Genomic DNA, 71,776 nt, shown 5'->3' with positions numbered 1-71,776 from the left:
TAGCCCCAACCACGATTGTCGGCGGGATACTTCGAGAAGGAAGCGGGGTAGGAGAGGAGGAGTAAGGCAGAGGCTGAAACGACTCACCGGCACATCGAAATGCCCACCGCTCCCCTCCATTGTACTTGCCAATGTTCGCTCATTACGGAATAAGTTGGATGAACTGCATGCGAACATAGCTTGCCAATGGGCGTACAGTCAGGCGAACCTGATCTGTCTCACCGAGACCTGGTTGGTATAATAACATCGCGACTCAGAGCTCTCTATTGACGGATTCGGAACTCCGCTCAGACTGGACCGGGACGCTGTGAGTAGCCTGAAAGGCACGGGAGCGGGCTGTGTGTCTACGTAAATCGGGATGGAGCAGAACTGCTGTTGTGAAGGACTCTTGCTGCACACCTGACTTAGAGCTGCTTGCCGTGTCATTAGACCCAAATATTTACCTTGTGATTTAGTCAATTGTCCCTATTGCTTGTTTACATTCCTCCGTCAGGCAACGTCACACCGCATCTGAGGCCATAGCTGCATGTGTCCACAAAATTGAATGCGCATCCCCTGACTCACCTGTTCTCATCCTCGGGGATTTTAATGCCTGTAGACTAAATAAAATACTTCCTACTTACCAACATATGTTACATGCCACTACCAGAGGCGATAAAACAATTGACCTCTGTTATGGTAATGTAAAGAACGCATACAAGGCATTTAGAAAACTTCCTCTTAGTCCTGCGGACCATAACGTTGTCCATCTTATCCCCGCTTATCGCACAAAGCTTCAAGGGAGGGTGTTATAAAGAAGCAGGTGAAAAAGTGGGATTCTGCTGCAATTGACACTCTTCAGGCCTGCTTCGAGTGCACTGAGTGGGAGGTGCTAACGCAGGGTAACAGCCTAGAGGAGGCTACTGATGTGGTAACTGACTACATAACTTTCTGTGAGGCAATGGTTGTCCCTACTAAGACTGTTAAGGTTTTTTCTAACAACAAGCCTTGGATTACAAAAGCCCTGAAATCAACACTGAATGAAAAGAAAATTGCATTCTTCTCTGGAAATAAAATTGAGTCTAAACTCATTAAAAAACTGAATAAACAATTAAAAGCAGCAAAGATGGAATACAGGAAGAGAGTTGAGAAACTCTTTCTGGAGGGTAATCCAAGAGATGCATGGCAAGGTGTCAAAACCCTAGCTGGCCTCCCCATTAACAACTCAGCTCTTCCCACCACCGGGGCAATAGACTGCATTGACATGGCAGAGAACCTTAACCAGTTGTATTGCAGGTTTGAGAAATTGGACCAAACACAGGAGAGGGAGAAGCTAATGGAGGAGCTCACTGCTAGGATACCGGGCTATGTAAATCGGGAGCTGCAGCAGGCGGAGGTTGAGCTGGTGTTGAGAAGGATGAAGCCAAATAAAGCACCAGGGCCAGACCAGATCTGTGGCCGCTTGCTGAAGGCTGCAGCAACCAGCTTGCTGGTGTCTACTGCCAACCTTTTGACCGCTCACTGGCGGAACGCTCTATCCCCTCAGTCTGGAAGACTTCCATCATATGCCCTGTGCCCAAAAGAGTAAACCAACCTGTGATAATGACTATCGACCTGTGGCCTTACCATCCCTGGTCATGAAAGGCTTTGAGAGGCTAATTCTCACACAATTACAGGCAGAGGTCAGTAAGTATGCTGACCCGCTTCAGTTTGCGTACAAACGTCACAGAGGGGTAGACGACGCCACACTAACGCTGCTGCGCAGAGCTTACACCCACCTTGAGAAGCCCAAGTCATTTCTGCGGCTGGTGTTCAGACTTCTCAAGTGCCTTTAACACTGTGCAACCCCATCTAATGGGACAAAAACTAAGCCAGATGGATGTCAATCCCCACCTCATACTCTGGGTCCTCTCATTCCTGACAGACAGACACCAGAGAGTGAGAGTTAACGGCCACCTTAGCTCATCCAGAAGGATCTCTACAGGTGCTCCACAGGGCTCTGTCATCTCACCAGTTCTTTAAAAACTCTACACCAGGGGTGCCCAACCTTTTTTGACCCAAGATCTACTTTTCAAGTAGCCAACCTCCCGAGAAAAGGAGTTTAGCAACCTCCCGAGAAAAGGGTTGTATCGTGAACCTACGTACTTCAGTGGGGGTTTCATTCCGTCTGCGCACGGCACCTTCTCAACAATATTCAATAATCTTCCTCCCACTCAGGGTGAAAATGGTAGGTCTTAGCTCGTTTCCCCTCAGCCATGCCAACGTTTAGGAGTGCGTAACTACTGTTGACGGCTTTCAAATGCTGTTGACAGCGCATGCGCTACCGCGCGTATATGTCCCGCACAAATTATTATTAATTTTATCTTATTTTATTAAAAAATATATATATATATATTTTACAAATACTGATATCATCCACTCCAAGTGCCAGCAACGTCTCTTTTTCCTTCGTAAACTCCGCAAACTCCAGGTCCACAAATCCGTTCTGACAGCATTCTACAGATATTTCATTGAATCCATAATCACCTTTAACATCACCTCCTGGTTCGGAGCACTGTCCAACATCCATAGGAACCCACTAAACAGAATCATCAAACTGAGCAGCAAAATAATTGGACAACAGCAGGAATCCTCATCAATATATACAACAAAAGGACTAAGCAGAAATCAACACAAATCACCCTTGACATCCCACACACTCTACACAGCCAGTATTCCCTCTTACCCTCAGGCCGCAGATACAGAGCCCCTACAGTAAGGACAAAGAGAGCCCTGTCAAGTTTTGTCCAGGCATCCATAAGACTCTTGAATGGTTTAACCCCTCCTTGAACTGTATCCTCTTGTTTTAATACCTGGAATCTTTTTAAATGATATATTTATTCATCCTCCACTATGGAGGTAATAATACTATTTATTTATTAGGCTTAGGCAAGGATTTTTATTTTTATTTTCTGCAGGGCTGACGGTGTATGTTTGCGAGTGTGTGCGTGTTTTTTTTTATTGTATGTACTGTTGGGTATGGACACACCCTGCTGCTCCTCCACATCTGAAGTTCCTAACGGAAAAATAAAGTAATTTTAATTGAATTGGAACAATTCCTGTTGAAAACGAGAGATTCATAAGCCAGAGGATTGCAGGCCCCACCGTGGGAAGAAGTTCCTTGAGAACCCTGGAAGGGAGAGGATCCAACATACAGGTTGTTGGCTTTGATGCCTTTATCACCCTTTCAAGTTCCACCAAAGGAATTGCCTTGAACTCCAGGAGAGTTGCGTCAGAGTTCCCCATCCTGCCCCACAGAATGTGTAGGACAAGCCGCGCGGCAAGCATCAATTTCCTCTCTAATTGATTGAATCTTACTCTCAAAGAAATCCATGAATTCACCTGCCACGATCGAGGAGCCCACTGTCTGAGTCTGTTTCTGAGTGAGACTCCTCACCGTGTCAAAAAATAAACTTGGGATTGTTTCTATTCAAGTTGATGATACTGGAAAAGTAGGCGTTCCTGGCATTAGTCAGCGCACCCATAACAGTCTGCTCACCCCAGGTGAGCAGACTGTTATGCCATGCAAGATGAAAGACCTCAAGTTTAGTCGAGCGCCATTGGTGTTCAAGGAGTGCGCGTTTCTGCATTAAACCAGGGGGCTGGTTTTTTCAATGTTCGTTTTTTAGTTACGTTCAGAGCAACTGAATCAATGGCAACAGACAAGGCAATGTTGAGGTCATCAGTAAGGCACTCCACAGAACCACTATAGTTACAAAGAGGTGCAAGTGAACCAGATAACTTATCTGCCATAGCTGTAATGGTTGCAGGTGTGATGCGGCGACAGCTGAAAGTAGCTTGCTGATCGTCGCAGGGGCAGGATACCACCACCTGGAAAGTGAGCAAAAAGTGGTCTGATAAAGCTGAGGTGTAGGAAGAGACCACTAGCTGTGAAATGTCTACACCGTGGGTCAGAACGAGATCCAGCGTGTTTCCACCGATGTGGGTTGGGTGCTGGACGAGCTGTTTGAAGCCAAGTGTATCTGTAATGGACAGAAAAGCCCTTGCGAGGGCATCAGATGGGTTATTCACATGAATGTTGAAATCCCCAATAAGCAAAATATTGTCTGAGTATGTAGCCAGATCAGTTGCAAAGTCAGAAAACTCATCAACAAAAACTGAATACGGTCCTGGGGGACGGTATACTACAGCTAAAACGAAAGAGTCTGGAACTCGTTTCGCTTCTCGGGGAGCTGAAGTGCAGAGCGCTAGCACCTCAAAGGATCTGAAAATATATCTATTCTTTGGCTTTAAATTAAGCTTAGAATTAGATATCAGGGCTACTCCACCACCTTTCTAACTTCTCTAGATACTTGGGTGCTAACGTAATGGGGTGGAGTAGCTTCGTTTAGGGCTAGAAACTCATCTGGCTTTAAACCGGTTTCACAAAGGCACAGTATGTCGATCTTTTTATCAATAATTAGATCATGGACCAAGAGCGGTTTAGATGAAAGCGACCTTATGTTCATGAACCCTATTCTGAGTGCTTCCATTTTATTATTTTCAGAGGGAGTCTGGTTAACACTCAGCTCTGAGGCGATCAGTGGGATCGCCAGAGTTCGACATACTGGTCGCGGCCCTCGCCTGCGGGTTTTACACCTTGAGACAGTGTGAGGCCGCCCCACCGTACATATAGGTACAGCGTTAATTTCAGAGGGAGTCTGGTTAACACTCAGCTCTGAAACAATTGGTGCAATAGATACTGGTTCAGCTAACCCATCTGCTGTTCCAGACTCTGCAACGTAAACTATCATGTGGCTAGCAGGTTTGCTAAACTCCTGCAGCCCAGCGTGCTGTGAGGGATGAGTCACGCCTGACTAAGACATCTGTCTATGTTTTTTGACATAATTGAGGAGCCTAACCAGTAGGGTGTAGGCCGTCTCTCATGAGCACACCAGGGCGACCCACAGGGAGGGCCAGTTATCTATGAAACCAAGCCCTGCTCTGAACTATATCGTGACAGCCAGCGATTTAGAGACAATAATCTACTATAACGCTCATCATTACCCTTATCGGGTAGAGGCCAGAGAGAATTAATCGATGCCGACACATCTTTCTGGCGAAGTCACAAAGCCTAGCATTGTTGCTTTTTGTGACCTCAGTTTGTCTTGTCCTAGCATTGTTGGTGCCGACATGAACTACAATGTTGTCGAAACTAGTGTCAGTGTTTGGTGCATCTAATCTAACTCTGTATGTGGTCTGACCGCATGTCAGCACCCTAAGATTAGCTTCAAGCCCCACAGAGAGGTACAGCCACAGGGGGGAGCAGTAAACCAACGAGAGCCCCAGTCTGGAGGGGGCTCAACAGGACCTCTGAGTCCACTTCAACGCTACTGCTGCCACAGCTGCTGCTGCTGTCCTGAGTGCTGTGGACACTCGTCCCAGGACGAGGCGTCCCGGGATGAGGTGTAGAAGGTCTGCCATGAACAGAAAGGATGTTTCCATGTGCTTGTTGTGCTTTACCTAACAGTGCCTTTGTTTGGCTTTCGTTGTATACAGATTGTTGTATTGATGCGTTACATATCTTAAGTATTTATTTAAAGATTGTGTACTAATATAACAGAGACAGTTCATTCAATCTGACTTGTTGATTGATTGTTGTACCTATCACCAAAAGGAAGCGAAGGGTGGTGTTTTAGGGACTTTTTTGATCACATTCATATATTAGTATTAACCTAGTAATGTTCAAAATGTTAATAGTTATTTTACATTCAAATTTTCATTATTATTGTTTGCTTTCACATAAACAAAACATACAACTCCATTTATTTGTTTGTCACAATTCTACTGGACAATCTTGAGTAAAATGGCATGTCATTAAAATATAGTTGTATCAATTGAAAATAATTATGTGCGATTGCTAAATTAAAAAATGTGGTAATATGTCTGTATATATGGTAGTAGCCAAGAGTAAAGAAAGTAAATGCCTACTATTGTTGTAGAGATTCCATTAATGAAAAAAAGAGAAAAAAAAAAATAGATTATAATTTCAATGGAGTTTTTATTTATCTGCTTTTGTGTGCAAATGTAAGCAGTTTACCAAAACTACGCCTCAAAACTAGGAATAAAACCACATGATATTGGGAGCAGCGTTATTTTTTAATTGAAGGTCAGACAGGGAACATCTTTAACATCTTTAACATCTTTAACATCAGGATCCAACTGCCGAAAATCTGTTGTATGTTCACCGGGATGGGACGGAAGTAGTGGACACCTTACAGGACTCGGGACCAAAGCAAAATATGCTTTCATTTGCATATCTCTGAACACGCTTTCAAAATCGTTAAACACATTCATCACAAGACGTGTCCACAGAAACAGTTTTATTGAGGGAAAGACAATCCCCAGCGCCCTTGTCTTGTGGAAACATACGGAGAACTGGGAGAGATAATGTAAACCCAATAAAACTGCAAACGTAGACTATGACCTTAATCCAAAATCAATGTTCTAAAAGCTAATGTCACCTTGTGTTTTACAGACCGTGTGCTTACACAGACGATATTGTACACTTACAGGTATCAAAAAACCCCAAATCCCCTCATGACTTTTCATGATCTTTTGAAGAAACGTAGCGTTGAAAAACCTGGGATGGACAACAGTGGACCGCCGTCATTGCAGCTCTCTGCTGCTCACTGCTAGCAGCGTCACTACACTCTCCACATGTTTCACAAATAGAGTTTGGAGAGACGTTGTCAGTGTCTGTATGTTGCTTAAATTCTCCAAAACATTGGGCGCTAAAGATCAAAGCATGGCAGACCATTGCATGCAATGAGCTCGAGTTGAAAAATAATAATGCTTACAGCACCTGGTATTCCCAGGCGGTCACCCAACCAAGTACTAACCAGGCCCGACCCTGCTTTGCTTCCGAGATCAGACGAGATCGGGCGTACTCAGGATGGTATGGCCGTAAGCAATTATTAGCATACCATATTACCATATTAGCATTTATACAGGAGGAGCACGTAAGGAGTGAGAGCGCTGCCGTGGCCAGAGACGGGACTTGTAGGCTACTGAAAAAATGATTAGATCCATAATGAATGAAAGAAATGAATGAATGAATACGTTATTCCAGACTCAGAGTTACATATTTGAACGCAATGCATTACACTGCTTGGGCGTCATCGTTTGCGTGATCTTTTGAAGAAACGTAGCGTTGCAAAACCTGGGATGGACTGCAGTGGACCGCCGTCATTGCAGCTCTCTGCTGCTCCCTGCTAGTGTGGTAGAAATTAACCTTACATTTTATGTCAAACTATGATTATTATTAGGCCTACATATCATATAGATACTTTAATAGTGGAAAATAGCTGATCATCTCTGCCCTAGATGTTATGTGCCATGTGGCGCCAGTGAGTGGGTCCAGTCCATTCCCACCTGATGTGCCATGTGGCACCAGTGAGTGGGTCAAGTCTATTCCCATCTGATGTACTCTCTGAAGACAATACTTACATTCACACGTGTGCATCATCTCTGTTTGTATAAGGATAATATATGTTCTAAGGTCACATTGGGATCCAGAAGACATGAGAATATGCTGACATCCACACAGTATGACCCAGAAAAACATGCTATCCACATCAATATTTGATGAAAGTCCAACTTTGTATTGTGTAAGGATTGGGGATATAAGGAGCTTCACTACACTGTCCACATGTTTCACAAATAGAGTTTGGAGAGACGTTGTCAGTGTCTGTATGTTGCTTAAATTCTCCAAAACAGTGGGCGCTAAAGATCAACGCACGGCAGGCCATTGCAGCCAATGAGGTTGAATTGAAAAAGAAAAAAAGCTGTTACGTATTTTAAGAATCTAAGCTACCCACACATAGACCCAATGAAGCAGGACCAAACATATAAGCCGTAAATACTATACATAGCCACAAGGGGAGCAAGACCTTATTGAAGGCTGCTCCGCCACAGAAGGCATCACCTTTAGTTAGGCGAAGAAGCTGAAGCCATTACGTCACCCCGGGCCACGCCCACTACATAGGCCACGCCCACTTGACTTAACGTCAACACCCGGAACTCTATTGCAGCCATTGCAGCCAATGAGCTCGAGTTGAAAAAGAATGAATGAATGAATGAATGAATGAATGAATGAATGAATGAATGAATGAATACGTTATTCCAGACTCAGAGTTCCATATTTGAACGCAATGCATTACACTGCTTGGGCGTCATCGTTTGCGTGATCTTTTGAAGAAACGTAGCGTTGCAAAACATGGTATGGACTGCAATAGGCAGCACGATGAAGCCATTCATAGCTATTATTTCTTTAGAACAACATGATCAGGGGAGAGCGCGAACGCAGTCCCCCACTACCAGAAATTATGCAATCGAGATTCCCACATTTGGGGAATTCGCACGGGTCAGCAACAGCCTCAGTGCAATGGCTGAGCCTCGCTATGGGTGAACCACCTTCTTGATCATGGTATCTCCCTAGTCACTTGCCAGGTAAGTATGAGTTGCACACGTTCAGGTGGGCTGAACGATGCCCACGCGTGTTCTGAGGGGAAAAACGGTCTGTCTAGTTACTGGACCAGATGAAATGAGACGGAGAGGTAATAAAGTCTGTCGGCACGAGGACCTTGGATTTATTAAGTAAAGTGGCAACGGTTATACAGAGTCATAAAGCGTGAGAAATCGAATATGTCTAAGTCCCTAATCAGCGCTGATGGTTCGTCCAGAGCTTCGCCTCCGTGGAAGGTCTGCTCCAGAAGAAGGTGCAGAGTCCCTGTGTGATACAGTTTTATGCTGTATCCTCCTCTCGATGAGGTGTGTGCGTTTGAGGTGCGTGTGGTTCTGTGTGTTTTTGCTTGACCTTGGCTCCCAGGCCCTAGTATATGCATGTGTATCTTCTTGTGTTCTTCCTAACGGGGGAGTGCCCCCGAAGTGTCTCCAGTGTGATAAATTAAAACGGGGGAGCGCCCCCCCCGAAGTGTCTCCTGTGTGATAAATTAATGTAGCTCTCCCGTTCTTGAGGATGACTGGTGCATTGTCTGAGTGTCTACCATTTGCCTGGAGGAGAAATGGGGCCTTCGGCTCCGGCCTTGACCTGACTATATTATCATGCTTGTGTTATGTGTTCGTTGGGTTAGAGCAAGAGTTGACTATATTGTAATGTGTCTGCCATGTAGTGATGTTACGTTTTGCGTCGAGGCATCGAGGCGTGTGTCGAGTATCTCGGCTCCTCCCCCAGCGAAGCTCCGCTTCGAGTAGGATTCACGTTGGCGAAATGACGTAGGGTGTGACGTTCGAGGCTTCGCCTCGGGCTACTGCTTCGAAATATGGGTTCAGTATTGGCGGGAGATTTCGACTATAAAGATGTCCCGTATACGATCACAACCTTGTGGTATATTCAATATACCACTAGTCTGTGATCGTAGTAGTTTGAGCATTGCATTTTCTGTAGTATCAATCGAAACATCACGTTCATTATTCATCATGGAGTTTGCCAAAAAGAGAAGGTTTTCCCCTGTTTGGGAGCATTTTCATCTAGTTGCTCCCAATAAGGTTTCAATAACCACTGTCCAGAACACTTTAATGGCTATTAAATTAATCAGTCCTTCTAAGTTATCATGCAGTGTGGGTCGGCTTAGCTTAGGAGGTAGAGCAGTTGATTTGTAACCAGTAGGTTGCTAGTTCAATCCCCAGCTCCTCCTAGCTCAGTGTTTTTGTGACCCTGTCTCTTTGCTCCTGACAGCTGACTGTCGCCTTGCATGGTTGACTGCCGTCGGTGTGTCAATGTGTGTATTTACCGAAGTAAGTCGCTTTGGATAAAAGCGTCTGTTAGGGTTGCCAACCGTCCCGTAAAATACGGAATCGTCCCTTATTTGGCAATTAAATGTTGCGTCCCGTATTGAACCAATACGGGACGCAATTTGTTCCGTATTTCCATAAATGTCCAATACACATGTCTGTCACACACACAAATACTAAATCTAACAATAATGATCAAAACAAAACACAGGGAATACTACGGTCAGCAAAATTGTCGCGGAGGGATCTACGCAAGACCCGCTCCGGTCATCTGTGTGTCTGCGCATGCGTGTGGTGGTCACGGTTGCCTAGCGACAGACACCACACACCGGCGCTGCTCACAAAACCCGCGCCTTTTAAAAATGCCCACTACACCCGGTACTCCACCACGTCCTCAAAAGCGTAAACGCTTGCAGAAGTACGGACGTGAGTGGGAAGACGCACATCCTTGGCTGGACAGCGTCAATGGAGATGTTTACAAGGCAAGTTGTAAAATATGTCGACGAGTGTTTTCAGTGGCGCACGGTGGGCTGTCTGACATCAGACAGCATGCAACAGGAGAGCAACACTGCAGACACGAAAGATCGAGAAGACCCAAGCGTCAGTGTCACAGTTCTTCATACCCCAATCATCTCCTGAGGTTGATACGGTATGGGACATTATGTTGTGATTGATTTCCTATCTGGTTGTGCTTTTGCCAGAACATCGCAGTGCATGGGCAGAGCCTATTTTAGTAAACTGTTGTGGTTTGATTGATTGTTTAGGATGTTGAGTTTTAAAAGTCGAATGAACGACCATTTATTTAATATACAGAAGTATATAAATATTATGTATGGCCATTTAAAGAACAAATCATACTAATGGATTAACAGTTAATAAATAAAAAAAATGCATTTGTTAAAAGAAAACCTTTATTCTTTAATATACATACATTTCCTAGATTAAAAATGTTTGTAGAGCTTTCTGTGTATTCTGTGTCACAATTTTTATATTTTTGAGGAATGCAGTGTTCACTGATCATTACATCAATTATATTATTAGTGTGGTTTAACTGTTTGGATGACCTGACTTCTTTTCGAGTGACAAGACAGGCAGCAGACAAATGTTCAATTTAATCAACAATATGTCATCCCACTCTTCCTCTCTATATTACCGCAGCTGAGGTGACACAGGTGTACCACACAGTCAGACACAACCTCAGCTACAACAGTGTTGACTGTGCACATAAACTGAATCAAAAGATTCTCCTGGATTCAAAAATTGTAAAAAAAAATGTATAGGGAGAACAAAGGCAGAGGCAGTGGTTAAAGATGTCCTTGCTCCAAAGGCAGTGGCTGATGTTCTTAAGGCCCTAACATCAGATAAACCCCTCCCATTTTCCATTCAGACAGATGCATCAAATAAAGGCAACAGGAAGATGTTCCCCCTTGCTGTTCAATACTTCAGTCCAGAATGCGGGGTCACCAACAAAATGCTGGATTTCATTGAAAATGCAGATGAGTCCGCTGCTGGGATTGTAGCTCTCATTGAGCAGTCGCTTGACAAATTTGGCTTATCGTTGGATCATGTGACAGCATTTAGTGCACTGCAGACAACACAAATGTGAATTATGGAATTCAAGACTCTGTCTTCACCAACTGGAAGAAGTAATAAAAAGATCTGCTGCAAGGAAACTGCCATGCCCATATTTTGCACAACTCAGTGAAGCATGCTCTTGACCAGCTCACTGTAGATGTGGAAAATGTTGTGCTGAAGGTCTATGCCTTCTTTTCCACATCTGCCAAACGAAGAGAATCACTCAAAGAGTTTTGTAGGTTTTGTGATGTTGCGTTCCAGGAAATTCTGCGACATGTCACAACCAGGTGGCTCTCCCTTAATCCAGCCATCACCCGGCTAATGCAAACCTGGATTGCACTGAAATCGTACTTCATCAGCCTGGGGGGAGGAGTGTCCCAAACAACTTCGAGCATTGTTAAATTTCAGTGAGGACTCAACTGAGGAAGATGGAGACATTGTGGAGGTTTACCTTCTTTTCTGCAATAATATCCTCTCTCTCTTTGAGGAACTTGTAAAGAAGTAAAGAAGAAACCACCTGTGTTGAGTTATATTCCATCATGGAAAACTTCAAGCAAAAGCTCACACAGAGACGAGATTAACAGTTCTATGGCTACTTAACTAAATTGAAGCTGCAGCGTCTCCGTCCACTTGATGCTGACATGGCAAGGGCAGATTTTACTGTATTCCTCAACACAGCACTCTCATATGTTGAGAAATGGTTCAACTTTTCGGAAGACTACTGGTTGTTCTCACTGCAACCTCTCTCTCTGCACCATGGCACCATGACCTTTACTGACATTGAGAGGGTGACCACCAAGCTCAACGTCATCCATAAAGTCAACATGGATGAACTTTATGATGAATGCTCCACAGCAAAACCCATTCTGAAGAGGCTCAAAGAAGATGCTGAAGATGAATGGAAGTCCAAAGGTGTGGCTGCCAGGTTGGTGGCTCTCTTTCGAGTAGCTGACCTGCCAAACATGCTGTCTATCACCAGACACATCCTGAGCATCCCAGCATCCACTGGATGTGTGGAAAGGATCTTCTCCAGAATGGCCAACAAATGGAGTGACTGCAGGAATAGGTGCTCCACAGAGCTCATGAGAAGTGAGCTGCTGATCACTCTCAACTTTGAGCAGTCCTGTTCAGAGTTTTACAACAGCGCTTTGAAAGACAAAGAGTTACTCATTGCGTTAAGGAGTAACAAGAAGTACACCTGGAAAAATAAGTAACAGTTTTGAGGGGAGGAGTAATGTTGAGGGAAGGAGTAATGTTTTGCACTTTCTTTTTTTACATAAGTTTATAAGTGTTTTTGTTGTTTATTTGTACTGTTTTTTTTTGTAAAAATGTTCAAAGAGAGTCCCTATAGTTATGCACTTAAAAAGTAACATGAAGTTCTCAGTTTATTTAGTTTATATTTTAAAAGTTCATTGCTGCACACGCCACCCAAAGAGATTTCATTCAAGATTTAATTGACTGCACTTTATAAGAGAATTTTATGTGATAATAAAGCATTTCAAGCTTTAAGTATGACTAATTCCTTTCTTGATCAACCCTTTACTAAAAACACCAGCACAAAATAAAACATACCACTTCTGCAGGCGCCCCGCCCCACAGGAGTCGGGCCCGTGGTGAGCGTCCCTTATTTTAATTTCTGAAAGTTGGCAACCCTAGTTAAGACACACTTTTGCCAAATGATTTATTTTCTAGCATGAGCTCTGTGCCATTTTATGAATGTCACACTCACACACATGTATCATTGAAATGACTTCAATTCTCAAATGATTTAATGTATCGGCACACGAGGCAAAAATCACATTTTGGGTTGGGTTGTCATAATTTCATTCACCACTAGATGTCCCTAGCGTACTCATTTGAAGCTTCGAGCACGAACCACTTTGGTGGTTCATCTGGCTTTGAGGCTTTGAGGCTTTGACGTTTCATGAGGCATCATCTCGGCACCACTACTGCCATGTGATGTGCTCATCAGGCTAGGGTAGGAGTTAGCTATATTTGTAATGTACATGTGATGTACTCAGCAGGTTATTTTTCCCAACAGTTCCCGTGGAGAACGGTTGCAAAGCATTCGGAGATGTCTAGACTTTAATAAACACTGTAGACCACCGGTCACACGATGACAGGCGAATCTGAAATCAGCGAGATGGAAGCATAACGAAAGGAAACCTGGAGATCCGAGTTATCGACACGCCACAGAAAGAATCCTTTTTTCTTTCTTAAACAACAGAATATCGTTGGAATAATTGTAAACAGTGCGTTTATGAATTGTAAATGACACTTTATTGTCTACAGGCGGACGGGTGTACTCTCAGGAGGAGTTTAGTTTTGTTTTTCACAGTGAGAGGGGGTGCACCGGTCCTGGAGGTACTGCAATACCAGGTCGATGCGTGGAGTGGACGGGGCAAGCCCCTTTTCCATCTCCCAGTTCCAAAAATCAATTTAATATATGGTGCCCGGGTAGGGGACGTATCAGATATTAAACTGATAAGAACAGATACTACACTTGATCTTAGCCAAAAGGCCGAGAAGCGATGCCTACACACGCTCAGACCAAGAGGCGACGTTCCCAGACACGTCGCTCCACGTGGCGGTTTAACAGACAACGAAAAAAAAACAAAAGAATGACCAAGCACCCTGTGTGCGTGTTTGTGTGTATGTGAAAGCTGAAGAAATAAACCGAGGTCGCTACATCTCTTTGCTGCTGCCTGCTGGCAGTCTCACTAGGCCGTCTGCATGTTTCACAAATAGAGTTTGGAGCAGTGGAGGCTTCTATAAGACTACAGGTGAAGCAGTGCTTCACCAAAAAAATGTTAAAAAATAAATAAACCAACAATACTATCGAATACTGCCAAAATGGTGGTGCCCACGATTTCCCCGCCCCAACAACGTCAACACCCGGAACTCTATTGCAGCCATTGCAGCCAATGAGCTCGAGTTGAAAAAGAAAATAGCTTACAGCACGTGGTTTCACTCAGGTAAATTGTATCCCCTTCACCGTTTGCTAGTTGATAATTAGACCTTTTTTAAGGTTTGTATTAAGCTGTTTCGATTTTGTAGAAAGAGAAAATATTTCGACCGTGTCATAACACGGTCGTTGTGTATAAAGGGAAGACGTAGAGGTTACGTTTTTAGCTGCTGGGTAGACTTCAGTCAACCTATCGCCGTTTTGTCTGCGAGCAACTATATTACTCGTGGGTGGTCTTCTTTTAATCGTGGTAATCTAAGCTTTCCAACGGTGTATGGCATGACTATATGTACCCAGGGGTCGTTGAAATAATAAGCTGATTAATGTGTGTTTTGTAACGATGGCTAGGCGCGGCTAACGACACTGTTTACAATGAGTAAGGGCATACGTCGCATACCTGCAAACTTGTTGCTTTTCGGCGACAATCAACGTTTTCTTGGACAATTTGATGTGGATATGTGTTGATTTGGGTAAATGTGACTGTTTAGACAACAGCTGATGCGAGAGTAAGTGTAACATAAAGCAATTTGGCGACCGTGTTAATCTCTTGTTGCATGGGATGCGCTGCATACCTGGTAAACAGTAGCTGATTTCTAACAACATAGATAACAATCTGGCGAGCGTGTTGTCCTAGGCTAATACACCAACAGCACATTTCTGTATAATAAAGGGCTACATATTGTCACTCTAAATGATCTGCTTGTTGTACTCATTTATTCATGTTTTACTGTACCAGATGGAACATGGAGGAGCCTACACATCAGTGCACCGTGTGCGACAAGACATTCAGTGAAAAGTCCAACCTGGTGAGTCATCTGAAGATCCATGCCATCGCCAGGGAGACCTTTACCTGTGATGTCTGCGGAAAGAGCTTGGCCACTAAACCATCGCTGGTCAGCCATCAACAGCTACACCTGTACCCCAACATCATTTTGTACCGGCAAGGAGAGGCCATGCTGTAATGTACAGAGGCAGCAAGGTCTGTGGCAGAGGCCCGCAGCAGCACTGTTGTTGACCCTAAATGGCTGGATCTCAAGACAGCAGAGGCGGCTGCCAAGAGGTCGGGGGCTGAGCTGTGGAAAGGTCAGCTGGTCATCACGTTCAGGTAGTACGCCGGTCAGACCTTCAGGTGGCTTGTGGAGAATGATGTCGGCTGGCTGGTGTGGCTGCTGAAGTGGCAGAAGGAGCGACTGCTCCTTCGGCCACAAGGTGACTCCTCACCTGAAAGTGCTGTCGGACGCACCGTTCCCGGAGGCTCCTGCGCTGCCAACATCCCTCCCTCCGCCAGACCGGCCTCAGGTCCAGTACCGGCTCATCCATCACGAGGCTGGAAAGAGACGTGGTGAGAAGCGGAGGTAAGTTGTCATAAGCACTTTGTTTCACCTGTTGGCTGTGGAAAGCAAATAGCACACACGTCATATCAATACTGATCACATGTGTATTTTATGTTTCCAGATTATTTGTTGCTGAGCCACAGCCTGTGACTCCCGCGAACCGACCCGTTCAGCCCACTGGGTTGTCGTCCTCCACCCGGCCGAAGCCTGCTGCGCTCACCCCCATTCTGCCGAGGCCTTCTGCGCCCACCCACCTCCAGCCGAGGCCACCCGCTGCGTTGACCTACGGCCCACCCCCTGTGTCGGCAGCACCCATACTGCAGGTCTTCCCCGCACAGCCACAGGCCCCCTCCGTCCTGTTTCGTGGGACATCCTGCAGCCAGTGCTTTGTCCCTCCTGCACCAACAGTGAAGGCATTCATGCCTAACAAGTCCTCAAGGCCATGTGGGGCTTGCCACATGCCAAACTGTGGTGGACAGTGGAAGAGGTACAACCCTTTCAAGGACAAAGTGGCTGGAAGCATGCAGAAAATGTTTTCCTACTGTCCATCCACTAGGAAGTCCACTACCCCTGGCTTCGACAATGTGGTGTATGACAACTTTGAACTCTTTAAGAGTGTCGTGGATGCAGAGTTGGAAAGGAGGACTGTGTGTGTGTGTGTGTGTGTGTGTGTGTGTGTGTGTGTGTGTGTGTGTGTGTGTGTGTGTGTGTGTGTGTGTGTGTGTGTGTGTGTGTGTGTGTGTGTGTGTGTGTGTGTGAGGGCTGGGCGTGTGTGAGGGCTGGGCGATATATCGATATTTAAAATATATCGATATTTTTTCAAACGCGATATGAAACGAGACCATATCGTCAATATCGATATAATTTAATTTGCGTTGAAATTACAGCACATTTGTTCCAAATAACACCAGTTTCGAACCGCGCCTGCCGCCTGCTATTTCGTTACTCTGCTTATGTCTCTCCCGCTCTGCCTCCGGCTCACACACACAGCCTCTGCCTGCCCCCCCCGTCACTTTTTGAAACATGAGCCGTGTTCGAAATCGTTCACTATTTATTGGGTATTTTAAGTGCACTATATTGTGCATGAAATTAACCACTGAGAATTCGAACACCACTACAAAATGGCGAGCACCCTATATAGTGCACTATATCCGTGATAGGGAAAGATTTCGAACACAGCTATGGAGTCCGCCTGCGCATGCAGCTTGCAGCTCCGAGGAGCTTGTTTGCAAGCGAAAGACCAACAGCTCCATAGTATGAAAATGGTTTGGATATAAGTTGTCTGACGAATTACAAAATCACGTAATTTGTGGAGAGTGCTTAAAAACTGTCGCAACCAAAGGGGTGCAATTCTGTCCATTATATTCCGGAGGTGCACACAGCTTTTGGCCGTGATATTATATATTATAATGTTCTCAAATACGAGGTGGAGGCAGTGTCTAGTCCACGGTTTATTCAACCAAGCTCCTCCCCTTACTCTGCCTGGCCCGCCCAGAGACGTTGGCCCGCCAATGAGACACGACCGTGCGAGCGCCACATGTGTGTGTGTGTGTGTGTGTGTGTGTGTGTGTGTGTGTGTGTGTGTGTGTGTGAACACACACACTGTAACGCGAGTGTTTCTTGTCGGTTCTTTGACGTCTCTTGTATTTCCACAACGAGACTGTATTGGGGGTTATCTGAGCCATGGTTGAGAAGGAATTGGGGGAAAGGAACTTTGGCTTTGACTCGCTGAAGTACATGAACTGCGACATGCCTCCCGTGTGTTCTAGAATATTTACAGAACACGGCAAAAGGCTATGCGCCTCGCCATTGCGATACATCCACTGTAAACAGCGCATGGTACCGTGGCTGCACGGCAGAATTTCTGGAACGTCTTTGAATACTGTGTTAGTTGCCCACTAATACCTATATTAAAGAATACATAAAATAGCATGTCATGTCCGCCCCCCCCCACGCAGTCGTTACGGTTCATAATATTTCGGAGGCGCACAAAGCTTTTGGCCGTGATGTTATATATTATAATGTTCTCTAATACGAGGCGGAGGCAGTGTCTAGTCCACGGTTTATTCAACCATCAAACTGTATTCAATTCCGAACGGTAGAAATAGTAATATCAAATCTGCGCACGGAGCGCGCCGCACCCCCCCGCCTTCGACAAATATCGATATATATCTTATATCGATATTCTGCTTGAAGATATCGAGATATGACTTTTGGTCCATATCGCCCAGCCCTAGTGTGTGTGTGTGTGTGTGTGTGTGTGTGAATAACTTACCTCTGTGATGCCACTGTTCCTGTGCCATCTGTAAGAGAGAGAAAGAGGCTTGTTTGTGTGTGTTTGTCTCTGTCTTTGTGTGGGTTATGAAAGTGCTTCAGCAAGCACTATCTATTTATTTATATCGTTAAAAAAAATGCAAAAAAACTTTGTAGTATCCATTCTGGTCTATTTTCAATATCAAGGCCAATCTTTTTAACCTTAATCAGTTCCAATCTAACACAATCAGTTTACATACCCTTTAGTGGTTGTTCATGTTCAGATAATCTGTGTTTTTGTCATGCATGTTGTTTGTCTTTGTCAGCTTCATGTGTTTGTGATGTTTGTATGTATTTGTCTGCTTCAGTTTTAACAAAAGTTTGCTAAAGAAAACACAAAAAAACACAAAAGGGAGGAACAGCTTGAGCCTTTATTTGTTGATTGGTCACCTGAGTCTTTGGATAATCATGTTCATTATTGCACTTTAGCCTGTACAAGCCAATTGTTGAGTTGTATCTTGAATACAAGTGTGTGTTCTTCAATTGTTGAGATTTTTGCATTATTATTAATGTTATTTATATGTGCCTTTCCTTTTGATGTGTGCATGTCTGTCAGCTCCATGTTTAACTAAATGTTTGCAAATGGTAGTACATGTTTGTCTCTCGTCTCATGCTCTCGTGTTCTCGCCTGTAGATCTGTACCTTGTTGTGGTGGGCGAGCTTTTAATTAAACAGATCTTGTTTACTTGTGTTTTATATGCATTGCCTTTTCAATGAAACCCATTCGGGGTGAAAAATAAAAGTTGTAAAAGAATTTGAGTCTCTTTGTGCTTGGCTTTCACAAGGGGTGGGGTAGTGGAAAGAAAAAACACACCAAAGAAATTAGAAGTCCTTGTGTCTTCGCTCCCGCAACCAGAGGTGTGAATACACCCCCACTTTGCTGGCTGCACTCCCTGTGTGGTCAAAATAATGAATTCTGTGAATGGCTCTGTCATCCAGACAAAGTGAGTGCACTGAATACATTCTTATTATTTTTCTTAATTCAGCCCAAAAATGTAACAATTAAACACTTTTCCACTTGATAATATGAATCTCATCAGCTACATCAACTCAAAGTATGAAAATAATAAACAAAACATTCAGCAGACTAGCGGATTTTGATAATCTAGGCCTTGCACATAATATTTCTGGAAATAAGGATCCATAATGAATGAAAGAAATGAATGAATGAATGAATGAATGAATGAATGAATGCGTTATTCCAGACTCAGAGTTCCATATTTGAACGCAATGCATTACACTGCTTGGGCGTCATCGTTTGCGTGATCTTTTGAAGAAACGTAGCGATGCAAAACATGGTATGGACTGCAATATAGCACTATGAAGCCATTCATAGCTATTATTTCTTTAGAACAACATGATCAGGGGAGAGCGCGAACGCAGTCCCCCACTACCAGAAATTATGCAATCGAGATTCCCACATTTGGGGAATTCGCACGGGTCAGTAACAGCCTCAGTGCAATGGCTGAGCCTCGCTATGGGTGAACCACCTTCTTGATCATGGTATCTCCCTTGCCAGGTAAGTATGAGTTGAACACGTTCAGGTGGGCTGAACGATGCCCACGCGTGTTCCCGTGGAGAACGGCTGCAAAGCATTCGGAGATGTCTAGACTTTAATAAACACTGTAGACCACCGGTCACACGATGACAGGAGAATCTGAAATCAGCGAGATGGAAGCATAACGAAAGGAAACCTGGAGATCCGAGTTATCGACACGCCACAGAAAGAATCCTTTTTTCTTTCTTAAACAACAGAATATCGTTGGAATAATTGTAAACAGTGCGTTTATGAATTGTAAATGACACTTTATTGTCTACAGGCGGACGGGTGTACTCTCAGGAGGAGTTTAGTTTTGTTTTTCACAGTGAGAGAGGGGTGCACCCAGGGGCGGCGCCAAACGGTTGCTTGCCGTTGCTATAGCAACTCCAAGCAATTACTCAGAAACCCCAGAGCAACCCCTGATTTTTTGTCAAACTCAAACAACATATTTGAAATAATGCCATTTTCCGTAAAATGGTATTAAATAAGTTCAACTAAACCTATGGCCGAATGCGGTACCCGTCACCATACCGACCATTCCTGTCATATGAATCACCAGATTAAGTGCATAATCAGTGAGTAGCGTCAACATTTCAGGGCCGTGACTGGACTGTCGTTCAAATGAACACGAGTCAGCCTGGGACTCTCCTCTCCTCCCCTCCCCCTCACCGTGCCCAGTTCCCGAGCGTTGGGCATGCGCACACTCTGTAAGTGACATGAACAGATTAAAAAAAAACCACATACACACAATTAACACAAACTATCCCAAGCAATATGTACAATATTAATTAATTATTATTTAATGTACATGAAACAATAATTTCATTAATAGCATAGTCTTACGAAAAATAAATAACATTTCAAATATGCGGACATCTCGCGGCGAGATTATCAGTCAGAGATGTTCGTTGCCGGCTCGTTGGCGCTTAAAAAATATGGACAAGTTTTTACTATTTCGAAAGAAATCAAGTTCAAACACGACTCGCGATGGCGAGGCTGAGGATGGGCTCGTTAATAGCCAGACTTGTGTTGGACTTGGCAGTTGTTCGGAGGGGGGTTATGCTGAGGTCAAGAAACGGAAGAAAATATTGTAGCCTACACAGTTCTGAATTAGCAATACAATGTTATCACATGCTTGCTAGCAATGTTGGTGTGTTAAACCGTATGGATTAAAGTGGAATATTGCAAGAAGTCCTGTGATCAAGACATCGATTTAAGGTATTGTTTTGAAGTAGAACTAGATTATAGGTTTGGCTCATGCCAAAGGATGGGTTTATCGTAGCCTGGTATGATCCGCCCTTAATAGAAGTATTATGAAGTATAATAGTATCAACAATAATAGCAACTATTGTATTAATGTTCCACATAGGCCTACATTTGAGACGTATCGCGCAACTAATGTGAATGCTTTGGAATGTACCGTGGCGACGGTGGGTCTGAGATGTGCAATTCACCACTATTGACAGGACAGGTAACCTTGTAGTTGGGGGACTGCTGACGGGCTGTTGATTGAACTATGTTGTTTGTTATCGTGTGGCCGCAGTGCCACCTGGACTAGCAGTGAATGTGTACATGCCGCTGGGCTATTTTCATGTTGGCCTTCTTAAAGATCTTCCTCTATATTGTTCTATGTCTTTACGTCTTTATGTCTGTGCGTGTGTGAGGGAGAGGGAGAAAGATAGCGCACGTTGAACTGTCAAATGATACGATCACACTCAATCACAGTGGTGCGATTAGTCTGTGTTGTTACTGTACTGTAAACTTGCCTCGTACGGGACCGCAACCACCCCAACCCGTGCCGAAAATGTCTTCCCGGCCGTGTCTCTGCCAAATTCAGGTGTTTTGATCAAGGTTTTTTTTTTTGACCAGCAACCTCTTGAATTCATACAGCAACTGTTAAGTAACTGCAACAAATTATTTCTGGCGCCGCCACTGGGTGCACCGGTCCTGGAGGTACTGCAATACCAGGTCGATGCGTGGAGTGGACGGGGCAAGCCCCTTTTCCATCTCCCAGTTCCAAAAATCAATTTAATATATGGTGCCCGGGTAGGGGACGTATCAGATATGTTACGTATTTTAAGAATCTAAGCTACCCACACATAGACCCAATGAAGACCAAACATATTAGCCGTAAATACCATACATAGCCACAAGGGGAGCCTTACTGAAGGCTGCAATAGATACTTTATCCACAGAGGGCAGCACCACAGACCAAGCGAGGAAAACCGAGGATTACGTCCCACCGGTTTTCTGCAAGTCTTCCGGTCCTCCGAGTCGATAAGAAAGCCTCCCCATCGTGGAGACAGGTAGAACTCTCCGGGCAGCGCTAGGACATCGGTGGGTTAGTGTCTTGGACCAGCTAGGAGAACACTCTCGCACGTGCTAAGGCACATCTTCAATCTCTCTTAACTTCAGAGCATCAGTTTACCATACCGAAAATACTTTATACAAATAAAGTATCTTTAAAGCTATTCCTTTGGATTCGACCCCTCTTTCCTTGAAGAACATAATAATTGGTTGACCCCGACGTTCGTGGAAAGTCCGGACCGAGACTGGCGACCGCGAGGCCGTTCGGAAAGCAGTACAAGCTACTTACAGGCGCCACAACAAAGGTAAACAGAACCTGTTGTCAATGACTAAACTCTGTATAGTTAGATTAGTAACATTAGGTGAATAGCTTGTACTGCATCCGTCAGGCTGCGGGGACGTGTAATCTCGGACTGGTTTAAATTCATACAGCCGGTTACAAACGGCCTAGAATAAACTAACAGATTGAAATTAAATAACGAGCTCACGAAGTATAAGGGCTAGGAGTGTGTTTTATATGGGTTTGTAGATAGCCAAATGCAATCCTGATTAGATCTAAATGTTCGTACCAACGTGGGAGACGTATTACCTGTGGTTAAGTGTTATTTATTTGGTGAAGCGCCGAAGTTAAACCGGGCCACCATAAGGTATATTTATTACCGACCATAAACTTCTGAACTCTTACGGCGGGGTGAGGAAAGGTCAGGTTTTTAACGTTAATCTAGCTTAGTTGCATATTAAACCGGAAGCTTGGCCGTAGTTAGCCAAGGAATTCAAATCGAATTGATTCCTCACAGCCCGGTTCATGTAACATCTCATGTGCAATTTTGGTTAGTATAGAACGCAGCCGTAGAGGTGGACTTACGCAGTAATAACCCATCTGCTATCAAGCGCCTCGCTAACCCGCCGTGGGGACAAACTTGCAGGAATCTCTTACTTCTTATAGAGATCCAATACATGCTTTTGACTAGAGCTACCTGGGTCAAAACTAGTTTGTCTCTACAGCCCTTTGGATGTACCACGTGGTGTACGATTTAAGGGGACCCACGTCTTGGAAAACGTGCGGTTCCTTTGTTCATACCATCAGTCGTTATAGTCGAACTCCTTTTTTGAAATAGACGCCATTTCTCTAAAGCAACGGGGGGCTCAACTTAAGTGTTACATCCTATCCCTCTCTCTCTCTCCCTCCCTCTCCCCCCCCCCCCCCCCTCCCTCTCTCTCTCTCTCTCTCTCTCTCTCTCTCTCTCTCTCTCTCTCTCTCTCTCTCTCTCTCTCTCTCTCTCTCTCTCTCTCTCCTCTCCTCTCTCTCTCTCTCTTGCAAGTCGGTAGGAGATGAATGGTCAGTCTTTTGTTAAGACTGCATAACCTCTGACCTAGGCAAAAGCAGATCTCTATCTCTCGGTGCCGGTGCTATCTTGTGGCCTGGTTGCGCAGTCCGGTAGGACTGGAACAACTCGAATAGTTGTTGTACTTTTTCTCCCATACCCTAGAAAACCCCTTTGATAACCCCAAACCCTTCTGTCCCTGTCTCTAAAGATCCGGTCGTCAGACCACCCTCCCCTCCCCATCCTTTTATCCCAATATCCCATATCCTATTGTAAACTCACCCCCCTCTCCCCATCCCTTTGTCTTAATATCCCATATCCTATCGTAAACTCACCCCCCCCTCCCCACCCTTCTGTCCTTGTCCCCACATCCTATTGTAAACCCCCTTCACACCCCTTTCATCTCTCTCCGCAGGTCCTGGAGTAAAAGCCCCCCACCCCCCTTTATTTTTTCACTTCTCCACCTTATCTCCACCCTCTCCGCAGGTCCTGTTGCAGATCCCTGTCCCCATCCCATTGAATACTGTTTATTGACGGGTACACTCACAGCACGACGTGCGAATAGTGTGTGCTTGGTCATTTAAGTGTTGGATATAGTAATAGGTTATCACAGCCTTTTGTCGTTCAGATAGAAATCAAGAAAAGTTTCTTTATCGATAAATAAGTTGTGAATTCCGAAAAACCCAAACACTCTTAGTACTTCGCAGCCCCTGTGCCGCGACCCCCACCCCCACCTAACCTCCCCCTCTCTCTCTCTCTCACTCACTGTCTCTCTCGCTCTCTCTCCCCCGCTCCCTCTTCCTCTTCCCCTCTCTCTCTCACTCACTCACTCACTCACTCACTTTGATACTCACTCACTCACTCACTCTCTCTCCACTTTGTTTGTACAGACATATTGCTTTTGGGCAACCAGGAAGGTTGTTCCACAGATTCAATACGGAATATTGAAGAGTAATTAACGTTGTACAATCTTGTAACTCCCAATTCCTCGCTCTTTCTCTCTGTCTGCCTGCCTGTCTAAAGGTAGGCCCTCCCTCACCCTTTAAATTCCTTCCCCATCCTTTAGTCCCTATCTCCCACCCCCCCTCATAAAGACCCCCCCCCCCACAGAATAGCTTTGTCTTTAATGCCCCACTGGCGTCGTTTTGAGTACTTGTAGTTAACGATTGTTCATGGTTATGGGTGCGAGGTAAGGTCCTCCACTATCGGTCTCTGTGAAGATCGAGCCACAAAAGAACATTAACGAGAGTTCCAATCTCCTCCTCCACTGTCTTAATGAACCCCATCCCCCACCACCAATCTTCCTCCCTCTAAACCCTCATCATAAAGACCACCCCCCAGCCTCTCCCACGACACATCTCTCTCTGTGTCGCTATTTTTAACAACGATAACTTTTATATATACATGTACACACAGCGCAGAGAAAGTGTACTGAGAGCGCAAAATGCGGTTAAGTGGTAGCCTTATGCCATAAGGTACCACAGTGTTCAGCCGGACAGATAGAACTCAGAAGTTTCTGTAGTCGGCTGATACGTATGTAGTATGCACCGCAGCCATATTTGTAGTTCTTGGTAGTGCCGCCTACTCGTTAACACGAGATTATTCCCAATTACATCTCAACATCTCCAAATGTACCACAAGTATATAACTATTATTAGTCCCAACTAGACGTTCCCCCAACTTTCCAAGTAGCCGATCTCTTGCATTTGTAATAAATTTGTTCTCTTTTCTCGTCAGGCCTTGGCAACCCGAGCAGTAATGGATGCCCGACATTCATCATTTTAATCGTTAACATTACTACAAATATTCTCTTTTCTAATCAGGAAGTGGCAACACAACGATCAGTTGCTCGACCATCATCACTTCCGGTCGAGTGTACGCTGGCATGTTTGTTGCCGCTGTTCGCTGGAAATAGTAAGTTGTAATAGTAGTAACGTAATAGTAGTAACGTTAGTAGCAGTAGTATTAGTAGTAGTAGGACTAGTAGTAGTAGTGTCGCGTGAACATTTTATCTCGCACAGCTAGCTCCGGCACCCCTATCCACCACTACGGGCTAACGCCGGTAGCTAGTTGCTAACCGGCTGTCGCGACACCGGCTTTCTAAGCTTACCTGGTTCCTGCCTCATCATGCGGCCCAACAACTCTCTCACCTGCTTTGGACTGGTCTGGGTATTCCTGTTGTTCTGCCATCATCCTGTGGCAGGACTACTCCACTACTCCATCACAGACCCTCTCGCGACCCGCTTGGATGTATTGGAGCCCCCACCTCCGGAGCTGCACCATCACCCGGACCTCGCTCGCCCCCCTCGTCGGCGCTACATCCACCGCGGGTCCCGCAGACATGTCCAGCCCAGCGACAATTCCAGTACAATCAACTCCACCTGGTCCACTTCTCGTCGCTCTCCCATCAACTCCGGCCGCACCGTCAACCATCATGCATTAGCCAGCCTAGCTAGGTCGGCTAATGCTACCGTCAAACTCGACTCCTCCGCTGTCAACTTCGGTCTCCTCAACATCCGCTCTCTCACCGGCAAAGGTCATCTCATCCAAGACGTCCTCACTGACCGTAAGCTTGACTTTTTCTTTTTAACTGAAACTTGGCAACAGCCCAGTGACTTTTCCACACTCAACGACTCCACTCCTCCCGGTTTTGTTTACATCTGCCGTCCCCGTGGCAACGGCCGTGGGGGAGGTCTCGCGGTAATTCACCGTGAGAAGTGGAAAGTCCTGCCCGTCTCTGTGCCTGCATTCAGCTCTTTTGAATGCCTTGTTTTTAAGCTTCCTGGCCCCTCACCTACCATCATTGCTACATTTTACCGCCCCCCCAAGCCACACAGTGATTTTATCAGTGAATTCTCTACTCTGCTCACTCATATATCCACTCTCTCACCCAACGTAATTCTGCTGGGGGACTTCAATATTCACATGGACAATATCAACCTGCCTCTCACCAGAGACTTTGCATCCTGTCTTGACAGCTTTGGACTACATAATCTGATTGATTTCCCCACCCATATCAAAGGCCACTCTCTTGACCTAGTCTGCTGCTCCGGTCTCACCCCCTCCAAGCCCACTGCTGATGTTTTCCCCGCCACAGATCACTCCCTCCTCACTTTCAAAGCTGTACTCCGCCTCTCCACAATCAAGTTGCCCCGCCTCATTTCATTTCGCGATATCAAGAACATTAACATTGCCACCCTCTGCTCCCTCATTGACAGTTTTCCGACCACCGACTCTACCTCAAACCCTGATGAACTCGTCACTCTTTACAACACCTGCCTCACAAACACTCTCACCTCTATCGCCCCCCTAAAAACCCGGTCTGTTTCCTTTTCCACATCTGCCCCCTGGTTTACCCCCGAGCTCAGGTCCATGAAAGCTAAAAACCGTCAACTTGAGCGACTTTATAAACAAACCGGTCTCACCATCCACAATGACATGTACACCTCCCACATTGCACAATATAAGGACCTCATATCCCTGACCAAATCCACCTACTACTCCGGCCTCATTTTAACCAATGAAGGTAACTCAAAAACCCTCTTCTCGGTTCTCAAAAAAATCCTCCACCCACCCAATTCTCTCCCCCCCCACTTGTACTCCACTGAATCCTGCAATTCCATCTTGGACTATTTCAATCTGAAAATCCACACCATTCATCAGCACCTACATCCCAATTCCCCCCCTCTCTCCCCACCTGCACTTCCCCCTACTTGCCATCTCTTCGCCAGTTTTCTTCTCCCCACTGCCTCCGACCTCTCCGTTCTCATTCTCAAATCTAAGCCCACCACCTGCCAGCTTGATCCCCTCCCCACAACCCTAGTCAAATCCTGCCTCCCCTCCCTCCTCCCTCTCATCACCACCATCATTCACTCCTCACTCTCATCTGGAATAGTCCCCTCACTTTTCAAAACTGCCGCTGTCACCCCCATATTAAAGAAACCCGGTTCAGACCCCAACAACTTCAGTAACCTCCGCCCCATCTCTAACCTACCATTCATTTCCAAAATCCTAGAAAAGATTGTCGCCTCCCAACTTCACTCCCACTTATCCCTTCACTCACTCTACGAGCCTTTCCAGTCCGGTTTTCGCCCCCGTCACAGCACAGAGACCGCCCTCATCAAAATCACTAATGATCTCCTCATTGCAGCTGACTCTGGTTCCTTCTCCATCCTCATCCTCCTCGATCTGAGTGCAGCGTTCGACACCATCTCACACCCCATCCTTCTCAGTAGACTCTCCTCGATTGGCCTCTCCCACACCCCCCTCAGTTGGTTCCACTCCTACCTCACAGGCCGCACCCAGTTCATCCAGCTTAAATCCTTCACCTCCAATCCCTCCCCAGTCACTACTGGTGTGCCCCAGGGATCTGTCCTGGGGCCTCTTCTATTCATCATCTATCTCCTCCCCCTCGGCCACATCCTCCGCAAATACAATATCCAGTTCCACTGCTTCGCTGATGACACCCAGCTCTACCTTTCCTGCAAACCCAATTCCTCACTCCCACCCCCCTCCCTCACCGACTGTCTCTCCGAAATAAAAACCTGGTTCACCTCAAACTTCCTTAAACTAAACTGCAATAAAACTGAAATGCTCCTCCTCGGCACTAAATCCACACTAGCGAAAGTCAATACCTTCTCTCTCACCATCGACAGCTCCTCAGTTTCCCCCTCCCCTCAGGTTAAGAGCTTGGGTGTCATCCTCGATAGCACACTTTCCTTCCATTCTCACATCAACACCATTACCCGCACTGCATATTTCCATCTCCGCAACATCAACAGACTCCGCCCCTCCCTCACCCCCCACACCACCGCCATCCTTGTTCACAGCCTCGTCACCTCCCGTCTGGACTACTGCAATTCTCTCCTCTTCGGCCTCCCCCACAAGTCCCTCCGCAAACTACAACTGGTCCAAAACTCTGCCGCCCGCATCATCACAAAGACCCCCTCATACCATCACATCACCCCTGTCCTCCAGCAGCTCCACTGGCTCCCCGTAACCCACCGCATTAACTACAAACTCCTAGTGTTTACATTCATGGCCATCCATAACCTCGCCCCTCCCTACCTCTCTGATCTCCTGCACATTAACATCCCCACCCGTTCCCTTCGATCCTCCTCCTCCATCCACCTCTCTGTGCCCCCTGCCCGCCTCAGCACTATGGGGGGCAGAGCCTTCAGTCGCTCTGCTCCCCAGCTCTGGAACTCTCTACCACCCGACCTCCGAAACTGTGACTCTCTCCCCATTTTCAAAGCACAACTAAAAACCCACCTGTTTCGGACTGCCTACTCTCTCTAACCTCCATGCTTCCTGCCATTCTGCCCTATGTATTTTAACTTATTATGTTGTCCTTATGTGTCTAATTTATCACGTTTTTTGTATATTTCATTGTGTGTTTTATTGTGTGTGATGTACAGTGTCCTTGAGTGACTTGAAAGGCGCTTTTCTAAATAAAATGCATTATTATTATTATTATTTTACTTCTGTGCATAAAATATTAATTCTCTTTTCTCTTTAGGAGGTGGCAACACAAGCATTATAGTTGCCAAACACTCATCTTTTTACTTCTCTGCATTGATTTTAATTCTTTCTCTCTCCAGGAAATGGCAGTATGAGAACGAATGCCAAACACTGACAGTAATTTTTTTTTTCTTCAGGTTGCTGAGCCCTTCTGTCTATTCAACATGCGTTTTGTGTAGCAAGACAGGTAGAGAACCAGGCTGGTTCAAATAGACACGGGGTTCAACTGCTAGAATAATATGTTGAATTAATAAATGGTGCACATGGTTTTAAACGGTGCCCAAGGAGGGAGTTAGCTCAACTGCGGTAGACACAATTACAATACGTTTTTTGCGAATATTAAATCTACATGGCTTAAATTCTGCTATAATCAGCTACTACATACGAATAAACACTGCGTGAAATGTTCAAAGGTCAACTATTGCCTCCGTTGGAGCGATTGCAATAGATATAATATCGTACCACAATATGAATGCATTATCTTGTATTCGACAATTAGGAAAGCCGGATTCCAGAAACTAGAAGCCTACAAAAGGGCACCAACCCAGAGGTCTTGCATCAACCAGATCCCTGTACGGCAGTTACACAGTGATCTTAAAATAGCTAGACTCCACATCATGAACGGTTAGCCTTTAAAGTTGTCCATAGCGTGCATACCGCTCGTCCACAGAAATCCGGGGTTATCCAGGCCTGGGGATTCTTATTAGAAGAGTTCTGGGATAACCTCCAATAGAGGAGTCCCCCCCAATAGAGGATCCTGAGGACAAGCGGTAGAAATGCATAGTTCAACAGACCTGACGAGGTCCAAAATACCAAAATAAGAAATGGTTAGGATTGGTTAATTTTAATGCGCATGGCTGAAGCAATGCGCAAGGAGGGATGTAGTGTGAATATTAAATCAAGGATTGAAAGTTGTGTAGCAAGACAGATCACAGACCAGAAGCCGTCCGATCCAGAGAATCCTTCACCAACGTCGGTGACACCTGGCGAGTGGATCTGGGTGAAAAAACACCATCGAAAGACCTAGAAGACCGGTGGAAGGGGCCATACAAGGTACTCTTGGCCACACCCTTTTCTGTTTCTGTAGAGGACCGACGCGGAGCCCAGTGGCACCACCTGAGCCAGTGCCGCAAAGCAGATACTCCTGGCAGATCATGGACTGAGACCCTGACCGACCTAGCTGCACTCCAAGCCAAGGACAAACTCTCCTCATCCCAAGACGATGGGCCACAGCGTGCCCTTGGTAAAGTACCTGGTGGGATTCCTTCTGGTAGTCCTGTTCCAAGAAGGAGCGGGAGACAACATCGCCAGGTACCCACCGTCAAAACCAGTAACAACAGGTCAGGTCTGGTTAAGGTACTGTCGAGGGATAGAAAGTATCTTTGAGCTGAATTTTTGTGATATGCTGCCCTGTGGGACCAGGATGGACCGGGTCTACCAGGCAGAAAAGTACATGTGCGTAAGTACCAGACGAGACGGTAGCTACATGAGAGGTTATTCCTGCGAGGAGTGGTCTCAGGCATCGTGGCTTACCCATCCTGGGTACAAGGAGGGCTATTATCCCCTGTGGTCCAACTACAAGGAAATCCAAAAGGGAATCTCCCTTACCAGAAGATTATATGGCTATAAGGAAGTCTGGAGCAATAATGGTCTAGCAGTCAAGGGAGAGTCAATATTCATAAAAGTAAGGGCAGATTTACTCATTCCCGAAAACAGATCTCATAAGACAGACAAAGGCCTGGTTTTTCTAACGTTAAGGGCGGATACTTATGGGGAGGACCTAAAGGTAGTTATCCATCTATCAGGAATTGCATGCGGTCCCAATAAATTTCCATTTAGAAGGGCGTATGATTCCTTAGAAGCGCCACATCTCTCACCACCCCCGGTAGTGCACCCAAATGGAGGGACGCACGAAGAATATTGGGAGGTAAAGACGGGTGAGCTTGATCAGAACAGGTGGTTAAAATGGATGAACTACACGGCCCGAGCCCAGGGCAAGACCAACTGTATTATCTGTGCCGCCGGCCGCCCCTCCTTGACCACAGCCCCCGCTAGAATCACCCCGCATAATTCACCGCAAGGTTTTGTTTGTCTATTGGAATTATTCGTGGACGGCCACATCCCAGGGTGCACAATTGCAATAAAATCCAGACTAAATAACATGTATCCTCAGACCCCGATTAGATCTTTACCCCCAAGATTTGAAGTTAATTTAACTCCGGACTATCATTGTATCACAGGAAGGGGAACAGGGAGAAAGGTGGGATCATTTCCTCTTGACTCTTGTAACACCACTAGAGAGATAAAATTGTTGTCCAATATGACCCGTGCCCGTAGTGATATATGGTGGTTCTGTGGAGGTCTGATCCTCAGGGGAGTTCTCCCCTTTGAATTCTCAGGAACATGCGCAATCATACAGTTAATAATGCCCATCTACATTTTACCCGATAGCAAGACGGTGATGGATCTCACATTATCCAGCAACGGTGGTCTCCCGGACTTGACCCGTCGGAAACGAGAGTATGCACCAGTCCCGGGTAGTTTTGATAAAAACATATACATAGACGCAATAGGAGTACCCCGAGGGGTCCCCAACGAACATAAAGCCCGGAATCAGGTAGCGGCAGGATTTGAATCAGTTCTATTTTGGTGGTCTACTATTAATAAAAATGTTGACTGGATAAATTACATATACTATAATCAACAACGGTTTGTTAATTTTACAGAAGAGGCAGTCAAAGGACTGTCCGAACAATTGGATGCCACCTCCCGGATGACCTATCAGAATAGGCTAGCTTTAGATATGTTATTAGCAGAACGAGGAGGGGTGTGCGGGATGATAGGGACAACATGTTGTACATTTATCCCCAATAACACAGCACCAGATGGGTCCGTGGCCAGGGCATTGGCTGGACTGCAATCCCTCAAGTTGGAGTTGGCCGAGAACTCCGGTATTGGTGACCCAATAGCTGGATGGATGGAGAACCTGTTTGGTAGGTGGAGAGGTATGATCCAGTCAGTACTCATCGCGGGAATAATGGCAGTAGCCGTGTTAATTGTTGTCGGCTGCTGTTGTATTCCCTGCGCACGAGGGCTACTGAATCGGCTGATCACCACAGCATTGGGCGCCACAAAAGTGCCAGGTGACATTCATGCTTACGTAGGAATCAGATATAATCCGTTGAACTTGAATGAGATACCACCTGAGGAACCTGAACCTATCCAATTACAATATATAGAATAAAATGCCACCATTTGTAGCACCTGTGTCTAAGATAATCAATATCCTGGATTTACTTGAATAATTAATTATTGAACCACCAAGACGAGTTGTGCTTGTTATTATATAGTATTGTTTGGTTGTGAGTACAACTCGTTATTTCTGAATCGCTGCATTAATAATGGTACAGTTGATCTTCTTTGAGGCGATTGTTTTACAGGCCACCTGTTACTGACACGACGACGACGGAGAACCTGTTTGAAGGCTCCCATGATGTAGGAGTAACCTCTCTGAGTTGAGCCCTTGACAAGGAGGGACGAGTCTTGGGTTCATGAATTACAGGCCAGACGGCGACAGAAAAAACAATGACTGCAATAATAACAAGCCCAAAACCACCCACATGAACCGGCGCACCAAAACACGAAGATCACCTGAACCCCCCAAATCTATGCCCAAACCACCCACATGAACCGGCGCACCAATACACGAAGATCACCTAAACCCCCCAAATCCATGATAGCTTGTCAATTATTTTGACATTTTAAAATTGTATTATGTCTACCAATTTTTACTTTACTTTTACACATGATGAAAATTGTATGGCCTTGTAGCACATAACCAAAAGTATTAGCTCAGGATTTCTATGAATAGTTTTGTTTGTGTGATATTTGGCCATGTGATTGTATGATAACAAGATTTATGTTCATTGTTGTATTGTTAAATAATGACCTGTATTCCCAATGAGACCCACAAGGTGGATGCCATTTCAGTATTATGAGCCCGTTGTGGTTTTTCCCTCTATTCAAGAGTTTTCCACAACGGTAGATGGTGTTGATCCTAATTTGACTATGTTTTCGGTGTGGTAAATGGTTTTTATGGTTTAAAATATTATTGTATGGTCATCTGAGATGACCAAGGAGGGACTGTTACGTATTTTAAGAATCTAAGCTACCCACACATAGACCCAATGAAGACCAAACATATTAGCCGTAAATACCATACATAGCCACAAGGGGAGCCTTACTGAAGGCTGCAATAGATACTTTATCCACAGAGGGCAGCACCACAGACCAAGCGAGGAAAACCGAGGATTACGTCCCACCGGTTTTCTGCAAGTCTTCCGGTCCTCCGAGTCGATAAGAAAGCCTCCCCATCGTGGAGACAGGTAGAACTCTCCGGGCAGCGCTAGGACATCGGTGGGTTAGTGTCTTGGACCAGCTAGGAGAACACTCTCGCACGTGCTAAGGCACATCTTCAATCTCTCTTAACTTCAGAGCATCAGTTTACCATACCGAAAATACTTTATACAAATAAAGTATCTTTAAAGCTATTCCTTTGGATTCGACCCCTCTTTCCTTGAAGAACATAATAGATATTAAACTGATAAGAACAGATACTACACTTGATCTTAGCCAAAAGGCCGAGAAGCGATGCCTACACACGCTCAGACCAAGAGGCGACGTTCCCAGACACGTCGCTCCACGTGGCGGTTTAACAGACAACGAAAAAAAAACAAAAGAATGACCAAGCACCCTGTGTGCGTGTTTGTGTGTATGTGAAAGCTGAAGAAATAAACCGAGGTCGCTACATCTCTTTGCTGCTGCCTGCTGGCAGTCTCACTAGGCCGTCTGCATGTTTCACAAATAGAGTTTGGAGCAGTGGAGGCTTCTATAAGACTACAGGTGAAGCAGTGCTTCACCAAAAAAATGTTAAAAAATAAATAAACCAACAATACTATCGAATACTGCCAAAATGGTGGTGCCCACGATTTCCCCGCCCCAACAACGTCAACACCCGGAACTCTATTGCAGCCATTGCAGCCAATGAGCTCGAGTTGAAAAAGAAAATAGCTTACAGCACGTGGTTTCACTCAGGTAAATTGTATCCCCTTCACCGTTTGCTAGTTGATAATTAGACCTTTTTTAAGGTTTGTATTAAGCTGTTTCGATTTTGTAGAAAGAGAAAAGATTTCGACCGTGTCATAACACGGTCGTTGTGTATAAAGGGAAGACGTAGAGGTTACGTTTTTAGCTGCTGGGTAGACTTCAGTCAACCTATCGCCGTTTTGTCTGCGAGCAACCATATTACTCGTGGGTGGTCTCCTTTTAATTGTGGTAATCTAAGCTTTCCAACGGTGTATGGCATGACTATATGTACCCAGGGGTCGTTGAAATAATAAGCTGATTAATGTGTGTTTTGTAACGATAGCTAGGCGCGGCTAACGACACTGTTTACAATGAGTAAGGGCATACGTCGCATACCTGCAAACTTGTTGCTTTTCGGCGACAATCAACGTTTTCTTGGACAATTTGATGTGGATATGTGTTGATTTGGGTAAATGTGACTGTTTAGACAACCGCTGATGCGAGAGTAAGTGTAACATAAAGCAATTTGGCGACCGTGTTAATCTCTTGTTGCATGGGATGCGCTGCATACCTGGTAAACAGGTAAAACATACCTGGTAAAACATACCTGGTAAACAGTAGCTCATTTCTAACAACATAGATAACAATCTGGCGAGCGTGTTGTCCTAGACTAATACACCAACAGCACATTTCTGTATAATAAAGGGCTACATATTGTCAATCTAAATGATCTGCTTGTTGTACTCATTTATTCATGTTTTACTGTACCAGATGGAACATGGAGGAGCCTACACATCAGTGCACCGTGTGCGACAAGACATTCAGTGAAAAGTCCAAACTGGCGAGGCATCTGAAGATCCATGCCATCGCCAGGGAGACCTTTACCTGTGATGTCTGCGGGAAGAGCTTGGCCACTAAACCATCGCTGGTCAGCCATCAACAGCTTCACCAGTACCCCAACATCATTTTGTACCGGCAAGGAGAGGCCAGGCTGTACTGTACAGAGGCAGCAAGGTCTGTGGCAGAGGCCCGCAGCAGCACTGTTGTTGACCCTAAATGGCTGGATCTCAAGACAGCAGAAGGCGGCTGCCAAGAGGTCGGGGGCTGAGCTGTGGAAAGGTCAGCTGGTCATCACGTTCGGGTAGTACGCCGGTCAGACCTTCAGGTGGCTTGTGGAGAATGATGTCGGCTGGCTGGTGTGGCTGCTGTTCCAGTACTGCCAGCAGGGAGAGCAGAACGAGCTGCTGAAGTGGCAGAAGGAGCGACTGCTCCTTCGGCCACAAGGTGACTCCTCACCTGAAAGTGCTGTCGGACGCACCGTTCCCGGAGGCTCCTGCGCTGCCAACATCCCTCCCTCCGCCAGACCGGCCTCAGGTCCAGTACCGGCTCATCCATCACGAGGCTGGAAAGAGACGTGGTGAGAAGCGGAGGTAAGTTGTCATAAGCACTTTGTTTCACCTGTTGGCTGTGGAAAGCAAATAGCACACACGTCATATCAATACTGATCACATGTGTATTTTATGTTTCCAGATTATTTGTTGATGAGCCACAGCCTGTGACACAGCCTGTGAACCGACCCGTTCAGCCCACTGGGTTGTCGTCCTCCACCCGGCCGAAGCCTGCTGCGCTCACCCCCATTCTGCCGAGGCCTTCTGCGCCCACCCACCTCCAGCCGAGGCCACCCGCTGCGTTGACCTACGGCCCACCCCCTGTGTCGGCAGCACCCATACTGCAGGTCTTCCCCGCACAGCCACAGGCCCCCTCCGTCCTGTTTCGTGGGACATCCTGCAGCCAGAGCTTTGTCCCTCCTGCACCAACAGTGAAGGCATTCATGCCTAACAAGTCCTCAAGGCCATGTGGGGCTTGCCACATGCCAAACTGTGGTGGACAGTGGAAGAGGTACAACCCTTTCAAGGACAAAGTGGCTGGAAGCATGCAGAAAATGTTTTCCTACTGTCCATCCACTAGGAAGTCCACTACCCCTGGCTTCGACAATGTGGTGTATGACAACTTTGAACTCTTTAAGAGTGTCGTGGATGCAGAGTTGGAAAGGAGGACTGTGTGTGTGTGTGTGTGTGTGTGTGTGTGTGTGTGTGTGTGTGTGTGTGTGTGTGTGTGTGTGTGTGTGTGTGTGTGTGTGTGTGTGTGTGTGTGTGTGTGTGTGTGTGTTGGGCGATATATCGATATTTAAAATATATCGATATTTTTTCAAACGCGATATGAAACGAGACCATATCGTCAATATCGATATAATTTAATTTGCGTTGAAATTACAATACATTTGTTCCAAATAACACCAGTTTCGAACCGCGCCTGCCGCCTGCTATTTCGTTACTCTGCTTATGTCTCTCCCGCTCTGCCTCCGGCTCACACACACAGCCTCTGCCTGCCCCCCCCGTCACTTTTTGAAACATGAGCCGTGTTCGAAATCGTTCACTATTTATTGGGTATTTTAAGTGCACTATATTGTGCATGAAATTAACCACTGAGAATTCGAACACCACTACAAAATGGCGAGCACCCTATATAGTGCACTATATCCGTGATAGGGAAAGATTTCGAACACAGCTATGGAGTCCGCCTGCGCATGCAGCTTGCAGCTCCGAGGAGCTTGTTTGCAAGCGAAAGACCAACAGCTCCATAGTATGAAAATGGTTTGGATATAAGTTGTCTGACGAATTACAAAATCACGTAATTTGTGGAGAGTGCTTAAAAACTGTCGCAACCAAAGGGGTGCAATTCTGTCCATTATATTCCGGAGGTGCACACAGCTTTTGGCCGTGATATTATATATTATAATGTTCTCAAATACGAGGTGGAGGCAGTGTCTAGTCCACGGTTTATTCAACCAAGCTCCTCCCCTTACTCTGCCTGGCCCGCCCAGAGACGTTGGCCCGCCAATGAGACACGACCGTGCGAGCGCCACATGTGTGTGTGTGTGTGTGTGTGTGTGTGTGTGAACACACACACTGTAACGCGAGTGTTTCTTGTCGGTTCTTTGACGTCTCTTGTATTTCCACAACGAGACTGTATTGGGGGTTATCTGAGCCATGGTTGAGAAGGAATTGGGGGAAAGGAACTTTGGCTTTGACTCGCTGAAGTACATGAACTGCGACATGCCTCCCGTGTGTTCTAGAATATTTGTAGAACACGGCTAAAGGCTATGCGCCTCGCCATTGCGATACATCCACTGTAAACAGCGCATGGTACCGTGGCTGCACGGCAGAATTTCTGGAACGTCTTTGAATACTGTGTTAGTTGCCCACTAATACCTATATTAAAGAATACATAAAATACAATTCAAGTCGTTCCGGTAAACTTCAGGATTCCTTGGATGTGCTTCCTGGAAAAATCAAGCCGGGACATCTGAATTAAAATTCCATTGATTGACTTAAATTTAAAACGTACACTGTGGTGCCTCCTCATGCCGAGGGGTTAACCGACATGATGGAGACACCACACTCTTAAAAATTCAAGATGTTAAAAGCATAAAACAGTGAGTAAACAAGGTAATACAGGCAACAATAAATGCACTTTACCGTTTAAACAACTGGACAATGGTCCTTCTTGGTAAAGGGTATCAGCAACTGGTATTTGACCCCAACTTACCAAAAGATGGTGCAATATCCTCCTAACCTGCTATATAATTGCCACTAAATAGCAATGTATAGACAGACAACGAGGGGATCACTGTCTTAAGCCCAAAAGGCCGAGAAGCGGGTCAATCTTTTTAACCTTAATCAGTTCCAATCTAACACAATCAGTTTACATACCCTTTAGTGGTTGTTCATGTTCAGATAATCTGTGTTTTTGTCATGCATGTTGTTTGTCTTTGTCAGCTTCATGTGTTTGTGATGTTTGTATGTATTTGTCTGCTTCAGTTTTAACAAAAGTTTGCTAAAGAAAACAAAAAAACACAAAAGGGAGGAACAGCTTGAGCCTTTATTTGTTGATTGGTCACCTGAGTCTTTGGATAATCATGTTCATTATTGCACTTTAGCCTGTACAAGCCAATTGTTGAGTTGTATCTTAAGTACAAGTGTGTGTTCTTCAATTGTTGAGATTTTTGCATTATTATTAATGTTATTTATATGTGCCTTTCCTTTTGATGTGTGCATGTCTGTCAGCTCCATGTTTAATGAAAATGTTTGCAAATGGTAGTACATGTTTGTCTCTCGTCTCATGCTCTCGTGTTCTCGCCTGTAGATCTGTACCTTGTTGTGGTGGGCGAGCTTTTAATTAAACAGATCTTGTTTACTTGTGTTTTATATGCATTGCCTTTTCAATGAAACCCATTCGGGGTGAAAAATAAAAGTTTTAAAAGAATTTGAGTCTCTGTGTGCTTGGCTTTCACAAGGGGTGGGGTAGTGGAAAGAAAAAACACACCAAAGAAATTAGAAGTCCTTGTGTCTTCTCTCCCGCAACCAGAGGTTTGAATACACCCCCACTTTGCTGGCTGCACTCCCTGTGTGGTCAAAATAATGAGTTCTGTGAATGGCTCTGTCATCCAGACAAAGTGAGTGCACTGAATACATTCTTATTATTTTTCTTAATTCAGCCCAAAAATGTAACAATTAAACACTTTTCCACTTGATAATATGAATCTCATCAGCTACATCAACTCAAAGTATGAAAATAATAAACAAAACATTCAGCAGACTAGCGGATTTTGATAATCTAGGCCTTGCACATAATATTTCTGGAAATAAGGATCCATAATGAATGAAAGGAATGAATGAATGAATGAATGAATGAATGAATGAATGAATGAAATGAATGAATGAATGAATGAATGAATGCGTTATTCCAGACTCAGAGTTCCATATTTGAACGCAATGCATTACACTGCTTGGGCGTCATCGTTTGCGTGATCTTTTGAAGAAACGTAGTTATGCAAAACATGGTATGGACTGCAATATAGCACGATGAAGCTTTATTGTCTACAGGCGGACGGGTGTACTCTCAGGAGGAGTTTAGTTTTGTTTTTCACAGTGAGAGAGGGGTGCACCGGTCCTGGAGTTACTGCAATACCAGGTCGATGCGTGGAGTGGACGGAGCAAGCCCCTTTTCCATCTCCCAGTTCGAAAAATCAATTTAATATATGGTCCCCGGGTAGGGGACGTATCAGATATTAAACTGATAAGAACAGATACTACACTTGATCTTAGCCAAAAGCCCGAGAAGCGATGCACACACATGCTCAGACCAAGAGGCTAGCTTCCCAGACACGTCGCTCCACTTGGCGGTTTAACAGACAACGACGAAACAAAAAAAAGACCAAGCAATCTGTGTGCGTGTTTGTGTGTCTGTGAAAGCTGGAGAAATAAACCGAGGTCGCTACATCTCTTTGCTGCTGCCTGCTGGCAGTCTCACTATTCCGTCTGCATGTTTCACAAATAGAGTTTGGAGCAGTGGAGGCTTATATGAGACTACAGGTGAAGCAGTGAGTGAACGAAATGTTGAATGTATTTTCTTTCTTTATTTATTATTTATTATGTTACCTTTTTAAATTAGACCAGTACGTGAGTGCACTGAATTTCGTTGTACTTCTGTCCAATGACAAATAAATATATATCTATAACACCCGGAACTCTATTGCAGCCAATGAGCTCGAGTTGAAAAAGAAAATAGCTTACAGCACGTGGTATTCCCCGGTGAAGCAGTCAACGGAGGATTCACTCAGGTAAATTTTAGCCCCTGCATCGTTTGCTAGTTAATAATTAGACATTTTTTTTTACGGTTTGTATTAAGCTGTTTCGATTTTGTAGAAAGAGAAAAGATTTCGACCGTGTCATAACGTGGTCGTTGTGTATAAAGGGAAGACGTAGAGGTTACGTTTTTAGCTGCTGGGTAGACTTTAGTCAACCTATCGCCGTTTTGTCGGTGAGCAACCATATTACCCGTGGGAAGTCTCGTTTTAATCGTGGCAATCTAAGCTTTCCAACGGTGTATGGCATTACTATATTCACCCAAGGGTTGTTGAAATAATAAGCTGATTAATGTGTGTTTTGTGACGATAGCTAGGCGCGGCTAACGACACTGTTTACAATAGTAAGGGCTACGTCGCATACCTGCAAACTTGTTGCTTTTCGGCGACAATCAACGTTTTCTTGGTCAATTTGATGTGGATATGTGTTAATATGGGTAAATGTGACTGTTGAGACAACAGCTGATGCGAGAGTAATTGTAACATGAAGCAATTTGGCGACCGTGTTAATCTCTTGACAATCTGGCGAGCTTGTTGTCCTAGGCTAATACACCAACAGCAGATTTCTGTATAATAAAGGGCTACATATTGTCAATCTAAATGATCTGCTTTTAGTTTTACTCATTTATTCATGTTTTACAGTACCAGATGGAACATGCCTACACATCAGTGCACCGTGTGCGACAAGACATTCGGTGAAAAGTCCAACCTGGCGAGTCATCTGAAGATCCATGCAGACGCCAGGGAGACCTTTACCTGTGATGTCTGCGGGAAGAGCTTGGCCACTAAACCATCGCTGGTCAGCCATCAACAGCTACACCAGTACCCCAACATCATTTTGTACCGGCTAGGAGAGGCCAGGCTGTACTGTACAGAGGCAGCAAGGTCTGTGGCAGAGGCCCGCAGCAGCACTGTTGTTGACCCTAAATGGCTGGATCTCAAGACAGCAGAGACCTTTGGAAAGGTCAGCTGGTCATCACGTTCGGGAAGCACGCCGGTCAGACCTTCAGGTGGCTTGTGGAGAATGATGTCGGCTGGCTGGTGTGGCTGCTGTTCCAGTACTGCCAGCAGGGAGAGCAGAACGAGCTGCTGAAGTGGCAGAAGGAGCGACTGCTCCGCCAGACCGGCCTCAGGTCCAGTACCGGCACATCCATCACCAGGCTGGAAAGAGACGTGGTGAGAAGCGGAGCTAAGTTGTCATAAGCACTTTGTTTCACCTGTTGGCTGTGGAAAGCAAATAGCACACACGTCATATCAATACTGATCACATGTGTATTTTATATCTCCAGATTATTTGTTGATGAGCCTGTGACTCCAGCGAACCGGCCCGTTCAGCCCACTGGGTTTGTCGTCCTCCACCCGGCTGAAGCCTGCTGCGCTCACCCCCATTCTGCCGAGGCCTCCTGCGCCCACCCACCTCCAGCCGAGGCCACCTGCTGCGTTGACCTACGGCCCACCCCCTGTGTCGGCAGCACCCATACTGCTGGTCCTCCCCGCACAGCCACAGGCCCCCTCCGTCCTGTTTCGTGGGCCATCCTGCAGCCAGAGCCTTGTCCCTCCTGCACCAACAGTGAAGACATTCATGCCTAACAAGTCCTCAAGGCCATGTGGGGCTTGCCACATGCCAAACTGTGGTGGACAGTGGAAGAGGTACAACCCTTTCAAGGACAAAGTGGCTGGAAGCATGCAGAAAATGTTTTCCTACTGTCCATCCACTAGGAAGTCCACTACCCCTGGCTTTTACAATGTGGTGTATGACAACTTTGAACACTTTAAGAGTGTCGTGGATGCAGAGTTGGACAGGAGGACTGTGTAAATACCTGGAAATGCGTGTGTGTATGTGTGTGTGTGTGTGTGTGTGTGTGTGTGTGTGTGTGTGTGTGTGTGTGTGTGTGAATAACTTACCTCTGTGATGCCACTGTTCCTGTGCCATCTGTAAGAGAGAGAAAGAGGCTTGTTTGTGTGTGTTTGTCTTTGTCTTTGTGTGTGTTTTTTAAAGTGCTTCATTAAGCACTATCTATTTATTTATATCGTTAAAAAAAAAGGCACTTTGCAGATTTACTTGAAGTTCTTTTGTTCGCTTTTTATTTATTATTATTTATATTGCTGTTAAAATTAACTTTGTAGTATCCATTCTGCTCTATGTTCAATATCGAGGCCAATCTTTTAAACCATAATCAGTTCCAATCTAACACAATCAGTTTACATACCCTTTAGTGGTTGTTCATGTTCAGATAATCTGTGTTTTTGTCATGCATGTTGTTTGTCTTTGTCAGCTTCATGTCTTTGTGATGTTTGTATGTATTTGTCTGCTTCAGTTTTAACAAAAGTTTGCTCAAGAAAACACAAAAGGGAGGAACGGCTTGAGCCATTATTTGTTGATTGGTCACCCGAGTCTATGGATAATCATGTTCATTATTGCACTTTAGCCTGTACAAGCCAATTGTTGATTTGTATCTTAAGTACAAGTGTGTGTGTGTGTGTGTGTGTGTGTGTGTGTGTGTGTGTGTGTGTGTGTGTGTGTGTGTGTGTGTGTGTGTGTGTGTGTGTGTGTGTGTGTGTGTGTGTGTTCTTTAATTGTTGAGTGTTTTTTATTATTATTAATGTTATTTATATGTGCCTGTCCTTGTGATGTGTGTATGTCTGTCAGCTCCATGTTTAACTAAATGTTTGCAAATGGTAGTACATGTTTGTCTCTCGTCTCATGCTCTCGTGTTCTCGCCTGTAGATCTGTACCTAGTCGTGGTGGGCGAGCTTTTAACTAAAATGATCTTGTTTATTTGTGTTTATATGGATTGCCTTTTCAATGAAACACATTCTGGTTGAAAAATAAAAGTTGTAAAAGTATTTTGGAGTCTCAGTGTGCTTGGGTTTCAGAAGGGGTGGGGTATTGGAAAGAAAAAACACACCAAAGAAATTAGAAGTCCTTGTGTCTTCACTCCCGCAACCAGAGGTGTGAATACACCCCCACTGTGATGGCTGCACTCCCTGTGTGGTCAAAACAATGAGTTCTGTGAATGGCTCTTATTATTTTTCTTAATTCAGCCCAAAAATGTAACAATTTAACACTTTTCCACTTGATTGTATGAATCTCATCAGCTACATCCACTCAAAGTATGAAAATAATAAACAAAACATCCAGCAGACTAGTGGATTTTGATAATCTAGGCCTTGCACATGACATTTCTGAAAATAAAACCACCCACCATTGGCCACCAGATGGAGCCGTCCGTTTTGATCCTCGATCCTTTTGGATCGATCCCAGTGTTGAGGGATAGGGACTTTGGGGGGTCATGAGCCATTCCCAGGCGGTCACCCATCCAAGTACTAACCAGGCCGGACCCTGCTTAGCCTCCGAGATCAGACGAGATCGGGCGTGCTCAGGGTGGTATCATTCATAGCTATTATTTCTTTAGAACAACATGATCAGGGGAGAGCGCGAACGCAGTCCCCCACTACCAGAAATTATGCAATCGAGATTCCCACATTTGGGGAATTCGCACGGGTCAGCAACAGCCTCAGTGCAATGGCTGAGCCTCGCTATGGGTGAACCACCTTCTTGATCATGGTATCTCCCTTGCCAGGTAAGTATGAGTTGTACACGTTCAGGTGGGCTGAACGATGCCCACGCGTGTTCCCCAGGAGAACGGTTGCAAAGCATTCGGAGATGTCTAGACTTTAATAAACACTGTAGACCACCGGTCACACGATGACAGGCGAATCTGAAATCAGCGTGATGGAAGCATAACGAAAGGAAACCTGGAGGTCCGAGTTATCGACACGCCACAGAAAGAATCCTTTTTTCTTTCTTAAACAACAGAATAGTGGTGGCGAGATGATGCCTCATGAAACGTCAAAGCCTCGCAGCCAGGTGAACCATCAAAGTGGTTCGACCTCGAAGCTTCAAATGAGTACGCTAGGGACAAGGAATGAAATTATGATGAAAGAAAGAGTTTCCTGTGATGATGTGATGTTTGCTTCGTACAACATCAAAACGTTTAAGAATTAAAGTCATTTCAGTGATACGTGTGAGTGTGCCGTTCATAAATATCTCCCGAGCTCATGGTAGAGAACAAATCATTTGACAAAGGTTTTAAGTCATCCGGGGCAAAATAGATTGTCTTATACCTACAGCAGCCTACTAATAATTGTAATAATAGAACTGCATGATGTCTGAGAACGAGTGTGATTAATTACATAGCCATAAAAGTGATCTTGGAACTGGGTAGGGTCTTCTTTTTGTAGAAATGTGCCAATTGTGAACCCATATCGCGGAACAGGCCGAGATGAAGCCTCGAACGTCACGCGCCACGTCATTTCGCCTATGTGATACGGAGCTTCGCTGGGGGAGGAGCCGAGGTACTCGACACACGCCCCGATGCCTCGACGCAAACCATAACATCACTACAACAGAATATCGTTGGAGTAATTGTAAACAGTGCGTTTGTGAATTGTAAATGACACTTTATTGTCTACAGGCGGACGGGTGTACTCTCAGGAGGAGTTTAGTTTTGTTTTTCACAGTGAGAGAGGGGTGCACCCAGGGGCGGCGCCAAACGGTTGCTTGCCGTTGCTATAGCAACTCCAAGCAATTACTCAGAAACCCCAGAGCAACCCCTGATTTTTTGTCAAACTCAAACAACATATTTGAAATAATGCCATTTTCCGTAAAATGGTATTAAATAAGTTCAACTAAACCTATGGCCGAATGCGGTACCCGTCACCATACCGACCATTCCTGTCATATGAATCACCAGATTAAGTGCATAATCAGTGAGTAGCGTCAACATTTCAGGGCCGTGACTGGACTGTCGTTCAAATGAACACGAGTCAGCCTGGGACTCTCCTCTCCTCCCCTCCCCCTCACCGTGCCCAGTTCCCGAGCGTGGGCATGCGCACACTCTGTAAGTGACATGAACAGATTAAAAAAAACACATACACACAATTAACACAAACTATCCCAAGCAATATGTACAATATTAATTAATTATTAATTAATGTACATGAAACAATAATTTCATTAATAGCATAGTCTTACGAAAAATAAATAACATTTCAAATATGCGGACATCTCGCGGCGAGATTATCAGTCAGAGATGTTCGTTGCCGGCTCGTTGGCGCTTTAAAAAAGTTTTTACTATTTCGAAAGAAATCAAGTTTCAAACACGACTCGCGATGGCGAGGCTGAGGATGGGCTCGTTAATAGCCAGACTTGTGTTGGACTTGGCAGTTGTTCGGAGGGGGGTTATGCTGAGGTCAAGAAACGGAAGAAAATATGTAGCCTACACAGTTCTGAATTAGCAATACAATGTTATCACATGCTTGCTAGCAATGTTGGTGTGTTAAACCGTATGGATTAAAGTGGAATATTGCAAGAAGTCCTGTGATCAAGACATCGATTTAAGGTAGGCGTCTGGTTATTAAGTTTGCCCGTCGCAGCATATTGACTTGGGGCCCATGTGATTTTGTTTTGAAGTAGAACTAGATTATAGGTTTGGCTCATGCCAAAGGATGGGTTTATCGTAGCCTGGTATGATCCCGCCCTTAATAGAAGTATTATGAAGTATAATAGTATCAACAATAATAGCAACTATTGTATTAATGTTCCACATAGGCCTACATTTGAGACGTATCGCGCAACTAATGTGAATGCTTTGGAATGTACCGTGGCGACGGTGGGTCTGAGATGTGCAATTCACCACTATTGACAGGACAGGTAACCTTGTAGTTGGGGGACTGCTGACGGGCTGTTGATTTGAACTATGTTGTTTGTTATCGTGTGGCCGCAGTGCCACCTGGACTAGCAGTGAATGTGTACATGCCGCTGGGCTATTTTCATGTTGGCCTTCTTAAAGATCTTCCTCTATATTGTTCTATGTCTTTACGTCTTTATGTCTGTGCGTGTGTGAGGGAGAGGGAGAAAGATAGCGCACGTTGAACTGTCAAATGATACGATCACACTCAATCACAGTGGTGCGATTAGTCTGTGTTGTTACTGTACTGTAAACTTGCCTCGTACGGGACCGCAACCACCCCAACCCGTGCCGAAAATGTCTTCCCGGCCGTGTCTCTGCCAAATTCAGGTGTTTTGATCAAGGTTTTTTTTTTTTGACCAGCAACCTCTTGAATTCATACAGCAACTGTTAAGTAACTGCAACAAATTATTTCTGGCGCCGCCACTGGGTGCACCGGTCCTGGAGGTACTGCAATACCAGGTCGATGCGTTGGAGTGGACGGGGCAAGCCCCTTTTCCATCTCCCAGTTCCAAAAATCAATTTAATATATGGTGCCCGGGTAGGGGACGTATCAGATATGTTACGTATTTTAAGAATCTAAGCTACCCACACATAGACCCAATGAAGACCAAACATATTAGCCGTAAATACCATACATAGCCACAAGGGGAGCCTTACTGAAGGCTGCAATAGATACTTTATCCACAGAGGGCAGCACCACAGACCAAGCGAGGAAAACCCGAGGATTACGTCCCACCGGTTTTCTGCAAGTCTTCCGGTCCTCCGAGTCGCTAAGAAAGCCTCCCCATCGTGGAGACAGGTAGAACTCTCCGGGCAGCGCTAGGACATCGGTGGTTAGTGTCTTGGACCAGCTAGGAGAACACTCTCGCACGTGCTAAGGCACATCTTCAATCTCTCTTAACTTCAGAGCATCAGTTTACCATACCGAAAATACTTTATACAAATAAAGTATCTTTAAAGCTATTCCTTTGGATTCGACCCCTCTTTCCTTGAAGAACATAATAATTGGTTGACCCCGACGTTCGTGGAAAGTCCGGACCGAGACTGGCGACCGCGAGGGCCGTTCGGAAAGCAGTACAAGCTACTTACAGGCGCCACAACAAAGGTAAACAGAACCTGTTGTCAATGACTAAACTCTGTATAGTTAGATTAGTAACATTAGGTGAATAGCTTGTACTGCATCCGTCAGGCTGCGGGGACGTGTAATCTCGGACTGGTTTTAAATTCATACAGCCGGTTACAAACGGCCTAGAATAAACTAACAGATTGAAATTAAATAACGAGCTCACGAAGTATAAGGGCTAGGAGTGTGTTTTATATGGGTTTGTAGATAGCCAAATGCAATCCTGATTAGATCTAAATGTTCGTACCAACGTGGGAGACGTATTACCTGTGGTTAAGTGTTATTTATTTGGTGAAGCGCCGAAGTTAAACCGGGCCACCATAAGGTATATTTATTACCGACCATAAACTTCTGAACTCTTACGGCGGGGTGAGGAAAGGTCAGGTTTTTAACGTTAATCTAGCTTAGTTGCATATTAAACCGGAAGCTTGGCCGTAGTTAGCCAAGGAATTCAAATCAAATTGATTCCTCACAGCCCGGTTCATGTAACATCTCATGTGCAATTTTGGTTAGTATAGAACGCAGCCGTAGAGGTGGACTTACGCAGTAATAACCCATCTGCTATCAAGCGCCTCGCTAACCCGCCGTGGGGACAAACTTGCAGGAATCTCTTACTTCTTATAGAGATCCAATACATGCTTTTGACTAGAGCTACCTGGGTCAAAACTAGTTTGTCTCTACAGCCCTTTGGATGTACCACGTGGTGTACGATTTAAGGGGACCCACGTCTTGGAAAACGTGCGGTTCCTTTGTTCATACCATCAGTCGTTATAGTCGAACTCCTTTTTTGAAATAGACGCCATTTCTCTAAAGCAACGGGGGGCTCAACTTAAGTGTTACATCCTATCCCTCTCTCTCTCTCCCTCCTCTCTCTCCCCCCCCCCCCCCCCCCTCCCTCTCTCTCTCTCTCTCTCTCTCTCTCTCTCTCTCTATACGTGCACAACAAGGTGCCAAAGGTACATACTGTACCTTTGGCAGAAAAGCTAGAGTGAGACAAGTCAGAGGCCATGTGGTCAGGCCTCTATTTCATCATGAAATAAATCTTGTCAACACCGCATACGGCATGCTAAATTAAAGGTTGTGGGAGTATGAGGGGAGGAATATGTGAGTTATTCCTCGGTAGCATCGGCTCATCTACTTCAGTCAGCCCCTGTTGCCAATTTCCTGCCCACTGAGACGCCAAAGTTCCATATTTTTCCATTTGTCTTTTTATCTTCGTAGATGTCTTTACAGATTGCAGCTATACTTCCGTTTTCTCCATATCTCCCCCAGGCATCTTTTAATAAGTCTTAGTGTAGAGCAGTTGTTCAAACACGGACGTTTTCATTTATTTGATACCCTCGCCGCATCTTCTGAGCTACGCTAAATCTGATCCCCCCTGACCCTACCCAGAATGCATCACTGTGCCCTCAGCACCTCTCTACCTGCTGGTTATCCTGAAATGAGATCGATATTTTTCTGAGTCTGTGTTAGGATTAGAATGTATCCATGAATACCGTGTCTCAAACCCTCCGTGCTTAAGCAACTGGTTCCTAATTAACTTTCCGAGCAATTATCAATGTAACTAAACATATCCAAAGAGCCATAATGACTTGCAGTGATCCTACAAACATTTATGTTACATTTATTGTGTATTGCACTCCAATGATTTTGTTTTATTTGTTTTGTTTTGTTGTTTGTTTCGTTTTCCTCCGCAACCCAAACTGTGCTGCTGCCCCATGATGCACCTGTGCCCACAACTTTATGCTAACTTGCGCTCCCATTGCCATCATTTGCTCGCTGCCTCGCTTATTAAGACTCAGTCGGCTGTCCAAACTCTGAAGCGCCCCCGCGACGCGACCTTTGACCTGGTATTATGACTTTTCAGCTTTAAGCTCGGCATGTAGCTCTGTTACACTACAAGTCCATCGTAGTTGTGAACCATTGTAGAGGTTACGATGTCAACTCAAGTAAGCGTGGTGATGAACTGATTCAAATAGACTAATAACTAATTAACAACTAATTACCAAATTGAAAGGGACTTGGCACTTGTTTGTGCCAATCTAGAAATCCCTACGGCAACGATCCATCTTTGTTTACTATTTAATGGCGTTGTAGTCACTGTGACTCTGACTCTGTTGTCAGTTAATCACCTCAAGTAGAGGTGATTAACACCTTGTTGTGCACGTATAGTCTGTAACTGTGTGTGTGTGTGTGTGTGTGTGTGTGTGTGTGTGTGTGTGTGTGTGTGTGTGTGTGTGTGTGTGTGTGTGTGTGTATCAGTTCTCCATGAACATATGAAGGGCTCAAGGGTTTATTCAAGAGGGAGGAACCTGAGAAATGTTCTCAGAGTTAACTACCAAGAACCGGAAATACCTATGGATGACGACTACTTCTGTAAGAGGGCGCTCTCTCTCTCTCTCTCTCTCTCTCTCTCTCTCTCTCTCTCTCTCTCTATCTCTCTCTCTCTCTCTCTCTCTCTCTCTCTCTCTCTCTCTCTCTCTCTCTCTCTCTCTCTCTCTCTCTCTCTCTCTCTCTCTTGCAAGTCGGTAGGAGATGAATGGTCAGTCTTTTGTTAAGACTGCATAACCTCTGACCTAGGCAAAAGCAGATCTCTATCTCTCGGTGCCGGTGCTATCTTGTGGCCTGGTTGCGCAGTCCGGTAGGACTGGAACAACTCGAATAGTTGTTGTACTTTTTCTCCCATACCCTAGAAAACCCCTTTGATAACCCCAAACCCTTCTGTCCCTGTCTCTAAAGATCCGGTCGTCAGACCACCCTCCCCTCCCCATCCTTTTATCCCAATATCCCATATCCTATCGTAAACTCACCCCCCTCTCCCCATCCCTTTGTCTTAATATCCCATATCCTATCGTAAACTCACCCCCCCCTCCCCACCCTTCTGTCCTTGTCCCCACATCCTATTGTAAACCCCCTTCACACCCCTTTCATCTCTCTCCGCAGGTCCTGGAGTAAAAGCCCCCCACCCCCCTTTATTTTTTCACTTCTCCACCTTATCTCCACCCTCTCCGCAGGTCCTGTTGCAGATCCCTGTCCCCATCCCATTGAATACTGTTTATTGACGGGTACACTCACAGCACGACGTGCGAATAGTGTGTGCTTGGTCATTTAAGTGTTGGATATAGTAATAGGTTATCACAGCCTTTTGTCGTTCAGATAGAAATCAAGAAAAGTTTCTTTATCGATAAATAAGTTGTGAATTCCGAAAAACCCAAACACTCTTAGTACTTCGCAGCCCCTGTGCCGCGACCCCCACCCCCACCTAACCTCCCCCTCTCTCTCTCTCTCACTCACTGTCTCTCTCGCTCTCTCTCCCCCGCTCCCTCTTCCTCTTCCCCTCTCTCTCTCACTCACTCACTCACTCACTCACTTTGATACTCACTCACTCACTCACTCTCTCTCCACTTTGTTTGTACAGACATATTGCTTTTGGGCAACCAGGAAGGTTGTTCCACAGATTCAATACGGAATATTGAAGAGTAATTAACGTTGTACAATCTTGTAACTCCCAATTCCTCGCTCTTTCTCTCTGTCTGCCTGCCTGTCTAAAGGTAGGCCCTCCCTCACCCTTTAAATTCCTTCCCCATCCTTTAGTCCCTATCTCCCACCCCCCCTCATAAAGACCCCCCCCCCCACAGAATAGCTTTGTCTTTAATGCCCCACTGGCGTCGTTTTGAGTACTTGTAGTTAACGATTGTTCATGGTTATGGGTGCGAGGTAAGGTCCTCCACTATCGGTCTCTGTGAAGATCGAGCCACAAAAGAACATTAACGAGAGTTCCAATCTCCTCCTCCACTGTCTTAATGAACCCCATCCCCCACCACCAATCTTCCTCCCTCTAAACCCTCATCATAAAGACCACCCCCCAGCCTCTCCCACGACACATCTCTCTCTGTGTCGCTATTTTTAACAACGATAACTTTTATATATACATGTACACACAGCGCAGAGAAAGTGTACTGAGAGCGCAAAATGCGGTTAAGTGGTAGCCTTATGCCATAAGGTACCACAGTGTTCAGCCGGACAGATAGAACTCAGAAGTTTCTGTAGTCGGCTGATACGTATGTAGTATGCACCGCAGCCATATTTGTAGTTCTTGGTAGTGCCGCCTACTCGTTAACACGAGATTATTCCCAATTACATCTCAACATCTCCAAATGTACCACAAGTATATAACTATTATTAGTCCCAACTAGACGTTCCCCCAACTTTCCAAGTAGCCGATCTCTTGCATTTGTAATAAATTTGTTCTCTTTTCTCGTCAGGCCTTGGCAACCCGAGCAGTAATGGATGCCCGACATTCATCATTTTAATCGTTAACATTACTACAAATATTCTCTTTTCTAATCAGGAAGTGGCAACACAACGATCAGTTGCCCATCATCATTTAACTTCTGTGCATAAAATATTAATTCTCTTTTCTCTTTAGGAGGTGGCAACACAAGCATTATAGTTGCCAAACACTCATCTTTTTACTTCTCTGCATTGATTTTAATTCTTTCTCTCTCCAGGAAATGGCAGTATGAGAACGAATGCCAAACACTGACAGTAATTTTTTTTTTCTTCAGGTTGCTGAGCCCTTCTGTCTATTCAACATGCGTTTTGTGTAGCAAGACAGGTAGAGAACCAGGCTGGTTCAAATAGACACGGGGTTCAACTGCTAGAATAATATGTTGAATTAATAAATGGTGCACATGGTTTTAAACGGTGCCCAAGGAGGGAGTTAGCTCAACTGCGGTAGACACAATTACAATACGTTTTTTGCGAATATTAAATCTACATGGCTTAAATTCTGCTATAATCAGCTACTACATACGAATAAACACTGCGTGAAATGTTCAAAGGTCAACTATTGCCTCCGTTGGAGCGATTGCAATAGATATAATATCGTACCACAATATGAATGCATTATCTTGTATTCGACAATTAGGAAAGCCGGATTCCAGAAACTAGAAGCCTACAAAAGGGCACCAACCCAGAGGTCTTGCATCAACCAGATCCCTGTACGGCAGTTACACAGTGATCTTAAAATAGCTAGACTCCACATCATGAACGGTTAGCCTTTAAAGTTGTCCATAGCGTGCATACCGCTCGTCCACAGAAATCCGGGGTTATCCAGGCCTGGGGATTCTTATTAGAAGAGTTCTGGGATAACCTCCAATAGAGGAGTCCCCCCCAATAGAGGATCCTGAGGACAAGCGGTAGAAATGCATAGTTCAACAGACCTGACGAGGTCCAAAATACCAAAATAAGAAATGGTTAGGATTGGTTAATTTTAATGCGCATGGCTGAAGCAATGCGCAAGGAGGGATGTAGTGTGAATATTAAATCAAGGATTGAAAGTTGTGTAGCAAGACAGATCACAGACCAGAAGCCGTCCGATCCAGAGAATCCTTCACCAACGTCGGTGACACCTGGCGAGTGGATCTGGGTGAAAAAACACCATCGAAAGACCTAGAAGACCGGTGGAAGGGGCCATACAAGGTACTCTTGGCCACACCCTTTTCTGTTTCTGTAGAGGACCGACGCGGAGCCCAGTGGCACCACCTGAGCCAGTGCCGCAAAGCAGATACTCCTGGCAGATCGTGGACTGAGACCCTGACCGACCTAGCTGCACTCCAAGCCAAGGACAAACTCTCCTCATCCCAAGACGATGGGCCACAGCGTGCCCTTGGTAAAGTACCTGGTGGGATTCCTTCTGGTAGTCCTGTTCCAAGAAGGAGCGGGAGACAACATCGCCAGGTACCCACCGTCAAAACCAGTAACAACAGGTCAGGTCTGGTTAAGGTACTGTCGAGGGATAGAAAGTATCTTTGAGCTGAATTTTTGTGATATGCTGCCCTGTGGGACCAGGATGGACCGGGTCTACCAGGCAGAAAAGTACATGTGCGTAAGTACCAGACGAGACGGTAGCTACATGAGAGGTTATTCCTGCGAGGAGTGGTCTCAGGCATCGTGGCTTACCCATCCTGGGTACAAGGAGGGCTATTATCCCCTGTGGTCCAACTACAAGGAAATCCAAAAGGGAATCTCCCTTACCAGAAGATTATATGGCTATAAGGAAGTCTGGAGCAATAATGGTCTAGCAGTCAAGGGAGAGTCAATATTCATAAAAGTAAGGGCAGATTTACTCATTCCCGAAAACAGATCTCATAAGACAGACAAAGGCCTGGTTTTTCTAACGTTAAGGGCGGATACTTATGGGGAGGACCTAAAGGTAGTTATCCATCTATCAGGAATTGCATGCGGTCCCAATAAATTTCCATTTAGAAGGGCGTATGATTCCTTAGAAGCGCCACATCTCTCACCACCCCCGGTAGTGCACCCAAATGGAGGGACGCACGAAGAATATTGGGAGGTAAAGACGGGTGAGCTTGATCAGAACATGTGGTTAAAATGGATGAACTACACGGCCCGAGCCCAGGGCAAGACCAACTGTATTATCTGTGCCGCCGGCCGCCCCTCCTTGACCACAGCCCCCGCTAGAATCACCCCGCATAATTCACCGCAAGGTTTTGTTTGTCTATTGGAATTATTCGTGGACGGCCACATCCCAGGGTGCACAATTGCAATAAAATCCAGACTAAATAACATGTATCCTCAGACCCCGATTAGATCTTTACCCCCAAGATTTGAAGTTAATTTAACTCCGGACTATCATTGTATCACAGGAAGGGGAACAGGGAGAAAGGTGGGATCATTTCCTCTTGACTCTTGTAACACCACTAGAGAGATAAAATTGTTGTCCAATATGACCCGTGCCCGTAGTGATATATGGTGGTTCTGTGGAGGTCTGATCCTCAGGGGAGTTCTCCCCTTTGAATTCTCAGGAACATGCGCAATCATACAGTTAATAATGCCCATCTACATTTTACCCGATAGCAAGACGGTGATGGATCTCACATTATCCAGCAACGGTGGTCTCCCGGACTTGACCCGTCGGAAACGAGAGTATGCACCAGTCCCGGGTAGTTTTGATAAAAACATATACATAGACGCAATAGGAGTACCCCGAGGGGTCCCCAACGAACATAAAGCCCGGAATCAGGTAGCGGCAGGATTTGAATCAGTTCTATTTTGGTGGTCTACTATTAATAAAAATGTTGACTGGATAAATTACATATACTATAATCAACAACGGTTTGTTAATTTTACAGAAGAGGCAGTCAAAGGACTGTCCGAACAATTGGATGCCACCTCCCGGATGACCTATCAGAATAGGCTAGCTTTAGATATGTTATTAGCAGAACGAGGAGGGGTGTGCGGGATGATAGGGACAACATGTTGTACATTTATCCCCAATAACACAGCACCAGATGGGTCCGTGGCCAGGGCATTGGCTGGACTGCAATCCCTCAAGTTGGAGTTGGCCGAGAACTCCGGTATTGGTGACCCAATAGCTGGATGGATGGAGAACCTGTTTGGTAGGTGGAGAGGTATGATCCAGTCAGTACTCATCGCGGGAATAATGGCAGTAGCCGTGTTAATTGTTGTCGGCTGCTGTTGTATTCCCTGCGCACGAGGGCTACTGAATCGGCTGATCACCACAGCATTGGGCGCCACAAAAGTGCCAGGTGACATTCATGCTTACGTAGGAATCAGATATAATCCGTTGAACTTGAATGAGATACCACCTGAGGAACCTGAACCTATCCAATTACAATATATAGAATAAAATGCCACCATTTGTAGCACCTGTGTCTAAGATAATCAATATCCTGGATTTACTTGAATAATTAATTATTGAACCACCAAGACGAGTTGTGCTTGTTATTATATAGTATTGTTTGGTTGTGAGTACAACTCGTTATTTCTGAATCGCTGCATTAATAATGGTACAGTTGATCTTCTTTGAGGCGATTGTTTTACAGGCCACCTGTTACTGACACGACGACGACGGAGAACCTGTTTGAAGGCTCCCATGATGTAGGAGTAACCTCTCTGAGTTGAGCCCTTGACAAGGAGGGACGAGTCTTGGGTTCATGAATTACAGGCCAGACGGCGACAGAAAAAACAATGACTGCAATAATAACAAGCCCAAAACCACCCACATGAACCGGCGCACCAAAACACGAAGATCACCTGAACCCCCCAAATCTATGCCCAAACCACCCACATGAACCGGCGCACCAATACACGAAGATCACCTAAACCCCCCAAATCCATGATAGCTTGTCAATTATTTTGACATTTTAAAATTGTATTATGTCTACCAATTTTTACTTTACTTTTACACATGATGAAAATTGTATGGCCTTGTAGCACATAACCAAAAGTATTAGCTCAGGATTTCTATGAATAGTTTTGTTTGTGTGATATTTGGCCATGTGATTGTATGATAACAAGATTTATGTTCATTGTTGTATTGTTAAATAATGACCTGTATTCCCAATGAGACCCACAAGGTGGATGCCATTTCAGTATTATGAGCCCGTTGTGGTTTTTCCCTCTATTCAAGAGTTTTCCACAACGGTAGATGGTGTTGATCCTAATTTGACTATGTTTTCGGTGTGGTAAATGGTTTTTATGGTTTAAAATATTATTGTATGGTCATCTGAGATGACCAAGGAGGGACTGTTACGTATTTTAAGAATCTAAGCTACCCACACATAGACCCAATGAAGACCAAACATATTAGCCGTAAATACCATACATAGCCACAAGGGGAGCCTTACTGAAGGCTGCAATAGATACTTTATCCACAGAGGGCAGCACCACAGACCAAGCGAGGAAAACCGAGGATTACGTCCCACCGGTTTTCTGCAAGTCTTCCGGTCCTCCGAGTCGATAAGAAAGCCTCCCCATCGTGGAGACAGGTAGAACTCTCCGGGCAGCGCTAGGACATCGGTGGGTTAGTGTCTTGGACCAGCTAGGAGAACACTCTCGCACGTGCTAAGGCACATCTTCAATCTCTCTTAACTTCAGAGCATCAGTTTACCATACCGAAAATACTTTATACAAATAAAGTATCTTTAAAGCTATTCCTTTGGATTCGACCCCTCTTTCCTTGAAGAACATAATAGATATTAAACTGATAAGAACAGATACTACACTTGATCTTAGCCAAAAGGCCGAGAAGCGATGCCTACACACGCTCAGACCAAGAGGCGACGTTCCCAGACACGTCGCTCCACGTGGCGGTTTAACAGACAAGGAAAAAAAAACAAAAGAATGACCAAGCACCCTGTGTGCGTGTTTGTGTGTATGTGAAAGCTGAAGAAATAAACCGAGGTCGCTACATCTCTTTGCTGCTGCCTGCTGGCAGTCTCACTAGGCCGTCTGCATGTTTCACAAATAGAGTTTGGAGCAGTGGAGGCTTCTATAAGACTACAGGTGAAGCAGTGCTTCACCAAAAAAATGTTAAAAAATAAATAAACCAACAATACTATCGAATACTGCCAAAATGGTGGTGCCCACGATTTCCCCGCCCCAACAACGTCAACACCCGGAACTCTATTGCAGCCATTGCAGCCAATGAGCTCGAGTTGAAAAAGAAAATAGCTTACAGCACGTGGTTTCACTCAGGTAAATTGTATCCCCTTCACCGTTTGCTAGTTGATAATTAGACCTTTTTTAAGGTTTGTATTAAGCTGTTTCGATTTTGTAGAAAGAGAAAATATTTCGACCGTGTCATAACACGGTCGTTGTGTATAAAGGGAAGACGTAGAGGTTACGTTTTTAGCTGCTGGGTAGACTTCAGTCAACCTATCGCCGTTTTGTCTGCGAGCAACTATATTACTCGTGGGTGGTCTTCTTTTAATCGTGGTAATCTAAGCTTTCCAACGGTGTATGGCATGACTATATGTACCCAGGGGTCGTTGAAATAATAAGCTGATTAATGTGTGTTTTGTAACGATGGCTAGGCGCGGCTAACGACACTGTTTACAATGAGTAAGGGCATACGTCGCATACCTGCAAACTTGTTGCTTTTCGGCGACAATCAACGTTTTCTTGGACAATTTGATGTGGATATGTGTTGATTTGGGTAAATGTGACTGTTTAGACAACAGCTGATGCGAGAGTAAGTGTAACATAAAGCAATTTGGCGACCGTGTTAATCTCTTGTTGCATGGGATGCGCTGCATACCTGGTAAACAGTAGCTGATTTCTAACAACATAGATAACAATCTGGCGAGCGTGTTGTCCTAGGCTAATACACCAACAGCACATTTCTGTATAATAAAGGGCTACATATTGTCACTCTAAATGATCTGCTTGTTGTACTCATTTATTCATGTTTTACTGTACCAGATGGAACATGGAGGAGCCTACACATCAGTGCACCGTGTGCGACAAGACATTCAGTGAAAAGTCCAACCTGGTGAGTCATCTGAAGATCCATGCCATCGCCAGGGAGACCTTTACCTGTGATGTCTGCGGAAAGAGCTTGGCCACTAAACCATCGCTGGTCAGCCATCAACAGCTACACCTGTACCCCAACATCATTTTGTACCGGCAAGGAGAGGCCATGCTGTAATGTACAGAGGCAGCAAGGTCTGTGGCAGAGGCCCGCAGCAGCACTGTTGTTGACCCTAAATGGCTGGATCTCAAGACAGCAGAGGCGGCTGCCAAGAGGTCGGGGGCTGAGCTGTGGAAAGGTCAGCTGGTCATCACGTTCAGGTAGTACGCCGGTCAGACCTTCAGGTGGCTTGTGGAGAATGATGTCGGCTGGCTGGTGTGGCTGCTGAAGTGGCAGAAGGAGCGACTGCTCCTTCGGCCACAAGGTGACTCCTCACCTGAAAGTGCTGTCGGACGCACCGTTCCCGGAGGCTCCTGCGCTGCCAACATCCCTCCCTCCGCCAGACCGGCCTCAGGTCCAGTACCGGCTCATCCATCACGAGGCTGGAAAGAGACGTGGTGAGAAGCGGAGGTAAGTTGTCATAAGCACTTTGTTTCACCTGTTGGCTGTGGAAAGCAAATAGCACACACGTCATATCAATACTGATCACATGTGTATTTTATGTTTCCAGATTATTTGTTGATGAGCCACAGCCTGCGACTCCCGCGAACCGACCCGTTCAGCCCACTGGGTTGTCGTCCTCCACCCGGCCGAAGCCTGCTGCGCTCACCCCCATTCTGCCGAGGCCTTCTGCGCCCACCCACCTCCAGCCGAGGCCACCCGCTGCGTTGACCTACGGCCCACCCCCTGTGTCGGCAGCACCCATACTGCAGGTCTTCCCCGCACAGCCACAGGCCCCCTCCGTCCTGTTTCGTGGGACATCCTGCAGCCAGAGCTTTGTCCCTCCTGCACCAACAGTGAAGGCATTCATGCCTAACAAGTCCTCAAGGCCATGTGGGGCTTGCCACATGCCAAACTGTGGTGGACAGTGGAAGAGGTACAACCCTTTCAAGGACAAAGTGGCTGGAAGCATGCAGAAAATGTTTTCCTACTGTCCATCCACTAGGAAGTCCACTACCCCTGGCTTCGACAATGTGGTGTATGACAACTTTGAACTCTTTAAGAGTGTCGTGGATGCAGAGTTGGAAAGGAGGACTGTGTGTGTGTGTGTGTGTGTGTGTGTGTGTGTGTGTGTGTGTGTGTGTGTGTGTGTGTGTGTGTGTGTGTGTGTGTGTGTGTGTGTGTGTGTGTGTGTGTGTGTGTGTGTGTGTGTGTGAGGGCTGGGCGATATATCGATATTTAAAATATATCGATATTTTTTCAAACGCGATATGAAACGAGACCATATCGTCAATATCGATATAATTTAATTTGCGTTGAAATTACAATACATTTGTTCCAAATAACACCAGTTTCGAACCGCGCCTGCCGCCTGCTATTTCGTTACTCTGCTTATGTCTCTCCCGCTCTGCCTCCGGCTCACACACACAGCCTCTGCCTGCCCCCCCCGTCACTTTTTGAAACATGAGCCGTGTTCGAAATCGTTCACTATTTATTGGGTATTTTAAGTGCACTATATTGTGCATGAAATTAACCACTGAGAATTCGAACACCACTACAAAATGGCGAGCACCCTATATAGTGCACTATATCCGTGATAGGGAAAGATTTCGAACACAGCTATGGAGTCCGCCTGCGCATGCAGCTTGCAGCTCCGAGGAGCTTGTTTGCAAGCGAAAGACCAACAGCTCCATAGTATGAAAATGGTTTGGATATAAGTTGTCTGACGAATTACAAAATCACGTAATTTGTGGAGAGTGCTTAAAAACTGTCGCAACCAAAGGGGTGCAATTCTGTCCATTATATTCCGGAGGTGCACACAGCTTTTGGCCGTGATATTATATATTATAATGTTCTCAAATACGAGGTGGAGGCAGTGTCTAGTCCACGGTTTATTCAACCAAGCTCCTCCCCTTACTCTGCCTGGCCCGCCCAGAGACGTTGGCCCGCCAATGAGACACGACCGTGCGAGCGCCACATGTGTGTGTGTGTGTGTGTGTGTGTGTGTGTGAACACACACACTGTAACGCGAGTGTTTCTTGTCGGTTCTTTGACGTCTCTTGTATTTCCACAACGAGACTGTATTGGGGGTTATCTGAGCCATGGTTGAGAAGGAATTGGGGGAAAGGAACTTTGGCTTTGACTCGCTGAAGTACATGAACTGCGACATGCCTCCCGTGTGTTCTAGAATATTTGTAGAACACGGCTAAAGGCTATGCGCCTCGCCATTGCGATACATCCACTGTAAACAGCGCATGGTACCGTGGCTGCACGGCAGAATTTCTGGAACGTCTTTGAATACTGTGTTAGTTGCCCACTAATACCTATATTAAAGAATACATAAAATAGCATGTCATGTCCGCCCCCCCCCACGCAGTCGTTACGGTTCATAATATTTCGGAGGCGCACAAAGCTTTTGGCCGTGATGTTATATATTATAATGTTCTCTAATACGAGGCGGAGGCAGTGTCTAGTCCACGGTTTATTCAACCATCAAACTGTATTCAATTCCGAACGGTAGAAATAGTAATATCAAATCTGCGCACGGAGCGCGCCACACCCCCCCGCCTTCGACAAATATCGATATATATCTTATATCGATATTCTGCTTTAAGATATCGAGATATGACTTTTGGTCCATATCGCCCAGCCCTAGTGTGTGTGTGTGTGTGTGTGTGTGAATAACTTACCTCTGTGATGCCACTGTTCCTGTGCCATCTGTAAGAGAGAGAAAGAGGCTTGTTTGTGTGTGTTTGTCTCTGTCTTTGTGTGGGTTATGAAAGTGCTTCAGCAAGCACTATCTATTTATTTATATCGTTAAAAAAAATGCAAAAAAACTTTGTAGTATCCATTCTGGTCTATTTTCAATATCAAGGCCAATCTTTTTAACCTTAATCAGTTCCAATCTAACACAATCAGTTTACATACCCTTTAGTGGTTGTTCATGTTCAGATAATCTGTGTTTTTGTCATGCATGTTGTTTGTCTTTGTCAGCTTCATGTGTTTGTGATGTTTGTATGTATTTGTCTGCTTCAGTTTTAACAAAAGTTTGCTAAAGAAAACACAAAAAAACACAAAAGGGAGGAACAGCTTGAGCCTTTATTTGTTGATTGGTCACCTGAGTCTTTGGATAATCATGTTCATTATTGCACTTTAGCCTGTACAAGCCAATTGTTGAGTTGTATCTTGAATACAAGTGTGTGTTCTTCAATTGTTGAGATTTTTGCATTATTATTAATGTTATTTATATGTGCCTTTCCTTTTGATGTGTGCATGTCTGTCAGCTCCAAGTTTAACTAAATGTTTGCAAATGGTAGTACATGTTTGTCTCTCGTCTCATGCTCTCGTGTTCTCGCCTGTAGATCTGTACCTTGTTGTGGTGGGCGAGCTTTTAATTAAACAGATCTTGTTTACTTGTGTTTTATATGCATTGCCTTTTCAATGAAACCCATTCGGGGTGAAAAATAAAAGTTGTAAAAGAATTTGAGTCTCTTTGTGCTTGGCTTTCACAAGGGGTGGGGTAGTGGAAAGAAAAAACACACCAAAGAAATTAGAAGTCCTTGTGTCTTCGCTCCCGCAACCAGAGGTGTGAATACACCCCCACTTTGCTGGCTGCACTCCCTGTGTGGTCAAAATAATGAATTCTGTGAATGGCTCTGTCATCCAGACAAAGTGAGTGCACTGAATACATTCTTATTATTTTTCTTAATTCAGCCCAAAAATGTAACAATTAAACACTTTTCCACTTGATAATATGAATCTCATCAGCTACATCAACTCAAAGTATGAAAATAATAAACAAAACATTCAGCAGACTAGCGGATTTTGATAATCTAGGCCTTGCACATAATATTTCTGGAAATAAGGATCCATAATGAATGAAAGAAATGAATGAATGAATGAATGAATGAATGAATGAATGAATGAATGCGTTATTCCAGACTCAGAGTTCCATATTTGAACGCAATGCATTACACTGCTTGGGCGTCATCGTTTGCGTGATCTTTTGAAGAAACGTAGCGATGCAAAACATGGTATGGACTGCAATATAGCACTATGAAGCCATTCATAGCTATTATTTCTTTAGAACAACATGATCAGGGGAGAGCGCGAACGCAGTCCCCCACTACCAGAAATTATGCAATCGAGATTCCCACATTTGGGGAATTCGCACGGGTCAGTAACAGCCTCAGTGCAATGGCTGAGCCTCGCTATGGGTGAACCACCTTCTTGATCATGGTATCTCCCTTGCCAGGTAAGTATGAGTTGAACACGTTCAGGTGGGCTGAACGATGCCCACGCGTGTTCCCGTGGAGAACGGCTGCAAAGCATTCGGAGATGTCTAGACTTTAATAAACACTGTAGACCACCGGTCACACGATGACAGGAGAATCTGAAATCAGCGAGATGGAAGCATAACGAAAGGAAACCTGGAGATCCGAGTTATCGACACGCCACAGAAAGAATCCTTTTTTCTTTCTTAAACAACAGAATATCGTTGGAATAATTGTAAACAGTGCGTTTATGAATTGTAAATGACACTTTATTGTCTACAGGCGGACGGGTGTACTCTCAGGAGGAGTTTAGTTTTGTTTTTCACAGTGAGAGAGGGGTGCACCCAGGGGCGGCGCCAAACGGTTGCTTGCCGTTGCTATAGCAACTCCAAGCAATTACTCAGAAACCCCAGAGCAACCCCTGATTTTTTGTCAAACTCAAACAACATATTTGAAATAATGCCATTTTCCGTAAAATGGTATTAAATAAGTTCAACTAAACCTATGGCCGAATGCGGTACCCGTCACCATACCGACCATTCCTGTCATATGAATCACCAGATTAAGTGCATAATCAGTGAGTAGCGTCAACATTTCAGGGCCGTGACTGGACTGTCGTTCAAATGAACACGAGTCAGCCTGGGACTCTCCTCTCCTCCCCTCCCCCTCACCGTGCCCAGTTCCCGAGCGTTGGGCATGCGCACACTCTGTAAGTGACATGAACAGATTAAAAAAAAACACATACACACAATTAACACAAACTATCCCAAGCAATATGTACAATATTAATTAATTATTATTTAATGTACATGAAACAATAATTTCATTAATAGCATAGTCTTACGAAAAATAAATAACATTTCAAATATGCGGACATCTCGCGGCGAGATTATCAGTCAGAGATGTTCGTTGCCGGCTCGTTGGCGCTTAAAAAAGTTTTTACTATTTCGAAAGAAATCAAGTTCAAACACGACTCGCGATGGCGAGGCTGAGGATGGGCTCGTTAATAGCCAGACTTGTGTTGGACTTGGCAGTTGTTCGGAGGGGGGTTATGCTGAGGTCAAGAAACGGAAGAAAATATTGTAGCCTACACAGTTCTGAATTAGCAATACAATGTTATCACATGCTTGCTAGCAATGTTGGTGTGTTAAACCGTATGGATTAAAGTGGAATATTGCAAGAAGTCCTGTGATCAAGACATCGATTTAAGGTAGGCCGTTTGGTTATTAAGTTTGCCCGTCGCAGCATATTGACTTGGGGCCCATGTGATTTTGTTTTGAAGTAGAACTAGATTATAGGTTTGGCTCATGCCAAAGGATGGGTTTATCGTAGCCTGGTATGATCCGCCCTTAATAGAAGTATTATGAAGTATAATAGTATCAACAATAATAGCAACTATTGTATTAATGTTCCACATAGGCCTACATTTGAGACGTATCGCGCAACTAATGTGAATGCTTTGGAATGTACCGTGGCGACGGTGGGTCTGAGATGTGCAATTCACCACTATTGACAGGACAGGTAACCTTGTAGTTGGGGGACTGCTGACGGGCTGTTGATTGAACTATGTTGTTTGTTATCGTGTGGCCGCAGTGCCACCTGGACTAGCAGTGAATGTGTACATGCCGCTGGGCTATTTTCATGTTGGCCTTCTTAAAGATCTTCCTCTATATTGTTCTATGTCTTTACGTCTTTATGTCTGTGCGTGTGTGAGGGAGAGGGAGAAAGATAGCGCACGTTGAACTGTCAAATGATACGATCACACTCAATCACAGTGGTGCGATTAGTCTGTGTTGTTACTGTACTGTAAACTTGCCTCGTACGGGACCGCAACCACCCCAACCCGTGCCGAAAATGTCTTCCCGGCCGTGTCTCTGCCAAATTCAGGTGTTTTGATCAAGGTTTTTTTTTTTGACCAGCAACCTCTTGAATTCATACAGCAACTGTTAAGTAACTGCAACAAATTATTTCTGGCGCCGCCACTGGGTGCACCGGTCCTGGAGGTACTGCAATACCAGGTCGATGCGTGGAGTGGACGGGGCAAGCCCCTTTTCCATCTCCCAGTTCCAAAAATCAATTTAATATATGGTGCCCGGGTAGGGGACGTATCAGATATGTTACGTATTTTAAGAATCTAAGCTACCCACACATAGACCCAATGAAGACCAAACATATTAGCCGTAAATACCATACATAGCCACAAGGGGAGCCTTACTGAAGGCTGCAATAGATACTTTATCCACAGAGGGCAGCACCACAGACCAAGCGAGGAAAACCGAGGATTACGTCCCACCGGTTTTCTGCAAGTCTTCCGGTCCTCCGAGTCGATAAGAAAGCCTCCCCATCGTGGAGACAGGTAGAACTCTCCGGGCAGCGCTAGGACATCGGTGGGTTAGTGTCTTGGACCAGCTAGGAGAACACTCTCGCACGTGCTAAGGCACATCTTCAATCTCTCTTAACTTCAGAGCATCAGTTTACCATACCGAAAATACTTTATACAAATAAAGTATCTTTAAAGCTATTCCTTTGGATTCGACCCCTCTTTCCTTGAAGAACATAATAATTGGTTGACCCCGACGTTCGTGGAAAGTCCGGACCGAGACTGGCGACCGCGAGGCCGTTCGGAAAGCAGTACAAGCTACTTACAGGCGCCACAACAAAGGTAAACAGAACCTGTTGTCAATGACTAAACTCTGTATAGTTAGATTAGTAACATTAGGTGAATAGCTTGTACTGCATCCGTCAGGCTGCGGGGACGTGTAATCTCGGACTGGTTTAAATTCATACAGCCGGTTACAAACGGCCTAGAATAAACTAACAGATTGAAATTAAATAACGAGCTCACGAAGTATAAGGGCTAGGAGTGTGTTTTATATGGGTTTGTAGATAGCCAAATGCAATCCTGATTAGATCTAAATGTTCGTACCAACGTGGGAGACGTATTACCTGTGGTTAAGTGTTATTTATTTGGTGAAGCGCCGAAGTTAAACCGGGCCACCATAAGGTATATTTATTACCGACCATAAACTTCTGAACTCTTACGGCGGGGTGAGGAAAGGTCAGGTTTTTAACGTTAATCTAGCTTAGTTGCATATTAAACCGGAAGCTTGGCCGTAGTTAGCCAAGGAATTCAAATCAAATTGATTCCTCACAGCCCGGTTCATGTAACATCTCATGTGCAATTTTGGTTAGTATAGAACGCAGCCGTAGAGGTGGACTTACGCAGTAATAACCCATCTGCTATCAAGCGCCTCGCTAACCCGCCGTGGGGACAAACTTGCAGGAATCTCTTACTTCTTATAGAGATCCAATACATGCTTTTGACTAGAGCTACCTGGGTCAAAACTAGTTTGTCTCTACAGCCCTTTGGATGTACCACGTGGTGTACGATTTAAGGGGACCCACGTCTTGGAAAACGTGCGGTTCCTTTGTTCATACCATCAGTCGTTATAGTCGAACTCCTTTTTTGAAATAGACGCCATTTCTCTAAAGCAACGGGGGGCTCAACTTAAGTGTTACATCCTATCCCTCTCTCTCTCTCCCTCCCTCTCCCCCCCCCCCCCCTCCCTCTCTCTCTCTCTCTCTCTCTCTCTCTCTCTCTCTCTCTCTCTCTCTCTCTCTCTCTCTCTCTCTCTCTCTCTCTCTCTCTCTCTCTCTCTCTCTTGCAAGTCGGTAGGAGATGAATGGTCAGTCTTTTGTTAAGACTGCATAACCTCTGACCTAGGCAAAAGCAGATCTCTATCTCTCGGTGCCGGTGCTATCTTGTGGCCTGGTTGCGCAGTCCGGTAGGACTGGAACAACTCGAATAGTTGTTGTACTTTTTCTCCCATACCCTAGAAAACCCCTTTGATAACCCCAAACCCTTCTGTCCCTGTCTCTAAAGATCCGGTCGTCAGACCACCCTCCCCTCCCCATCCTTTTATCCCAATATCCCATATCCTATCGTAAACTCACCCCCCTCTCCCCATCCCTTTGTCTTAATATCCCATATCCTATCGTAAACTCACCCCCCCCTCCCCACCCTTCTGTCCTTGTCCCCACATCCTATTGTAAACCCCCTTCACACCCCTTTCATCTCTCTCCGCAGGTCCTGGAGTAAAAGCCCCCCACCCCCCTTTATTTTTTCACTTCTCCACCTTATCTCCACCCTCTCCGCAGGTCCTGTTGCAGATCCCTGTCCCCATCCCATTGAATACTGTTTATTGACGGGTACACTCACAGCACGACGTGCGAATAGTGTGTGCTTGGTCATTTAAGTGTTGGATATAGTAATAGGTTATCACAGCCTTTTGTCGTTCAGATAGAAATCAAGAAAAGTTTCTTTATCGATAAATAAGTTGTGAATTCCGAAAAACCCAAACACTCTTAGTACTTCGCAGCCCCTGTGCCGCGACCCCCCCCCCCCCCGAACCACCCCCTCTCTCTCTCTCTCACTCACTGTCTCTCTCGCTCTCTCTCCCCCCGCTCCCTCTTCCTCTTCCCCTCTCTCTCTCACTCACTCACTCACTCACTCACTTTGATACTCACTCACTCACTCACTCTCTCTCCACTTTGTTTGTACAGACATATTGCTTTTGGGCAACCAGGAAGGTTGTTCCACAGATTCAATACGGAATATTGAAGAGTAATTAACGTTGTACAATCTTGTAACTCCCAATTCCTCGCTCTTTCTCTCTGTCTGCCTGCCTGTCTAAAGGTAGGCCCTCCCTCACCCTTTAAATTCCTTCCCCATCCTTTAGTCCCTATCTCCCACCCCCCCTCATAAAGACCCCCCCCCCACAGAATAGCTTTGTCTTTAATGCCCCACTGGCGTCGTTTTGAGTACTTGTAGTTAACGATTGTTCATGGTTATGGGTGCGAGGTAAGGTCCTCCACTATCGGTCTCTGTGAAGATCGAGCCACAAAAGAACATTAACGAGAGTTCCAATCTCCTCCTCCACTGTCTTAATGAACCCCATCCCCCACCACCAATCTTCCTCCCTCTAAACCCTCATCATAAAGACCACCCCCCAGCCTCTCCCACGACACATCTCTCTCTGTGTCGCTATTTTTAACAACGATAACTTTTATATATACATGTACACACAGCGCAGAGAAAGTGTACTGAGAGCGCAAAATGCGGTTAAGTGGTAGCCTTATGCCATAAGGTACCACAGTGTTCAGCCGGACAGATAGAACTCAGAAGTTTCTGTAGTCGGCTGATACGTATGTAGTATGCACCGCAGCCATATTTGTAGTTCTTGGTAGTGCCGCCTACTCGTTAACACGAGATTATTCCCAATTACATCTCAACATCTCCAAATGTACCACAAGTATATAACTATTATTAGTCCCAACTAGACGTTCCCCCAACTTTCCAAGTAGCCGATCTCTTGCATTTGTAATAAATTTGTTCTCTTTTCTCGTCAGGCCTTGGCAACCCGAGCAGTAATGGATGCCCGACATTCATCATTTTAATCGTTAACATTACTACAAATATTCTCTTTTCTAATCAGGAAGTGGCAACACAACGATCAGTTGCCCATCATCATCATTTTACTTCTGTGCATAAAATATTAATTCTCTTTTCTCTTTAGGAGGTGGCAACACAAGCATTATAGTTGCCAAACACTCATCTTTTTACTTCTCTGCATTGATTTTAATTCTTTCTCTCTCCAGGAAATGGCAGTATGAGAACGAATGCCAAACACTGACAGTAATTTTTTTTTTCTTCAGGTTGCTGAGCCCTTCTGTCTATTCAACATGCGTTTTGTGTAGCAAGACAGGTAGAGAACCAGGCTGGTTCAAATAGACACGGGGTTCAACTGCTAGAATAATATGTTGAATTAATAAATGGTGCACATGGTTTTAAACGGTGCCCAAGGAGGGAGTTAGCTCAACTGCGGTAGACACAATTACAATACGTTTTTTGCGAATATTAAATCTACATGGCTTAAATTCTGCTATAATCAGCTACTACATACGAATAAACACTGCGTGAAATGTTCAAAGGTCAACTATTGCCTCCGTTGGAGCGATTGCAATAGATATAATATCGTACCACAATATGAATGCATTATCTTGTATTCGACAATTAGGAAAGCCGGATTCCAGAAACTAGAAGCCTACAAAAGGGCACCAACCCAGAGGTCTTGCATCAACCAGATCCCTGTACGGCAGTTACACAGTGATCTTAAAATAGCTAGACTCCACATCATGAACGGTTAGCCTTTAAAGTTGTCCATAGCGTGCATACCGCTCGTCCACAGAAATCCGGGGTTATCCAGGCCTGGGGATTCTTATTAGAAGAGTTCTGGGATAACCTCCAATAGAGGAGTCCCCCCCAATAGAGGATCCTGAGGACAAGCGGTAGAAATGCATAGTTCAACAGACCTGACGAGGTCCAAAATACCAAAATAAGAAATGGTTAGGATTGGTTAATTTTAATGCGCATGGCTGAAGCAATGCGCAAGGAGGGATGTAGTGTGAATATTAAATCAAGGATTGAAAGTTGTGTAGCAAGACAGATCACAGACCAGAAGCCGTCCGATCCAGAGAATCCTTCACCAACGTCGGTGACACCTGGCGAGTGGATCTGGGTGAAAAAACACCATTGAAAGACCTAGAAGACCGGTGGAAGGGGCCATACAAGGTACTCTTGGCCACACCCTTTTCTGTTTCTGTAGAGGACCGACGCGGAGCCCAGTGGCACCACCTGAGCCAGTGCCGCAAAGCAGATACTCCTGGCAGATCGTGGACTGAGACCCTGACCGACCTAGCTGCACTCCAAGCCAAGGACAAACACTCCTCATCCCAAGACGATGGGCCACAGCGTGCCCTTGGTAAAGTACCTGGTGGGATTCCTTCTGGTAGTCCTGTTCCAAGAAGGAGCGGGAGACAACATCGCCAGGTACCCACCGTCAAAACCAGTAACAACAGGTCAGGTCTGGTTAAGGTACTGTCGAGGGATAGAAAGTATCTTTGAGCTGAATTTTTGTGATATGCTGCCCTGTGGGACCAGGATGGACCGGGTCTACCAGGCAGAAAAGTACATGTGCGTAAGTACCAGACGAGACGGTAGCTACATGAGAGGTTATTCCTGCGAGGAGTGGTCTCAGGCATCGTGGCTTACCCATCCTGGGTACAAGGAGGGCTATTATCCCCTGTGGTCCAACTACAAGGAAATCCAAAAGGGAATCTCCCTTACCAGAAGATTATATGGCTATAAGGAAGTCTGGAGCAATAATGGTCTAGCAGTCAAGGGAGAGTCAATATTCATAAAAGTAAGGGCAGATTTACTCATTCCCGAAAACAGATCTCATAAGACAGACAAAGGCCTGGTTTTTCTAACGTTAAGGGCGGATACTTATGGGGAGGACCTAAAGGTAGTTATCCATCTATCAGGAATTGCATGCGGTCCCAATAAATTTCCATTTAGAAGGGCGTATGATTCCTTAGAAGCGCCACATCTCTCACCACCCCCGGTAGTGCACCCAAATGGAGGGACGCACGAAGAATATTGGGAGGTAAAGACGGGTGAGCTTGATCAGAACATGTGGTTAAAATGGATGAACTACACGGCCCGAGCCCAGGGCAAGACCAACTGTATTATCTGTGCCGCCGGCCGCCCCTCCTTGACCACAGCCCCCGCTAGAATCACCCCGCATAATTCACCGCAAGGTTTTGTTTGTCTATTGGAATTATTCGTGGACGGCCACATCCCAGGGTGCACAATTGCAATAAAATCCAGACTAAATAACATGTATCCTCAGACCCCGATTAGATCTTTACCCCCAAGATTTGAAGTTAATTTAACTCCGGACTATCATTGTATCACAGGAAGGGGAACAGGGAGAAAGGTGGGATCATTTCCTCTTGACTCTTGTAACACCACTAGAGAGATAAAATTGTTGTCCAATATGACCCGTGCCCGTAGTGATATATGGTGGTTCTGTGGAGGTCTGATCCTCAGGGGAGTTCTCCCCTTTGAATTCTCAGGAACATGCGCAATCATACAGTTAATAATGCCCATCTACATTTTACCCGATAGCAAGACGGTGATGGATCTCACATTATCCAGCAACGGTGGTCTCCCGGACTTGACCCGTCGGAAACGAGAGTATGCACCAGTCCCGGGTAGTTTTGATAAAAACATATACATAGACGCAATAGGAGTACCCCGAGGGGTCCCCAACGAACATAAAGCCCGGAATCAGGTAGCGGCAGGATTTGAATCAGTTCTATTTTGGTGGTCTACTATTAATAAAAATGTTGACTGGATAAATTACATATACTATAATCAACAACGGTTTGTTAATTTTACAGAAGAGGCAGTCAAAGGACTGTCCGAACAATTGGATGCCACCTCCCGGATGACCTATCAGAATAGGCTAGCTTTAGATATGTTATTAGCAGAACGAGGAGGGGTGTGCGGGATGATAGGGACAACATGTTGTACATTTATCCCCAATAACACAGCACCAGATGGGTCCGTGGCCAGGGCATTGGCTGGACTGCAATCCCTCAAGTTGGAGTTGGCCGAGAACTCCGGTATTGGTGACCCAATAGCTGGATGGATGGAGAACCTGTTTGGTAGGTGGAGAGGTATGATCCAGTCAGTACTCATCGCGGGAATAATGGCAGTAGCCGTGTTAATTGTTGTCGGCTGCTGTTGTATTCCCTGCGCACGAGGGCTACTGAATCGGCTGATCACCACAGCATTGGGCGCCACAAAAGTGCCAGGTGACATTCATGCTTACGTAGGAATCAGATATAATCCGTTGAACTTGAATGAGATACCACCTGAGGAACCTGAACCTATCCAATTACAATATATAGAATAAAATGCCACCATTTGTAGCACCTGTGTCTAAGATAATCAATATCCTGGATTTACTTGAATAATTAATTATTGAACCACCAAGACGAGTTGTGCTTGTTATTATATAGTATTGTTTGGTTGTGAGTACAACTCGTTATTTCTGAATCGCTGCATTAATAATGGTACAGTTGATCTTCTTTGAGGCGATTGTTTTACAGGCCACCTGTTACTGACACGACGACGACGGAGAACCTGTTTGAAGGCTCCCATGATGTAGGAGTAACCTCTCTGAGTTGAGCCCTTGACAAGGAGGGACGAGTCTTGGGTTCATGAATTACAGGCCAGACGGCGACAGAAAAAACAATGACTGCAATAATAACAAGCCCAAAACCACCCACATGAACCGGCGCACCAAAACACGAAGATCACCTGAACCCCCCAAATCTATGCCCAAACCACCCACATGAACCGGCGCACCAATACACGAAGATCACCTAAACCCCCCAAATCCATGATAGCTTGTCAATTATTTTGAAATTTTAAAATTGTATTATGTCTACCAATTTTTACTTTACTTTTACACATGATGAAAATTGTATGGCCTTGTAGCACATAACCAAAAGTATTAGCTCAGGATTTCTATGAATAGTTTTGTTTGTGTGATATTTGGCCATGTGATTGTATGATAACAAGATTTATGTTCATTGTTGTATTGTTAAATAATGACCTGTATTCCCAATGAGACCCACAAGGTGGATGCCATTTCAGTATTATGAGCCCGTTGTGGTTTTTCCCTCTATTCAAGAGTTTTCCACAACGGTAGATGGTGTTGATCCTAATTTGACTATGTTTTCGGTGTGGTAAATGGTTTTTATGGTTTAAAATATTATTGTATGGTCATCTGAGATGACCAAGGAGGGACTGTTACGTATTTTAAGAATCTAAGCTACCCACACATAGACCCAATGAAGACCAAACATATTAGCCGTAAATACCATACATAGCCACAAGGGGAGCCTTACTGAAGGCTGCAATAGATACTTTATCCACAGAGGGCAGCACCACAGACCAAGCGAGGAAAACCGAGGATTACGTCCCACCGGTTTTCTGCAAGTCTTCCGGTCCTCCGAGTCGATAAGAAAGCCTCCCCATCGTGGAGACAGGTAGAACTCTCCGGGCAGCGCTAGGACATCGGTGGGTTAGTGTCTTGGACCAGCTAGGAGAACACTCTCGCACGTGCTAAGGCACATCTTCAATCTCTCTTAACTTCAGAGCATCAGTTTACCATACCGAAAATACTTTATACAAATAAAGTATCTTTAAAGCTATTCCTTTGGATTCGACCCCTCTTTCCTTGAAGAACATAATAGATATTAAACTGATAAGAACAGATACTACACTTGATCTTAGCCAAAAGGCCGAGAAGCGATGCCTACACACGCTCAGACCAAGAGGCGACGTTCCCAGACACGTCGCTCCACGTGGCGGTTTAACAGACAAGGAAAAAAAAACAAAAGAATGACCAAGCACCCTGTGTGCGTGTTTGTGTGTATGTGAAAGCTGAAGAAATAAACCGAGGTCGCTACATCTCTTTGCTGCTGCCTGCTGGCAGTCTCACTAGGCCGTCTGCATGTTTCACAAATAGAGTTTGGAGCAGTGGAGGCTTCTATAAGACTACAGGTGAAGCAGTGCTTCACCAAAAAAATGTTAAAAAATAAATAAACCAACAATACTATCGAATACTGCCAAAATGGTGGTGCCCACGATTTCCCCGCCCCAACAACGTCAACACCCGGAACTCTATTGCAGCCATTGCAGCCAATGAGCTCGAGTTGAAAAAGAAAATAGCTTACAGCACGTGGTTTCACTCAGGTAAATTGTATCCCCTTCACCGTTTGCTAGTTGATAATTAGACCTTTTTTAAGGTTTGTATTAAGCTGTTTCGATTTTGTAGAAAGAGAAAAGATTTCGACCGTGTC

At 45.1% G+C, this 71,776-nt stretch overlaps 1 protein-coding gene, 7 non-coding genes and 6 pseudogenes across 9 annotated transcripts; 1 reads left to right on the top strand and 13 right to left on the bottom strand.

Annotated features, from left to right (window-relative positions):
- Positions 1 to 6,811: 6,811 nt before the first annotated feature.
- On the bottom strand, positions 6,812 to 6,930 carry LOC130378944 (5S ribosomal RNA). The gene has a single exon (XR_008895017.1). It is a non-coding gene; the product is annotated as a 5S ribosomal RNA (ribosomal RNA).
- Positions 6,931 to 8,305: 1,375 nt separating this feature from the next.
- Positions 8,306 to 8,477, bottom strand: LOC130378945 (U1 spliceosomal RNA). The gene has a single exon (XR_008895018.1). It is a non-coding gene; the product is annotated as a U1 spliceosomal RNA (small nuclear RNA).
- Positions 8,478 to 13,691: 5,214 nt separating this feature from the next.
- Positions 13,692 to 13,882, bottom strand: LOC130378946 (U2 spliceosomal RNA). Its single transcript, XR_008895019.1, has one exon. It is a non-coding gene; the product is annotated as a U2 spliceosomal RNA (small nuclear RNA).
- A 5,441-nt stretch (positions 13,883 to 19,323) lies between these two features.
- Positions 19,324 to 19,488, bottom strand: LOC130378957 (U1 spliceosomal RNA). Its single transcript, XR_008895023.1, has one exon. It is a non-coding gene; the product is annotated as a U1 spliceosomal RNA (small nuclear RNA).
- Positions 19,489 to 21,432: 1,944 nt separating this feature from the next.
- Positions 21,433 to 21,611, bottom strand: LOC130378952 (U2 spliceosomal RNA; annotated as a pseudogene).
- An 11,572-nt stretch (positions 21,612 to 33,183) lies between these two features.
- Positions 33,184 to 33,305, bottom strand: LOC130378950 (U2 spliceosomal RNA; annotated as a pseudogene).
- A 5,430-nt stretch (positions 33,306 to 38,735) lies between these two features.
- Positions 38,736 to 38,926, bottom strand: LOC130378947 (U2 spliceosomal RNA). Its single transcript, XR_008895020.1, has one exon. It is a non-coding gene; the product is annotated as a U2 spliceosomal RNA (small nuclear RNA).
- Positions 38,927 to 42,872: 3,946 nt separating this feature from the next.
- LOC130378955 (U1 spliceosomal RNA) lies at positions 42,873 to 43,037 on the bottom strand. The gene has a single exon (XR_008895021.1). It is a non-coding gene; the product is annotated as a U1 spliceosomal RNA (small nuclear RNA).
- A 2,586-nt stretch (positions 43,038 to 45,623) lies between these two features.
- Positions 45,624 to 45,803, bottom strand: LOC130378953 (U2 spliceosomal RNA; annotated as a pseudogene).
- Positions 45,804 to 52,774: 6,971 nt separating this feature from the next.
- On the top strand, positions 52,775 to 57,288 carry LOC130378943 (syncytin-A-like). Of its 2 annotated transcripts, none has more exons than XM_056585542.1 (2): positions 52,775 to 55,140; positions 56,576 to 57,288. In XM_056585542.1, exon 1 carries the CDS (start codon positions 52,917 to 52,919, stop codon positions 53,997 to 53,999), a length of 1,083 nt encoding a protein of 360 aa, XP_056441517.1. In that variant the 5' UTR covers positions 52,775 to 52,916; the 3' UTR covers positions 54,000 to 55,140; positions 56,576 to 57,288. The 2 variants fall into 2 exon arrangements, 1 of the variants encoding a protein (XP_056441517.1); XR_008895016.1 differs by lacking the exon at positions 52,775 to 55,140 and adding an exon at positions 55,455 to 55,902.
- On the bottom strand, positions 55,286 to 55,407 carry LOC130378949 (U2 spliceosomal RNA; annotated as a pseudogene).
- A 3,533-nt stretch (positions 57,289 to 60,821) lies between the features above and the next one.
- LOC130378956 (U1 spliceosomal RNA) lies at positions 60,822 to 60,986 on the bottom strand. The gene has a single exon (XR_008895022.1). It is a non-coding gene; the product is annotated as a U1 spliceosomal RNA (small nuclear RNA).
- A 1,992-nt stretch (positions 60,987 to 62,978) lies between these two features.
- On the bottom strand, positions 62,979 to 63,157 carry LOC130378951 (U2 spliceosomal RNA; annotated as a pseudogene).
- Positions 63,158 to 71,105: 7,948 nt separating this feature from the next.
- Positions 71,106 to 71,227, bottom strand: LOC130378948 (U2 spliceosomal RNA; annotated as a pseudogene).
- Between the last annotated feature and the right edge of the window lie 549 nt (positions 71,228 to 71,776).

Source organism: Gadus chalcogrammus, unplaced genomic scaffold (genome assembly GCF_026213295.1).
Source record: "Gadus chalcogrammus isolate NIFS_2021 unplaced genomic scaffold, NIFS_Gcha_1.0 GACHA124, whole genome shotgun sequence".
Lineage (NCBI taxonomy): Eukaryota > Metazoa > Chordata > Actinopteri > Gadiformes > Gadidae > Gadus > Gadus chalcogrammus.
The sequence above is the reverse complement of the archived record's forward strand: the minus strand, read 5'-3'. Positions and strand labels throughout refer to the sequence as shown.

What these genes read in the sequence shown, in the direction of transcription:
- LOC130378943 (XM_056585542.1), top strand. Translation starts at nt 52,917, where the DNA reads ATGTATCCTCAGACCCCGATTAGATCTTTACCCCCAAGATTTGAAGTT.